Genomic DNA, 72,089 nt, shown 5'->3' on the forward strand with positions numbered 1-72,089 from the left:
TTTCCCAGGCATCAGCACACATACAGGCAGGGACACACCCAGTTGCAGTACATACAGAGCTGTGATCAGCTCTGCATGGGGTAGGCTACAGCTAAGGAACTGCCCAGCTACTCAAATGCACACACTCCTCTGGAGTGCAAACCCAAAATTATACTGTCTTGCACTGCACAGTGATCTGTACAGCATAAGATCATGACATTCCCCCCATCCCTCAATGTGGAGAAGACTATGCAACAGCTTTCTGCCCCAAGTTATGACTCCCACACACTGATTTTAGACAAAGCAAAAATAAAGTTTATTAAGTACAAAACATAGATTTTAAGTGATTATAAGGGAGAGCAAACAGATCAAATTAGATTACCTAGCAAACAAACAAAACAAGCAAACTAAGTTTAATAGACTAAAGAGATTGTATATGAGTAGCAAATTCTCATCCTAAATGATGATTCAAGCAGGCTGCAGATATTCTTAAGGGGCCAGCTGCACTTGCTGAGAGCTTAAAAACACCAGGTGTTCCTTTCACAGGCTAAAAATCCCTTTAGCCTGGGTCCAGCACTTTCCCCCAGTTCCGTCCTTGTTCCTTAGCTCTTTCCAGGAGTCTCTTTGGGTGGGGAGTCAGTGAAGAACCACAATGATGTCACTCCCCTGCCTTAAATAGCTTTTACATATGGCAGGAACCCTTTGTCTCAAAGCTTGGTTTCCATGCCAGTCAGTGGAAAAACACCAGTATTCCAGGATGGAGTCCAGTGCCAGGTGATCTGGTTACATGCCCCTGTAGTGCCATAGCAGCCATTGCTCGGGGGCTGTTTGTAGTGTCCTCAAGAAGACACCCCACCTGTCCCCGGTTGGGAGATAAATTTCCAATGGGGACCGCGGGAAGCGGCACGGGCGAGGGATGTGCTGGCCGCGGCTTTCCGCCACCCCCATTGGCCTGGGACGGCAGGTAAATAAACTGGCCCGGCTCGCCAGGGTGCTTATCCTGGCGAGCCACGTGCCAAATGTTGCCGACCCCTGACATAACTTGTTGAAGTCCAAAATGTGATCTGTCTTAGAACTGTTATAATCTGGTGAACATGACACAATCTTGAATGTCATAGTAACACAGCAATAACTGCAGTCTTCTGGATTCTAAAAAGCAATAGGCCAAATTCTGTTTAGATTATTCCTGCATAGACAACTCAAAACTTTTTGAGTCTTAGCTTGTGTAATATCTTTTATCATTCTGTTGGGGGATGAGGTGATGGGTTTGTTCCTCTTTAGAACAACCAATGATTGCCTCTAAACCTGTGGCTCTCCCAAATCAGTGTGGATCTTGAGAAATCTCTGAAGACCAGTGCCATGCACAGAGGCTTGGCCCTCCTGCGCTGGTGCCAATGGCAGCGCAACTCTGCAGTTTCATTTCTAAAATGAAAGGGAGCTTTTGGCCCTAGGTTCAGGGGTGAAAGTAATATTTAATTCTTACTGGTACGGGGGCCAGCTCCAGCCCTCGGAAGGGGCGGGGCCTTGGGTGGAAGGGGCGGGGCTGGGAGGGGTCAGCCTTCCCCAGTCAGCCTATCTGTGCTGCCTGGCCCCCACCGTCCAGGGCTCCGGTGGTGATTTAAAAAGGGCCCAGGAGAGTAGGCTGGGGGGGTGGGGGCAAAAGGAGCAATGACATGATTAACATGGGCAGCGTACGGACTGGTATCAGCTTCTTACCAGTGCGTCGTACCAGCCTGTACCGGTCCACTTTCACCTCTGCCTATGTTTAACATGTAATTCTGGCAACAGATTATTGAACAGTCATGTTCTATATGTTTAGTTCTTTGTTGCTCCAGGGCCAGCTCCAGGGTGGTTGAATGTTCAAAGCTCTCAATTTCCAAGAGGGTACTAACAGAGACCCTTAGCTGCAGTCTTTTCCAGTGCAAAACTCCTCAGCAGGAGTGACAGGGCCTGACGATTGCAATCAAATAACTTGATCATCTGTGAAAAGTAATATTTGTGTGCTTTATTGCAAATCTTTAAAAATATTTAGCATCTAATCCTTTCCTTTTCAGACAGTTTAGCTGGCTCCAGAAGGACCGTCAGGCTTATGGGAATCCTCAGGTGGGGTAGATGCCCTGAACTGTCATCTCTCCACCTGGCAAAGATGGTGCAGTTGGTGCAATTGCAGTTGCTGGTGCAATGATCCATGGCTTCTGGAATGGTCTCTAGGGGTCATTGGCAGCTGGGATAGTGCTGCCAGTAGGAGCCAGCTGAGGTCACTCAATCAGGGTGAACTGGAAACAAAACGGGGCAGACAAATCCCAAATGTTGGTGGATATTCCAATACTTAGATTTACCAAGCCAACACAAAACAGCTTCTATAGTACCTCACTGGTTACTTAGAAGTCCAAACCACGCAGTTCCCTTAAAGTGCCCAGCCTCAGGCCTCCGTCCAGACACACCTGTCAAACATATGATGATGATTACTGAAAATCTTATCTCATCATATAAAAGAAAAGGTTCTTCCAATCCCAAAGGATCAGCCACATACCCAGGTTTAATTACAACTTAGATCTTACCCAAAATACATGCTTATAGCCAATTCTTATTAACTAAGCTAAAATTTATTAAAAAGGAAAAGAGAGAGAGTGTTGGTTAAAAGATCCATATACATACAGACTTGAATTCAATTCTTGAGGTTCAGATACATAGCAGAGGTGAGCTTGTAGATGCCAAAAGTCCTTTTAGATATAGTCCACAGGTTATAGTCCAATGTCCATATTCAGGGTGGCTCCAGTCAATGACTGGGGATCTCAATCTTTGTGGCTTAAGGTTTCCCCTTCTTGAAACCCAAAGCAGATCTGAGATGAAGAAGGATTATGTCCCATTGGTTCTTATACATTTCCAGCAGCCTTTCGGCCTGAGAAAACAATAGGCTTAATTCTCCTTCCAAACATCCTGGCAATTAGCACAGGGTAATTTATCCATTAAACAGTTCAGATACAGGTTACCACAATCTTCAAAGAGACATATAGCCAATAATACTATTTCACTCAAGTATCATCATGAATGTTAATATTCCTTTTTTGATCTTTGAATTTAAAACTATAGCAATAGACAAGACTTATTTGCTTACATCACAAGCCCGGAGCAAACATCTACCCTTTTACCTCTAACAATGCAGACTTGCATTTCAAAGCTCTATTCATTTACATATCTTCCTAACCAGTTTCTACAGTTCACCCATGGGTCAGGTCAGTCTGAGTTAATTAACTCTTTCTGGCCCTGTCACCTTTCAGTGAAATATTATTTTACACTCATAACGTCACAGCAGCTAGTGCAATTACACCAGGAGACTGGCTCAGTGCTGAGCAGTCTCAAGAGCTGGGAATTCAAAGATGGCTCAAAGCCACTTTTCCACAAACACTCTTTCCTGAATTGCACTGAGTACTCCTCTGCCGGAGCCCATTATTAGAGCTTCAGTGCCTTTGACAGACAGGAAGTGCACTGCGGTTCAGAATTTGCTAATATGACAGTCCATTAGGGAAGATTAGTTTAGCATGAGAATGACTCCATTACTGTGTGTCCATGCACATCTTATTTTTCTCACTGGCCACAGACAGTCAAGTGGCCCCGTCTGGCTGGTTAATTTAGGATTGGGCCTCTCCAATTTTTGATTAGTCTGGAGTTGTGTGTGATGGATAGGCAGGGGAGGGGCCCCAGTCTGGAAATGCATGTAATGGGGGACGGGGAGGGGAGGGCCTTAGTCTGGAGATGCAATTGATGGGCGTGCAGGCTGTGTATGTGACGGGTGGGTGGGGGGCCCTAGTCTGGAGATGCATGTGATGGGGGGCAGGAGATATATGTGATGGGCAGATGAGGGGGTCCCTACCCTGGAGTTGTGTGACAGGCAGACGAGAGGGGTCCCTAGCCTGGAGCTGTGTGTGACGGGTGGACGAAGGGGGCCCTACCCTGGACTTGTGTGTGACGGGCAGGGCGGACGGGGGGTGCTAGCCTGGAGCTGTGTGGGACGGGCGGACGGGGGAGGTGTGGTGCTAGCCTGGAGCTGTGTGTGACGGGCGGACGAGAGGGGGGGCTTTACCCTGGAGTTGTGTGTGACGGGCAGACGGGGGGGGTGTTACCCTGGAGCTGTGTGTGACGGGCCCTGCTCCCGGCGGGTGACGGGGACTCGGGGAGGACGAAGCCGAGCTCTGCCGGGGCGCTCGGGACCAGGCTCCGCGCGGCCAAGGCGCTGCTCTCCCGGTCCCCAGCAGCATCCAGGCCGGGCCGGGCCGAGTGGCTCCCCCCATGGCAGCGGGCTCCGCCCCTGAGTGCCGGGCGCGGGAAGGGAGCCGCGCTGCGGAAGCGGCGGGCGGCTACAGGTTGCCAAGGAAGCGGCTGCGGCTCCTTCTTCCCGCGGGGAGAAGGAGCGGGACGGCCCTGCGGGGAGGCTGGTAACGTCTCCGGGGAATCCGGCGGGGCAGGGCCGCGGCGCTGCTTGGCGGCTCAGGGTCGTGACCGGTAGCGGCGGGGCAGCGCTGGGGGAAGGTGCCTGGGCACTGCCCGGGGCAAGGGGAGCTGCTTGGGGGTGACCTGTAGCGCCGGTGTAGTGCCTGCCCCTTTCCCGTCCCCTCCCACTCAGCGTGGGGGATCTCGCAGCCAGGCTTTGCCCTGGCGGGCCTCCCTCCCTACCCTTTATGTCAGTTACAGTCAGTAGCCCTCCCTTTTGGGGGGTTATTTAACTTTTGTGCAATGAATGTGTGAGTAGTCGGGGCCAAGTAAACAATAAGTGCTAAATAAATATCCTTGCATCCCATGTTTACTAAGTATTGACTCTGGCCAGTAATTTCACTCAGGGTCATTTGGAAACCTCATTCTTGTTGTGGGTCTAGGTTGTGTTCATCCTGCTTTTTGTTGCATTTTATATTTGACTGCACTGAGGTACCAGTGATCCTTTAACTAATGTGCCTTCCTTTATCAGCTTGCTTTTCTATTATTTTTGGTACAGTGATGGCAATGTAGATAGATGTTTTTATCTCAACTTTTAATCTTTTTGCAGAATTAAGACAGAATGTTGTCATCTGTGCACAGACAGGATAACGATATTCCATCAGAGCTGCATGTTCAACAAAAGTTGTCTTCTCCTGATGTTGCTGAGGTAAGTCAATTCATACTAATTTTCAGGGCCATCACTAGGGGGCTGCGGGGCCTGGGCGGAAGTGACCAATTCATCTCTTCCGGGACCGACCGCACGGATCAATCACAGCAGCCCGTGGGCCCCCCCAAAACGCAGGGCCCGGAGCAGTCGCCCCGATTCGCCCTACCCAAGGAACGGCTCTGCTAATGTGTTACTGATGTATGAGCATTTCCTGCAAAGAAGAGTAATCTATGCACTTTGTTACTGATTAGACCAGGGGTAGGCAAACTTTTTGGCCCAATGGCAACATCAGCGTTGCGAAACTGTATGGAGGGCCGAGTAGGGAAGCCTGTGCCTCCCCAAACAGCCTGGCCCCTGCCCCCTATCCGCCCCCTCCCACTTCCCGCCCCCTGAGGACCCCCAACCCATCCAGCCCCCCCTGCTCCTTGTCCCCTAACCGCCCCCTCCTGGGACCCCCACCCCAACCACCCCCAGGACCCCAGCCCCTATTCAACCCCCCCTGCTCCCTGTCCCCTGACTCCCCCCACAACCTCCGCCCCATCCAATCGCCCCCTGCTCCCTGTCCCCTGACTGCCCCTGGGGACCCCCTGCCCCTAACCAGTCCCCTGCCCCCTTACCATGCTGCTCAGAGCAGCAGAAGCTCGCAGCCAGCCACACCGCCCGCGCTGCCCAGCAGGAGCGGCGGGTCAGAGCACGCGGCAAGGTGAGGCTGCGGGGGGAGGGGCCGGGGACTAGTTTCCCTGGCTGGGAGCTCAGGGGCCGGGCAGGACAGTCCTGCGGGCTGTAGTTTGCCCACCTCTGGACTAGTTCCTGGCTTCAAATCAAACTTTAAATTTTGCTTCGTATCTGTAGACAGTAGAAAGAAGGGATGCATTTGGGGTTTGAGGGAGTTTTGTGCCCAATTCCCCTTGAAAATCAATGGGAGCCATGTATCTAATCCCCTAGGCACTTTTGAAGAGTCTACTCTTGCTGTTTAGGAATGAGTGCAATGCTAATAAAGGACATAGGTAGGATAATTCATTAAGTGAGTTAGGGCAAGTCTACATTACAGCACTACATCGGCGCAGCTGCACCGCTGTAGCACACCTAGTGAAGAGACACTATGCTGGCGGGAGTGAGCTCTCCCGTTGGCATAATTACTCCACCACCGCAAGAAGCGGAAGCTATGTTGGTGGGAAAGTGTCTCCCACCGACATAGCGCCAGTGTGAACAGCACAAAACTTGTGTCACTCAGAGGCTGCTTTTTCATATTCCTGAGCGACGTATCTTAGATCGACTCAAGTGGTAGTGTAGACCTGCCCTTAGACAAGTGTTTGTTGGAAGCTGCTTGGTCACATCTCAAGCCACTGGGAAATAAATTCAGAGGGGAAAAAGAGAAAAATGGGGTTAGAATAGAGGATATTATGTGGAAGACTTCTGCGTTTGTTTATGAGAGTGTATGAATATGCTACACGTTTACTAAGAGAAGCTAAGTTCTTAAAAGAAGATTTATGCAAGTTTGACACAAGGTAGGAGGGATCCTATATCCTAATTAAAGGCTACCTCTAAAAATTACATACTGAAAAAATGGATAAATTCTAGTTTGTGCTTCTCTGGCTCTGGATGAATTAGGATAAATTAAATGTTATGCTCACCCTCCCAAGGTGCTGTGTAGAAGGAATTTGACTAATCTCAGTCTTAGATTTTGGTGCTTAGTTGTGCAATGTGTAAAAATAGCAAAAATATTTTCATAGCAATATTAACTTGAACATATGAAAATTATTTGCATTCAACACACATGGAATGTAATGTATTAAGCCTCGGTATCAATATATTTTATAGAACTTACTTAAGTTTACATCAAATTAAATTCTTGCAAATTTACTTGTTAGAACCAATGGAGACTTAATTCACTCTTACGACTGGAATTGGGGCACTTAAATTAGTATTTGGTTAGATGGTTTCATTAAATGCTTATGAATTTTAATTTTGTTACTGTTTTCCTGTACATATTTATATCACTCTAGGAAAAAAAAAATATCTATTCCTCCTGCAACTAAGCACCCTTTATAACTTGCATCATCAGTCAAAGAAGCAATCAGTTTACAATTATTATTAATTAAAACTTCAGACTGGAACTGTTATAAATTCATTGAGTATAAGATCTTTTAGAAAAACATCCTATCCGGATTAAAATAGTAACAGTGATGGAGAATTTGCCACAGCCTTTGATGTGTTGTTCCAATGGTTAATTACCCTCACTGATAATAATTTGCACCTTATTTCTAGTCTAAATTTGTCTAGTTTCAACTTCCAACCATTGGATTTTGTTATACTTTCATCTGATAGATTGGGAAGCCTTCTAATATTAAATTTCTGTTCCCCATGTAGGTACTTAACAGACCTATTAAGTCTCTTCTTAATCTTCTCTTTGATAAGCTAAATAGCTCCTTATGTCTTTCACTAAAAGGCACATTTTCCAGCCCTTTAATCATTCTTGTGGTTCTTCTCTGAATCATCTCCATTTTACCAACCTCCTTCTTGAATTGTGGACACCAGAACTGGACTCAATATTTCAGTAGCGGTCAGTCGTATCAGTGCCAAATACAGAGGTAAAATAACCTCTCTGTTCTCCTACTTGATATTCCGGTTTTTACATCCAGAGTTCTCATTATCCTTTTGGGGTACACTGCCACACTGGGAGACCCCCAAGAGTCTCCCATCCTTTAAGTATACCCTGCATTCTTTGTTCCTAGATGTATGACTTTACATTTGGCTGCATTGAAATGTACATTGTTTCCCAGTTTATCAAGTAATCCAGATCGCTCTGTATCAATGACGTGAACTCTTCATTTTTTTAACACTCCCCAAATCTTTATGTCATCTGCAAACTTTAGCAGTAATGTCTTTAAGGTGTGTCATTTTCCATTGCCAACGTTATACAAGGGAGTAATGTAGCTAGCATCATGCTCAACTGCCTTTTGTACCATGGCATGCACTCACCGCCACAGCGCCTCCTGCTGGTCAGTCCGGGAATTAACTCATCCAGCCTTGGAGCACCTCCTGCTGGCCGGTGTCTCTTCTGCTGTCGCTACTTGTCTTTTTATTCTCAGTCTCCACCACTATACTTCAGGCCCCACGTCCCTCCCGGCCTGCGGTGCCCCTTTTCCTGGGTACTGTCCCACAGCAGTGGCCCCCACACTCTGGGTCCTCCCCTCCCCAGGGAACCCCAATCCCCTAAGCCCACTTCGTCTCAGTGACCCACTGCCAGTCTTCGTCTAGCCCCTTTCCTCAGGGGCAAACTGCAGTCTGAAGTGGCCACTCATCATCGGCAAGGGGGTTGGACCTGTTGCTTCTTCCTTCTTTGGCTGCTCCCCACAGCCCCAGTACTTTCTCAGGCCTTGGAAGTAAAGCCTAAGTCTGGGTGTTTGCCAGGCTGGAGCTCCTCAGCTCCTGCTCTTCCCAGCACTGCTCTGTCCAGGTCCCCTTTTCTGCTTGCAGGCAGCCAGTCTTTGCCTCTTCAAGGCTGGAGAGAGACTGACAGCCTTCTGGCCCTGCAGCCCTTTTATAGGGTACAGCCTGGCCCTGATTGGCTGCCTCCCAGTCTTCTCTGATTGGCTCTCAGCCCCAGCTCTCCCCCAACGTCTGTCTTTTAACCACTTCTGAGCCAGAGCGGGTTGACTGCCCCGCTACACCTTTGACTTCTCTACCCTATGGAGGTGAACTGGAGACAGCCTTTCAGTGTAAGATCAATCAAGACTCTAACCCACAACCGCCGGGATTGTTGTCAAGTGCATTAACCACTTAGCCACTGCACCTCATTTTTTATATAAATACATTATGTATATCACCTCCCCTCTAAACCAGGTTGTTTTTTAAGCAGTATAGCCTTCTCATTTGTGGGGTTGTACCTTTTTTTGGCATCTAGTAAAATGTTTTTAAACAACTACCAATTATCCTTCATATTTTCCTGTGTAAATTCCTTCTCTCAACTGATTTGGCTCATAATTGTTTTCAGCTTTGTATAATTGGCCCTTTTAAATCCTTAAGACTGGCTTGGACTTCATTGTCTTTGTATGCAACAAATGTAATCAAGTCACAATCACTTGCATCTATGGAAATGCTAATTTTTAGTTCTGCAATCAATTCCTCCTGTCAAGATGAGGTCTTTTATAGAATTCCCCTGTGTTGGGTGTAACACTTTTGGAATTAAAAAATTGTCCTCTATAACTTCTAGAAATTCAGAGAACGTTTTCGTTCTAGCAGCATAAGACTTCCAGCATATGTCATTCAGATTGAAGTCCCCTTTGAAATGTAAACCTATGGAAAAACAAAGAAATGAAAATGGGAAAAATAGAAGTTAGATGTAAAATTTCACATTATGACGAGATGTAAATAAGTGTGATGTTATTGTCTAGTTATTAAGAGTCTGATGCTAAATTCTCAGTTTTCTCAATTCTCACCTCCTATTACGTCACAGGGTAGGGCCTTTAGTAATGATGGAAATAACAGATGAAAATGATAATTTAGTTCATCCTGAAAATTATTCTGGAGTATTTCTACTTAATAAAGAACATAAGTTGTTTTATCTTGAGATGTTTCTTAGGCTCAGGTGGCAGGTAAGGATAGCAAGCCTAGCAATGAGTAGTACCAATTGTTACATAATTTTCAATATTGTTGTTGTAGGGAACAAGACATGCACTACCTATTACACCTGGAGAAGCAGCAAAACTCTGTTCATTGATTCAGTCCTGTGAAGATTTTTTTAGAATCAGAAAAGTCAACCAACATGGAAAATATTTTACAGGTCTAAGTGAAGAAGCAGACCAAGTAGGGAATTGTGGAAGACCTAAAAATAGTATCAGTATGAGGCTGACATTCTTAAGCCTTTCTTGCATTTCTGTTGGCATTAGAGATATTTGCACATTTGTTCTTAACTCCCTTGAATTAAATAATTTCCTGCTAAGGAATTCATAGAATGATGTATGCGAAAGCATAAAGAAAATTCTACTTAATTCCTGACTAGCTGCAAATTCCTGGAGGGTGGGACTTTCAAAGGATCATCAGGGAGTTAAGCACACTATTCGCTTTCGAAATGAAATAGGATTTGGTCGCCTAACTTTCTTTGGCTCCTTTAGAAATCCCAGCTGGATTGTTTTCTATACATTTTTAAGAAGTTAATAATTAAACTATGTGGCCTTAATGCTAAATTTGTTGCTATGATAACTATCATCAGAAACACCCTTCTTTCTGCCCATTTGTACAAGTAAATAATCTGGATTCTGGACTTCCATTTTTCTCACTGTGATGGTAATATGCTTGATCTTCAGATATAACATCCACTATTAGCTGTTTTACAGCATTGTACAAGACTTCTTACATAAAGACTAAAGAAAGTAGGAGAAAAGTATGTAGAGAAATAGGTTATTGGGGAGAAAATTGGTACCATCTTTTAATTCCATTCTATTTCCCATAATAAAAGGGATGATGGACATTTGAAATAACCTTCTAAAATAATTCGGGCCCCATATTCTGGTTTGTTATCTGGTGATAGATAATCTTTTGATTAAGCTTTGATTGTTATAGGTAGAAAATATGTCTTGAAATAGTTGGGGAGAAGATAAAGACTGAAATAAAATAAAATGTTTGTAAGTTTTCAGCATGCATGGAGGAGGGACCCTTGAAGCAGAATTGGAGTTCATTTACCAAAGTTATGGATAAACATCAGACCAAGCTGAAAGAACTGTCACCACAGCTCAAAAGCAGATCACAGGAAAACTTCCTAGAACAAAACCTGAGTGAAAGTGAAATGAGATGGTATGCTTCAGACTGGGAAAAATACAGTTATGAAATTTCATGAGACCAACAGTCTTTCATCTGTTCCTACAGCATTTATTTGTGCTTCTTTAGCTGCTCAAATCCACACAATATGTTCAAAACATAAATATTTATCTTCTGTGGGTGCAATTCATGCCTGGGCAGAGGATTCATTTAAGGCTTTGTGTTTTGACAACATAGGGGCTTATGTAGGTCCTCTGAACAGAGATTAATTTCACCCTATAATAGGGAACTTTTTGAAAATCCCACCCTGCCTGTGTTTGCAACCCAAACACTGCTGCATATTGTATTAGTTCATGAGACCCTGCAAGTGAGATTGTTTAGTCTTATTTTCACTCCCCTGGCTGAGTGAAATACAAAAAGCAAACAGCTTAATTAGTGAAAAGTACATTTGATTTTTAGAAGTTCATGATACAGTCATCTAAGGAGTTATTGGTAAAACTTAAAATAAACTTTGCTTTAAACCTTTTTTTTTAATAGGGTAAATCCCAAAGTTCCTACTTCTGCTGGCTTTAGAGGACATACAATGCAGCAGCAAGAAAGTGTTCCCATAAGTGTTCAGTGTAAATAATTTATCATATGGAAAGGAAAGGAGTTGTAGCCTGCATATTAAGGGAACACTGTAGGCCAAATTCTGAGGTTCTTACTCAGAGAAAACTTGAGAAAATTCTGCCTTTGGTTAATAAATATTTGTGAAATGGAAAAGTTTATTTATATTCATATATATTAAACATGTATAGTTAGTGCAATTTGATTTTTATTAAGTTCTTCTTGTGAATAGGTTGAAAGAAGATGAAATTGCCACATTACAGGAAAAGATTCTTGAAGCAGAGATGGCAATCAGTTCAACAGAAATGTTTTTGCCTTCATTTAAAGTCACTATTGCTGGAATGACAAATGTAAGTTTCTGTATTTTGCTGTATTTTAATACTATACAAAAATTTGTGTACATATTTACTCTCAGAACTCTAACTGGGTTAGTGTTCTGGGATATGCTGTACAGTCTTTTTTTTTTTTTTTGCTCCACTCATTTTTGCAGAATTAAACATTTATTGTAAAAAACCTTAAATGTCTAACTCATATGGTTGATTAGAAAAGCACTCTAAATGTTGACTGATGTGATATCTGAGTGCAGACATACATCTTTAAATAAGAGCTTTGAGGGGTCCAAATGTTTGTTTTCATCTCACATGAATGTTAATTCTGAACCCTAATGTTGTCAGTTTAAAAGTCAACATTCTGTGCTATTTCACTGCTGATCATTTGAGCAGAAACATATAGCTACTTGTGTATTCTGGGTTTGTGAGCAGAACTTGAGTACATTTGCATCTTCTTGCCCAATTGTAACCCTGTTTATACACAATATTGTACAGTAGATATATTTTTACTATGATTTTAAAAAAATCTTCAAATGAAGTTTTTGATGTCTGTAACCTGTTGAGTACAAATACATTATTACTATTTAAGTTTATAAAACAAAACAAATATTATTCTAAGAGTCAAGATATCTTGATTTTTTGCATTCCCTCATGGTTAATCTGTTTAAAAATTGCCATTGGGAATTCACACTTTTCTGTACAACAGAGTTAACATTTCCAATAGTACTTCAATTTCTCTCCAGCTACAGATAGAAGTATCATGAATACATATGTGCAAATCAGGATGAAATAACTTCTATGATAGTACTTACTAAAAGGTCTGCTACCTGATTGTCCTTTGTTATTTTTGGAGCAGCAAAATTAGTTTGATTTAAATGGATTTTCCCTTGAGAGAGGAAAATTGGGCCTTTTATCAGCAAAAAAGTTAAAATAGAAAGAGCATATGCCTGATCTCTCTGTTACAAACTTTGAAGAGTGAATATTGAATTGTGTAGTATTTCATACCAAAATGTTTAAATCCTAATCTAAACAGTATTTTGCATATTCATTATCATATTTTGCAGTGTACTTAGAAAAATAGTTTTATGGTTTCAATGTGTTAAAGCTAAATTTTAATAATGGTAATCATGCTGTTTTGGGAAAATATTGTAGTACACTTACAGTATATTTGTTTGTGGCTTAATATTTTATCAGGCGTGTAACCTTTCTACATCAGATATGATTAAGATTTCTAAACAAGAAGATTTACTGATAAAGGAACTAGAGACTCTCAAACACGTAAAAGGATTATTACTACACCTACTTAGAACAACAGAGCATAAAGAAGTAAGATGACCCAAAGCAATCTTGGGGTGGCTTAACAGTGAGCACGAACACATTTTTTTTTCCTGATCTTTTTCAGTAGTGTTTTCAAAGAAAGGAAGCAATAGCCAGTCACAGAAAATGCAAAATTATAGTATTTCAAATATTCTTTATTGTCCAAATCAACCCCAGGTTGTGTGGAAGTTTAACCTATTTTGAGAAATCTATGTTATGCTATGCTTGTATAGTATTGTAAATATCACAGATACTTTCCTTTCATGTATATGTTAGTCTTTAAGCATAATCATATTTGCTGAATAAGACAGAATAGGAATTGCTTGACTTCAAACAGATATATTAAATTTTTAATAAAAAGCAGATGAGAGAAGACGTGTTTCTTCTTTATTCTGGAGCCTGTATATATAGAATAATCAGGAGAGAGAGGAAGTTTTAAAAAGGAAAAGATAAACAAATAGAGAATGGCAATTGATAAATAATAGGAAGGCAGAGAAAGAAGAAAAGTGAAGAAATATAGAGAGCATTATATTACAATAGTGGTGTGATTATCTCTTTGTGTTTGAATACCTGCAATTCACAGGTGTTTGTATTCAAACAAAACCAAACATACATAAGCAGTGAATTCCTAAAGCGGACATTGTACATGTGTGCTCTGGCTCTGTTCAGAATGATCTGTAAGGCTTCCCTCTCACTGATGAGCCAGAGTACATCATGCTTCTAAAATCCAGCAGAGTGCACTCTGCAAATACCAGTGCAGAGAATGCAGCTCTCATTTGCTTTTCCCCTTGCTACTTTTCCCTGCTTTCCGATCCATCTGTAGTTTGACACCCAACTTGCTGGCTATCTCCTTCCTATAATTCAGTATTCATATTGGGCCTGGTCCTATAACATGCTGAGTTATCTAAACTTCCTTGGAAGTCAGTGAGCCCATTCTCTGAAGTTAAAAAGTCTGGGATTTACTTAACTGGAAGTTCCATCAATTAGGGTAAAAAGACTAATTGATAAAATAAGGACAACTTTGACTGCCAAATTATGTAATTGATGATTGTGTGATAGTTATGGCTATATAAATGGTTTTGCCATTCCAAGTTTATTTATATTTGTGATAGAAGTTAATATTGTGGGATATTAGATTTTGGGGTCTGGAGATAATCTTAGCTGCCATCAAACAATATTTTCAGAAACACTTAAGGAAATGCTTCACTTTGTCTTTAAAATAGATGAATGGAATACACACTTGACCTTTAGGCTACTATTTGAACAAGGAAAATTAAATAAGCATGGCATGTAAGTGCTTCCATTTAAAAAATAATCAGTGTTACATATAGAATTAATCTTGGTTTATTTTCCCCTATTCATAAGCTCCGCACATAGAATGAATAGAATCTCTTAAGATATTTCCCACCAATTGTATATAATCATGCATGTCAAAGTAAATATCTCCTTGCTGTTGGTATTTCATATGTATCAGTCTCCATTCTGAGTACACTGAATCCTCAAGTTCCATATACTGTAAAATAATTAATTTTAAAATATTGGTTGTTTTTTCTATTTTGAACATGCAGATAAGCAGTAAACAAATTGACATTTTGATGCAGAAGTTAACTGAAAGTGAAACTGAAAATGATGTAAGTAAATTACACTTTCTGGCTCCTTACTCTATCAAGGCATGCCAAAACAGTGAAATCCCAGTCTCATACAATTCCACTAGGCAACTGCAAGACCTAGGATCAGGAAGACTGCTTGGTCTTTCTGTCTTGCACTCACATGTATGTGTATATTGATATACTTGCCTGGCTTCCACCCAATTTCCATCATTTTGTTTCTTCATTACCCATTTGACTAGTGATATTTTTCAGGAGTATGGTGTCACGCTTATTACACAGCGTTTAATGTGCTGTATATTACCCTATATTCAGCATGGGCCAGTTTCTGATGTTGTTCACCAGTGTAATTCCAGAGTAACTTTAATGGAAATGCTACTTATTTATACTGGTGTAACTGAGAAGAATGTCTAGCTTTGTTTCTCTAAGACCAGATGTTACTTTTGCTTCGATGTTATGGTTATTCAAGAGCATTGCCTTTTTATTCAGACATAAATCGATAGGCAGTGTAAGGGAGGGAAAAGCTGTGAATTCGTTGTCTCCCAAAATTACCATTTTTGTTATAGTTTATGTAATGTTTCCATTCCATCATGAGGTCGCATTCCTGCCCAGATGGTAGCTATCGTAATCAGGCTACACAGTTTTGAGAAAACAGATGGAACTAAACGTTTGTAAACCCTCCAAATCATTCCCCCAAATATGCCATTTGCCACAAATGAGAAAATAAAGGGCAATATGGTATCCAAGTACCTAAATCTTCAAAAAGGTGAATCCAGACAGTTAACTCCTTGAAAGCAATGATAAGAGAAGTTTTAACTATTTTGGTGCAACTTCAGTATTACAAAGAAATGTAAAATTCCACCAGTATCTTTTTTTTTAAATAATTTTAAAACAAAGTAATTGGAAGTTGAAGTTCAATTTACCCCAGTACTGAGAAGGAATAACAAGATGCTTAGCTGAAAAGCATGATACAGTGTAAATATCTCATGTAGCATGTATTATTATCCTCATTTTATAAATGGGGTAAATTGAGGCCCAAGGTGGTGTTAATGACTTGTCCAAGGCCAAAAAATATAACCCAAATCACTTTATTCCTAATCTGAGCAGAAATTGACTACATTGGAATTGGAATGCTATCAGATTTAAAAGAGCTATTTATTTTTATTTTTTTTCACAACCCAGGAAATCTGATACTCAGTAGTTAAGGCAACCTGAACTATAGGTGTCAGTACAAGGGCTGCTTATGGAACACTACCTGTCTGGGGGAGGGACAGAATATGGCAGTTATGTCTGAAAACCATTCAGCCAACACATTTTCCTTCAACAGAGATTAAATCCTTAAATTTAATTTCTGGTGAAGACCAAATAACCTTTACAATTAGGAGCTCCTCTCTCAGAAGTAACATTACTTTTACTTTGTTCACAAATATTTACTGGCTCTGTGTTTAGATTGGTTTTTGTTTTTTTACTCACCAGAGTAGCACCCCATTCTTGTTTAATTCCTTTTTCTGGCTTTTCCCTTATTGTCTGCTCTGTCTCCTTGCTCACTTGTGACCTCTTCAAACATAATTTTGAAAAAGCAGAATTTTCAAAACAATTTGATAAGTAAATGAAGTGTATGTGTATCCTTCAGTAATTTGATTTGCAGGAAATTGACAAAAAGAGTGTCCCAGAACAAATCCCTATAATACAAGCCAACATTGTACATCAGCTAAATTTAGGTACCCAATTATGTTGACTGTGCATCTGTACACTTAAATTAATGTCCCTGCTTTGAGACAGTTTTGTTCTTATATTTAGGTGTACAATTTCTTTGCTTTTAAGCATCACCTTGAAATGTTTGTGCCACTGGAAATGAGAGCTCAGTTACCCTAATAAAGTATCCCTTTTACACAGGACCGGCTCCAGGGTTTTGGCCGCCCCAAGCAGCCACACAAAAAAAAAAAAAAAGAGTGGCGATCGCGATCTGCAGCGGCAATTCGGCGGAAGGTCCTTCGCTCCTAGCGGGAGTGAGGGACCGTCCGCCAAATTGCTGCCAAATAGCTGGACTTGCCGCCCCATCCGGAGTGGCCACCCCAAGCACTAGCTTGCTAAGCTGGTGCCTGGAGCCGGCCCTGCTTTTACATGTGCAATTTGGGTGCACTCAGGGCCGGCTCCAGGGTTTTGGCCGCCCCAAGCAGCCAAAACAAGCAAACAGACAAAAAAGCCGCGATCGCAATCTGCGGCGGCAATTCGGCGGGAGGTCCTTCACTCCCAGGCAGAGTGAGGGACCGTCCGCCGAATTGCCGCCGAATACCTGGACGTGCCGCCCCTCTCCGGAGCGGCCACCCCAAGCACCTGCTTGAGAAGCTGGTGCCTGGAGCCGGCCCTGGGTGCACTGTTATGAAAATGTAGCCCAAAATGTGCATATGGAGACCTTTTCATTTTGTGTTAATTTTCCTTCATGAAGGGTCTCAGAAAAGAAACACTTGAAACAGAGAAGCATATTGTAGAACTTTCTTCTCAGCTTCAACAGGAAAAAGTAAGTCATTTTCCCCCTCAGAATGGATGTTTTATCTCAGTGTGCTAAATTCTTACCTCCAAATCTCCTAATTTTTCAAATTGTGAGAAGGGTAATATTTAATTTCAAACATTATATGAAAAGCTATTCCTGTGGGCCAGTGTTTCTCACAGAAGTGGACACATACCAGGAAGTTTGACTCCAGATGTTCTTTTTTGGATTGTGAACCATCCTCACCCCAGCCCCTCCAATGGTCAGTGTGAGGGATGGCTCCGAAGGGGGAGGTTGGTTTGGACCTGACTGTCATTTCTCATTTAAGATTAGGTTTAGGCTAATGTTGCACAAATGCATAAGGTAGAGAGGTAGGGTTGCCAAGTGTCTGGTTTTTGACCGGAACTCCTGGTCGAAAAGGGACCCTGACAGCTCTGGTCAGCACTGCTGATGGGCCATTAAAAGTCCAGTTGGTGCGGGGCTGGCAGGCTCCCTACCCGACTCCGCACCGCTCCCAGGAAGCAGCAACATGTGCCTCTGGCTTCCAAGCATAGGGGCAGCTACAGGGACTCGGCGTGCTGCCCCCGCCGTGAGCACCAGCTCCATAGTTTCCATTGGCCGGGAATTGCAGCCAATGGGAGCTGTGGGGGTGGTGCCTGCAGGCGGGGGCAGCATGCAGAGCTCCCTGGCCATGCTTCCGCCTAGGAGCCGGAGGGACATGTCACTGCTTCCAGAAGCCGCCTGGGGTAAGCGCCACCGAGAGCCCACACCCCTCACCTTCTCCCGCAGCCCAACCCTGTTCCCCAGCTCTGAGTCCCCTCCCACACCCAAACTCCGTCCCAGAGACTACACCCTGCTTCCCCTCCCGCACCCTACTCTCTTGCCCCAGCCCGGAGCCCCCTCCCACAATCCAAACCCCTCCGCCCTACCCCCCCAAGGCTGGAGCCCCCTCCTGCACCCCAAATCCCTCATCCCCAACCTCCCCCAGAGCCCGCATCCCCAGCTGGAGCCTCCTCCTGCACCCTGAACCCCCCATTTCTGGCCCCACCTCAGAGCCCACACCACCAGCCAGAGCCCTCATCCCAACCCCATGGCCCAGCCCAGTGAAAGTATGCGAGTGAGTGAGGGTGGGGGAGAGTGAGCAACCGATGGACGGGGCGGGGGGGATGGAGTGAGAAGGGGTGGGGCCTCAGGGTAAGGGTGGGGTAGGGAGAGGGATAGCTTAGTGGTTTGAGCATTGGCTTGCTAAACCTAGGGTTGTGAGTTCAATCCTTGAGGGAGCCACTTAGGGATTTGGGGCAAAATCAGTACTTAGTCCTGCTAGTAAAGGCAGGGGGCTGGACTCAATGACCTTTCAGGGTCCCTTCCAGTTCTATGAGATAGGTATATCTCCATATATTATTATATAAGGGTCTTCAGTTTTCTGCTATTAGAAAGTTGGCAATCCTATAGAGAAGAGAGTGCAAAAGCCCCCCTCCATTTTGCCTCTGTACAGGGGCTGTTCACAGTCACTCTGCTTGTGCTCTTTGAGTTCATCACCCTCTGAAGGCTAGTGCTCTAGACAGTGCTAACCTCACCAAAATGTATAGATAAAGGTTCCTTTTACCTTCTGTAGCAGACAAGGGAGGTGGTTCCATGCAAAGTGAGGGTGGGAGGAAAAGCACTGACTATACTCAATAAAGGGGGTAAAACAGCTCTTGACAGTGCTTCGGTTGAGGGCATTATGCTTGAGTCTGGGTTTACAATCTATTTCATAATTACATTGTGTCTGTGCATGACTCACAGAATGTGTATACTACCATATGTTAGAAATCAATTATACCAAAAAAATAGAGAAATCTTCTTATGGCATATCTGTATAAATTAAAAGATTTGTGTTCATATCTTTTGCATAGGCAAATGCACTAAAAGCAGATCACCTATCAAAGTCAGTAGAAGCTGTACAAGCCCACCTGCAATGCCAGATTCAAAAAAAGGAGGCTGAGAATGATCAGTTGAAAGCAAAAATACAGGTTACAAATATTTTTCCTTTGGGTTTACTTTTAGTTCATTGGTAAATTAATAGAAGTATATTGGGGCCAGAGGGCCATTTTTAATTAGAATTTGTTAGTCAAATCTTAAAATGTCACTTGCTATTATTAAATTAAATCCCTGGTATAGACAAATTAGAATAGAAAACCCCAAACCAGTAAAAATAATGGAAATAGATATTTCTTGAGAGCCATTTGGACAATGTTCTTAGTTACAAATGAATTTTACGAATGTTCAGAGCTTACACTATAGACACTCATAGAATGATGTATAAAGTATCCAAAGTAACGCCTTTATCCTGCAAACACTTACACATGTGCATATAAGGAGTCCCACTGAAGAGAATGCAACTATTCACATGTTTAAAGTAAACATGTATGGAAATGTTTGCAGGATCAAGGCCTAATAAAGGGATGCATAATTCAGTGTTAACAAACAGAGAAAGTTGACAGGAGTTGTCAGTGTTGAAAGACTGCAAGGGTGTGATCAGGTGGCTGCAAGGGAGGAGACAGACTAGCCACAGATTCTCTATAAGTATTTGAAATTTGCAAGGAAGGTGAAATTTAAGATTGAGCAGGTGAGTTGTCTTAAAAGTGGACTATCCCTATTACCTTTTATCTTCTTGAATTTACCTGATACCTTACCATCAATCTGTTGGTCAATTGCTTGTTATCTCATACACACAATAAAAAAAAAAATCTTTTATATGAATATAAGCCTCTGTTCACTTTCTCCAGCTTAGAATAATAATAATAAAAAGGCTGTTCACTCTTACTGAACAATATTGTGATAATGGTCTCTGCTGCACACACTTTCAATGGGCCAAACTTCAATCAGGACTGCTACTGCTGAAAATATAACCGCCGAGCTTGTTTTTTTATTTAAACTCATTCTTGCTTGTACACTAAATAATGACAATGACATTCACTAAAACCCTGTGTTAGCCGTACTTTATTCTCCCTTATTAAAGATGAGCTAATTTTGTTTGGCTCTTTTTATGGTCTGTGCTGTCTATAGGCCTGGCTGTCATGCCTGCTGGTTCTTTACCAGTTCAATTCATTCATCTACATACTAGATAACATAACTGAAATTAGCTTCTTTGTCTACTACCTATAGTATTGTTCTCTGCATACAGAATTATGGCTAACGGATCCCAAACAAAGCAGCCGAGTAAATGGGCTTTGTGCAGGGTTCTTTTCCAGGGGAAAGTAGCATGGAATCCTACCCCACTGGCAATGGAGCACCAGTGGAGAGGCCACTTCTACAATTCATGGTCTGTGACAGCTTGCATAGGAGCTCTGTCATCTCACATCATATGCAGAGGGGAAGGTTTGGCCAGTTGATTTGTATAGTTAATTAAAAATTCCTAAAATAGAATTTCTCACTGGAGAAGGATAGAGCAGCATATCATTTTCATTTCATTTTAACTGAATCGCTAAGTAATTATTCGTGGTTGCTCCAAATCAGTTGTAACTAGCCAGATATTCAATCTTTTAAGCACAATTAAAGAAACTAGGGAAATTAATACAAGTTTGCAATATAATTTTAAAGGGGAAGGAGAGATTTTATATAATCTGAGGAAAGCTGAGGTTTGTAGTTAAGCTAAGCATTGTATGTGTATTAGCTGAACAAGTCAGAAAAATCAGTTGAAATCATTTTACATGCGTAATTTGGGTCTTTTGGTCACTCTCAAAGCCCTCGTAGAACAGTAGGAGTTGATAGCCATGATATGTGATATTGCAAAAGTAACTTGCCTAGATTAGTAATAAGGCTTGGATTTGACCTAGGACTCTGATGTTTGGGATATTAATGATCTCCTTATAAATACCATACAGACAAATATGCAGGTTTTTTGTGTTTAGACTTACTAGAATCTTACTCAACTACAAAGATAAACTCAATTGATAAGTTAATTATAGGAATTAATTAATTCTAACAGTGATTATACCTGTTTCTTGGTGGATATGACGTTCTAATAGTGCATATAAACCTTTGTAATGATGTATTTTTACACTTTGGAAAATAGGAATGAAAGTGATTTTAAAACAATATCACCGTGGAGGTTTCAGAGCAATGCCAAATACTAAAATTGTGTGTGTGTGTGTGTGTGTGTGTGTGTGTGTGTGTGTTAGGGCTGTCAATTAATCACAGTTAACTCACAAGATTAACTCAAAAAATTAATCGTGATTAATTGCACTGTTAAACGATAGAATACCAATTGAAATGTATTAAATATTGTTGGATGTTTTTCTACATTTTACAAAATATTGATTTCTGTTACAACACAATGCAAAGTGTACAGTGCTCACTTTATAGTATTTTTTTATTACAAATATTTGCATTGTAAACATGATAAACAAAAGAAATAGTATTTTTCAGTTCACCTCATACAAGTACAGTAATGCAATCTCTTTATCGTGAAAGTGTAACATACAAATGTAGGGTTTTTTGGTTACATAACTGCACTCAAAAACAAAACAATTTAAAACTTTAGAGCCTACAAGTCCACTCAGTCCTACTCCTTGTTCAGCCAATCGCTAAGACAAACAAGCTTGTTCACATTTGCAGGAGATAATGCTGCCTGCTTCTTATTTACAATGTCACCTGAAAGTGAGAACAGGCATTCGCATGGCATTTTTGTAGCTGGTGGTGCAAGGTTTTTATGTGCCAGATATGCTAAACATTTGTATACCGCTTCATGCTTCGGCCACCATTCCAGAGGACATGCATTATCTCCTGGCAGCATTATCTCCTGCAAATTGTAATCTAACTTGTTTGTCTGAGTGATTGGTTGAACTAGAAGTAGGACTGAGTGGACTTGTAGGCTCTAAAGTTTCACATTGCTTTATTTTTGAATGCAGATATTTTTTGTACATAATTCTACATTTGTAACTTTAATGATAAAGAGATTGCATTACAGTATTTGTTAGGTTAATTGAAAAATACTATTTCCTTTGTTTTTTACAGTGCAAGTATTTGTAATCAAAAATAAATATAAAATGAGAAATGTACACTTTGTATTCTGTGTTGTCATTGAAAATGTAGAAAACATCCAAAAATATTTAAATGGTATTTTTTAATCGGGCGATTAATCACGATTAATTTTTTTTAATCGCTTGACAGCCCTAATATATATATGGTATTTGCCATTAAGAAGTCAACATTTGGAAATTAAAAGTAAGGTAGATTTTTTTTTTTTTTCCCAGGTTTGGAAGATTACTTATTTTCTCCTCTAACACTTTTACTCCAGAACATGAAATTAAGTATACACATTTCATGTTTTGTTCTGAAGGATATTGCTTTTTGTACTTCTGCACAGTGTCATTATTAGAATTCTCCTAGCGCATTTTATTAAATGGTATATTTCAAGGAATAAGCTGATCTTTGCATTAAGATTCAGTGAAAGTACACTGAAGGTTTTCAAAAGAGTCTAAGGTAATTAAGTGTCCATATCCCACTGAAGTCAGCTGATACCCTGACAAAGCCTTCAGACAGCTTGAATGTTTTCTGCTCATTATGAAATGAGTTCCAAGTTTAAATTTACCTAAGCCTAAGCCTTTGTAAAGGATGGAGCTGCATGCTACACAGGACTGTCAGTCATAGTGTGATAGTGACATCTTGCGGTGATATAAAAGAATGACAATTGTATTCCCTATGTATTTCTTTAACTGTTAATATAAGCTACAAGGTAGGTGAGGTAATATCTTTTACCAGTGTATAAGCAACAGACTGACAAATAAAAATCTTCTATATTCTCCTAAATTTGCTTCATTCATTGAAGATATTATCTCCCAAGTCAGTTATAAATATCAAAGTCAAATATAAACTGCTTCATTTCACACTTACATCAAGAAGTAGCATTGTTCCTTTTTTCCCCTTTTGACTACCAAGTAAATTTCATGTCATTCTAGCTATGTATGTGTCTGGAACACACCTTAGGAAGGTTCACGGCCCAGACTTGAATGAGAAGGCACTATACCTGTTTTTAATTTATGTTACATTTAGTCATGTCTGCCTTTAAACTATTTTAAGATGACCTGAAAGTATTTTATATAGACTGGTATATGTAGCTGAAATGTTTACTACTTTATTGCACGGTGGAAAAATTGTTGATGATATCAATGTGGATTTAAGACTGTCCATCAAGAAACAGTTGCATGCTGGTAGCTTGTTGATGCCATCGATGACCATCCTAAAGACCCTCTGTGTTTGGGCCCTCTTTAAAGCAGTCTTTAAGGATACATCTGATTGCTTTCTTCACCAAATGTCACTGTACCTCGTTTTAACGTCTTTGATGTGGTTTGCCTTTAGCATCCTTATTTAAATAAAAAATGCTATATAGGGGAACAAACATAAATATCATGATAGTAACACCCATGAAAAATCTAGTTCAAGTAACTTGCCCAGCCTTGCATAGGAACTCTGAAGCCAAGGCAGGAAGAGAATCCAGTTCTCCAGGGCAACATTCATCTGACTCAACGTTGAGACCATCCTTTCTCTTCTTGCAATCTTCTGCCTCATTCACTGTGTACTTCTAACTTCCGCAACAAATGATGCAGGGGTGCCGTAGATACACCTCTACCCCGATATAACGCTGTCCTCAGGAGCCAAAAAATCTTACCGCGTTATAGGTGAAACCGCGTTATATTGAACTTGCTTTGATCCGCCAGAGCGCTCAGCCCCGCCCCCCCGGAGCGCTGCTTTACCACCTTCTATCCGAATTCGTGTTATATCGGGTCACGTTATATCGAGGTAGAGGTGTAATTGTCTTATTCGCTACACAGCCCTGATTCATCCCCAGAGCAGGTGCATCCAGACCACTGAATGCTGAATGAGGCAGGGGTCCTGTGGAAAAAATAGCATGCGATCATATAATTAAAGACTGTACTATAATGCATACACATAAGGCAGTGTTGGCGTTTCCTAACTTTTGAGTGTGTGACTATGCAGCCTTAATGTCCTTTTAATGTGTTTGGTTAAATGTAATTTCCTAATTTTTTCAAAAACAACCTGGAAAAACAGAGTTTCTGTCATGTGGAGTCATATTGATCGCCTGGTTGGGTTATCAGCAGATTTTAGACCCTTACATCCACAGCACATACCGGTACCACTTGAGCTAATGTAGTAACTGATAGCAGTAGTAGGTGGTTATATTCTGTGTGGGCCAGCCACTAGAGGAGGATGGAAAAACACACTTTTTCAGTGGTCTTCAGATCTATTTGCTGACAACAGAAGAATGTAGCGATTTAGGACTCTTGAGTTCTATTCCAGGTTCTGGAGGGGAGTATTTTCTAGTAGTTGTAGACTCTGCTGCCCCTGTGACCCCAGTCTGCCCTTGTCCCCATCTGCTGCTGCCCCCCCACAACCTACTCACTGATTCCTATCCTCTTCCCATTCTGCTGTGCCTCCATCCCCATGGCTTTTCCCCACCATTTGGCTTCTTCCCTACCCTCTGACTTATGCACCCTCCTCGCCATCTATCCCTCCATCCCCATTTCTCACTCCTCAGTGGGTGGAAATACTGGGTGCACAGCTTCTGCTCTCACCCTTGTGCATGTATTTGGGATGCAGGAAGCCTAATGCAGGTCAGGTGGAAGTCTTTCTCCCCTGCATGGTTATGTTACTGTGACTCAAAATCTGCCCCATAATGTTCAGAACATATTCATTTTGCTTAATTATTCTGCAGACTCTGGAAAAGAAAATAACTGAGTGGAAGCTTCAAATTGGAAAACACAAGCACCAAATTTTAGCTGTAAAGGAAACAAATGAGCAAAAGAAGAAAGCTCTGAAAAAAGCAACCAGAGCCCAGAAACAAAGAGCTGAATGTTTTGAAGCATCTGTTGAAAAACTAACTTCCAAAATTAGAAAGAGGGTAAGTGGTTGTGTTGGTATAATCAAATGTTTTTTAAAATAATCAAGTATTGTTTAAAATAATAAGTGCAATCAAACATTAAGATTGCCTCATCGTTGGAGAACAGTAATGACCAACTGAGCATACTGTACTCTGGATTGGTACATTTTAATTTGTTCCACTTTAGAGAAGGGTAATTTAAAATCAGTGATCCAAAAGCAATTGCTAGATAAGATGCATGAACTTTAAGATCAGAAGGGACCATCATGATCATCTAGTCTTTATTTTGTTTACAAGATTAAAAAGTCAGTTTAGTGAATGACTGGACCATGTGGTTGTACACTTTGTAATTTTGCTCTAGGGGGTCTGGTCTCCTTTCAGTATGGTATATGCCAGTTAATGCTACTAGGAGTCATGCACATTAATCCCTAAATATCATTGAGAAGCTTGTTCCCTTACATTCATAGGTGGGCTCCGATCCTGCAGTTTGAGCTGTGTGGATAGACATTGAAGTTAATGGGCACAAGTATCCACTCACACAGATCAGATTGCAGGATGGGGATCTTGATGTCTTAGTACTCAGCCATTGTCTTTTTTTAAAATGGATCTAGCAGGCAGCATGTCTTGTAGATGCTCAAATTTCTCTTTGTAAGCTGTATGCTCTGAATTTTATAGAGCTTTGAAAATGAAGTTAGAACCCTCTCATTCAGCTGTCGCTCAGACCTTGTTGAGGGCCTCTTGCTGCCTCAACATTTTTTTTCACCAATGTTAAGAAATTTCAGAAGGCTAGGAGAATCAGAACTTTTTTGAGTGATCTTTCTGGAGTTGGTGGCTTACAATTCTGAATGGAATCAGTTGGCCCATTAGAGTACATTTAAAACTTGGTCTCCTTTCATTGCACTTCCCAACAGGTGAGAATATACTTTCATCATAACATTTCATAGCATGTTATACCATTGTAGACATAGAACGACTACGCAAATGTATTGTATCAGGATCTAATTAAATTTGCTTTGTTTCTTCTTTGTGGGCTTAATTTACCTTCAGACCATACGATGCAACTTTGTTTTCTCATGATGACAATCAGTTGTACTGGACATTTTAATTAATTAATTAAATTAATTTAATTTAATTGCCATTTGTCTAACTTCAGTTTCAGTTTTTTTGTGTTGTCATAGTGCTTTCTCTTTATTTTCCTATTGTGAGGTTTAAGGTGAAGGTTTTCAAAGCAGTTAATTTTAATGAAACGTGTGGCTAACTCTTCATCGCTTTGAAAAGCTCAACTTAACTGCCATTAAATAAACCACAAAATCCAATCTTTCTTCTTTTGTGTTTGAAACTCTCTTAGTTAGCTATTGTTTCTTTTTCACAACATTTTGCTATTATGTCTCAATTTTATTCTGGCATTTATTTTGATCTCTTTTTTTAAAATGTCATTCTTATGTCTCAGATTAGTACAGTTGAATATATTTATTTTAAGAAATCATTTTACCTCAAATTTTGAAGTCTTGCTGTAGTCTGCAGCTTGAAAACACATGAATGCTTAATTGTGATTCAGTTCTAGGGACTCATAATTCTGTAGTTCAAGCTTATTTAATATATTTAAATTATTTTAATTTCTCTCCTTGAGATTGCAAGCTTAAGTTTACGTTATTTTATACTACTGAGGTGTGATTTAAGGCTGTTTAAGTTAAAATATCTTTTGTGTTTAAGAACTGTGCAAAATTAAAAAGCAGTTCTTATGTTACATGATCTGTATTTTGTATATTCTCCAGGAAGTCAAATTGTCTGAAGTACTTTCAGCTTCCAGTGTCTGGAAAAATCATCATGAGAAGGCTGTAGAAGAAAAGACTCGGTTAGAGGTTCAATTTGAAACTCTGAAGAAGTAAGTTAAACTGTTGAAGCTTTTTGCAAATCAATAAGAAATAATATTAATTTCATGTACATGTGTTTACTATTTAAAATTCCAGGTAGAATTTAGAACTTGGAAAATGGTGCTCAGAATTAGATGTTTCAACTATGGAACATATTTTAGCATTATCGCCTTCTCTCCACTGGATCACACAACATCCATTATAACTAAAGAGTAACTCCTACATCATTCCTGACTACAGGGGCTTACTGTGCTTGACACAGGGAATCCTCTCACCTGCCAGCAGTGGCTGAAATTACAGGCTATGAGCTGCTGTAACCTGTACTTGGGTTACACCCCATAGGGGGAAAATAGCTGAAGGATCTCAGTAGTAACTGATACAACAAGGATTCTCCTCTCCAGCCCCACTGTCAAACCTGGCCTCCACAGCAGCACAGAAGAACCTCCCTGCATAGACTCCTGGCTTTCTATTCACAATTTTGCTGCAGTGAATTGGACCAGTTAGTTCCACTACAGAATGGGCCTTCCATACATGGAGATGGGGGATAGGATTTGTAATCACAGACAAAACAGAACTCCCTAAAATCTTAAAATATATAATAGAAAAAGGTTGAATAACTAAAAATGCCTTTTTCCTTGGCTTATGGTAAGAAGTATCCTTACACATTTTTATGGTTTGAACTACAGTTCGTATTTCCAATAGGTTTGTCATAAATACATAAAATAAGACTAATGGCTGCTGCCTATACTTTTTTGATGGGTTTCATGCAGAATGTTTGTTTTGTCAAATAGCTGTTTAAAGAAGAATGTTCACATGTTTATAAGGGCAAAATTAAGTTTACGGGTTTTGGTTTTTTGAGTTTCAGAAAACCAAATTTTCATGGAAAGCGTTCTTATTTTTTTTTAATTTCAAAGAGAAAGTTTCTTTACTTAGAATTAAACATTGCAGCAAAAACTATGGCACTATGCCAGTGAATGAGCACCAGAAAGCTAAACTGTCTGTGAACAGAAGTGAATCTGATTAGACAATTTTCATTATCTAATTTGACTGTAGTACAAAAAGTAAATTGGTATAAATGGTGAAAAGTAAAGTAGAATTGGTTTACTTTTAATAGTTGAAGGTGGTATTCCTAACCTACGTAAGAAAATGTTTTAAGATAGCTTTTTATTTGGCAGTCCCTTTTTAAATTCTGCATCATAATGTCTAAGACTGTAAATATATATAATCTGATATTTGCGTTGGAAGAGTGCCTGTGCATTCCATCTAATCAGCTTATTTACAATTGTTCTAACCCCATTTCACATCCTTTAATCTTATTACATCATTTATTGGAAAAGCTGAAGAACTTCCAACTTCTCCAGTTGTTGCTCATTTGGAGTGTGTAAATATATGGAGTTACTTTAATAAAAACAAAAAAACCCCACAAACTTTTCAATAGCTGCTAGAGGAACATAATATGCAAATTAAATTTTAAAAAGTACAACATGCTAGTTGCTGCAAAAGTTCTTGATTTATTTAATAAAGACAGATCACAAACCTTTTGGAGGACATGAAAAAAATACAAGATCGTGGAAGAAATTCAAATGAAGAAATCCATGGAAAGCTTAATTCTATCAATTCAGAAAGTGCAAATATTCGTCTTGAAAATGCAAAATTAAAGGTAGATTGTTATATCATTTCATTGTTCAGTATGAGAATAACCATGGTTACCTGATGTATTTTAAAATAAAGAGTACCTAGATTTAATTCAAATTTTGTTATTACTATACATTTTTAATCTCTCGAGGCCTCCTTTAATAAACTCTGCACTTATACAGCACCTTCCATCCAAGGACCCCAAAGAGCTTTATAGGTATTAATGAACTAAACATCACAAGACCCCTGTGAAGTAGGTATTATCATCCCCATTTTGAAGTTGGTGAAAATGAGACATTGATAGGTTAACACAGGAAATCTGTGGCAGAGCTAGGAATAGGTCTTTGATCTCCCAGTCCTATACCTTAACCACACTACCTTCTGTCCTTTTCATTATCATTATCTATATGATTACTTAACTAACAGTTACCCTTTTAACTTGAAACAAAATTTTACTAATGTTCCAAACATGGGAACTGAATTCACTTTTAATAGCTAGTTTCGAATTAAGTTAGGGAGGTTTCAAACTTGCTTGGCACAATTGGATAAAGTCTCTAGGACTTCCCTTTGCTGGTTTTGCTCCTACCTATCCTACTACTCTTTTTCTGTGGTTCATATTCTTGATCCTGGATATCTCCATTGTGGCCTTCTCCTGCAAACCAAAGCTTTACACACTGAAAAACCAATCACTGGGGCTTGTGGGTGGCCACCTTTCATCCCACTCCTCCAAAGATTATAGTCACAATTATTATTTAATTGTTAATTACATCAAAAGATGCCTAGTTCATATGTCATCTGATCTACAAATACTGCAAATAATACAGTTTGTAATAAGAAAGCTTCTTTACCATTCAAGTAATTTTATTGCTGCAAACATAGTTCAAATGGCATCTGACTTTCTGTGTGAAATTCCCAAACAGTAAATCTTGAGAGATCCAATTAAAAACAAGATTTATTAAGAGTGGAGAGAGGTCAGCTCCGAATAAAATAAATAGTATACATAATATCTGGTCTACGTTTAGTTATAATAAAAGTTTAAAAAAACCTAAACATGTCTAGAAAGTACTTTTTCCTTTTGTCCTTCTAGCCTTTCACAGTATGCCTACACTTGGAATTGCAGCTTGGGTGTGTAATTCCCAGCTCAAGAAGAAATACTCATGCAAGTTCTGATCAAGCGACCATGATAAAACTAGAGTGTAGCAATGAGCAGCGGAGGGCCTAGCTGCCACAAGTACGTTCCCATCCAAGACCCCAGGCATATATTCAGGGCTGCTAGCCCGTCCCACTGTTTGTGCTGCCACAGCTACATTCTGTTTTTAACATGGTAGCTTGATCAGAACTAGTGCGAGTATTTCTCCTCAAGTTGGGAATTACATTCCTAGCTTGAAGTTCAGACATATACTGAGAATCACATTCTCTGGTTTCAAGTACCTCACTGCTATCCTTTCAGATCCCTGTACTTTAATGTTGAAAGTGGTCACAGACTATAAAGATGTTCCAGAATTCATCATCATATCAGACATGCCAGTCAAGGTTACATAGGCAATTCAACAATATATTGTTTGATCAATATATTCCACTATCTGGGGAAAGTGTAATAGTCTCTGTTCTCTGTATAGTGACTATTATCCCCTATAGTCTTTAACATCCAACAGCCCTTCCAACTTGGAAAATAATTCCAAAATTTTCTTTTTTAAAACCAAAACTGTCAAATGCCTCTTTTATTTTGCCTGCATCTTAGCCAGCCAGAGAATCAAGCTGATTGAATCTTGGTTTGCCCTAGAGTTAGATTATCTCACACTCAGTCTGTCTTTAAAATGACAGGATTTACATCTTTTGTATAGTATTTCTACTCTGGATCAAATATGAATGGAAGTTGACAGATTTAAATTAGTTTGTCACAGTTACTTACCATGCAAAATAATAAAATGTAATCCTGTACAGTTAAATGCCAGTAGTTTAATTGCTAGTCATATAATAGTGCTGATGGTGCTTTGATTTCTTAATTCTCCACTATCAGAAAAAAAGTGTATTGCCTATAACAAGAATAAAATATTTATTTTCTGTGTATTTTAATCTAGGCTTTACTTGCTGCTTTGGAAGACAACACTGTTTCGGCTGAAGCTGAACTTTTAAACCTGCAAGAAAAAGTAAAGCAGCAGGAAAACCTTGCTGAACAGTATAAAACTCAGGTGACTAATGGACCTGGAAGGCTTAAGTATCAGTTTTATGTCTATATGCAGTTTTGAGATAATGATGAAGCTCTTATTTGAGAGACAAGGCGGATGAGGTAATATCTTCGGTTGGTGAAAGAGACAAGTTTTTGAGCTACATAGAGGTCTTCCTCAGGTCTGGGAAAGGTATTGAGGGCTTGGCTACACTTGCGAGTTACAGCGCAATAAAGGAGCACCGGGTGCCAGTGTGGATGAGGTGTTGCATTACTGCGCTCTGATCACCCTCCAGAAACATCCCATAATCCCCTTAAGTCAAGTGGCCACTCTTGTCATTGTTTTGAACTCACCGTAGGAATGCGTATATGCTGTTTGAAAGCTCCGTTTCTGACAGACTTCTGCTTATCTGCTCTGAGACAGATTAGTGTGGAATGCTGTGCGTGAGGGGGGGGAGTCTGCTGCTGTCTGAACTTCCAAGACAGCCTGCTAACATGCTCTTAGCCCCCCAAAAACCCACACTCTCTCTCCCCCCACATACATACAACACACTCCCTGTCACGCACCACACCATCTCCCCTCACCCCCCCCCCCCATTTGAAAAGCACGTTGCAGTCACTTGCATACCAGGATAGCTGTCCATAATGCACCGCTCCCAATGCCGCTGCAAGTGCCGCAAATGAGGCCACGCCAGTGCGCAAGCAGTTGTCAGTGTGGACAGACTGCAGCGCTTTCCCTACTGCGCTCTCCGAAGGCAGGTTTAACTCACAGTGCTCTACATCTGCAAGTGTAGCCATGCCCTCAGAGTGTCACAGCTAAATATGAGGTTGAACAGTTTAGCATAAGTAGTTAGCACATATTCTAAGGGACCATTGAAGGTGAAGTGCCTTATTAGCATCCCTGTAGTCATAGTACAAAAAGTGGGGGGGGGTTAGTGGGTTACAGATTGTTGTCTTTAGTAAGATCATGATTCTTAGGCCTTGTCTACACTACAAAGTTTTGTCAGCAAAAGTTATAAAATAATAATAAAAAAAATGGAGATATACCTATCTCAGAACTGGAAGGGACCCTGAAAAGTCATTGAGTCCAGCCCACTGCCTTCACTAGCAGGACCAAGTACTGATTTTGCCCCAGATCCCTAAGTGGCTCCCTCAAGGATTGAACTCATAGCCCTGGGTTTAGCAGGCTAATGCTCAAGCACTGAGCTATCCCTCCCCCCTGAGATAAGCTGCTTTAATTAAAACCACTGTTGCATGTCCACACTATGCTCCTTGTGTTGACAGAGTGCATCCACACTAGCAGTAGTTGCATCGATACAGAGAGGAGGCCACTGTGGTAGCTATCCCAATGTGCAACTGGCCGCAGGATGCTTTTGAAAGGGTTTGCAATGCCTCATGGGGCAGGTACAGTGTCTCATGATGCAGGTTTCTCAATCCCATCTTTCCATGGGCATCCTAGCAGATTATCAGATGCTTTTCAACTGAAGTGGTGGGGGGAGAGACAGGAGAGTGGTGTGTCCAGGGCAGAGGAGACAGCAGGCCAACCGACCTATCCTGCGGCAGCGGAGGGGGACATGCTCCTCCATGTCTGCCCCTGGCCCTGCTCGGCACAGCAGTCTCTCCAAAAGCAGCCCGCTCTGCCTGCCTGCCTGCCTATGGTTCTGTGATTCCCTCCAAGTTCTCCCACAGCCTCCTCAGCTGCCGGGGGTGGCATCCTGAGCGGCTCTGAGCTCTCCATGTTAAGGAATGTCAAAGCAGCACAGCAGTCCCCACCCACCCACCACTCCATTCCCTGCAGCAGCAGTCTGCGTGCTGCTGCATTTCTAGTGCAGGACAGAACAGGAGCATTCCAAGTTAATGATTTGCTCTTTGTTCCCAGAGCAGAGCAGAGCAGCATGTTCAGCTGTCCTGGAGCTTTGAAAGGGGCAGGAGAGATCAAAACAGTGAGCAGAGTGGTCACTGCACGCATTGTAGGATACTGGTGGAAGCCAGCTATGTTGACAAAACAGTCAGCTTACACTGACCTGACGCTTTGTCGCTTTAACTTTGCCGCAAAAAGCTTTATGCCTCTCGTCGAGGTGGTTTTATTTTGTTGGCAAAACAGCAGTGTTTTGCTGCCAAAAGTAGCTCTATAGTGTGTACACCTCCCCTGTTTTGTCGGCAAAATGCAGCTTTTGCTGACAAAACGCAGCTTTTGCCGACAAAACTTTGTAGTGAAGACAAGGCTATAGTGTCTAGCAAAGTTATGAATTTAAGTTCCTAGGCTCTCCTTTTGAAAGTGGTGTTGTGCAGGTTTCCTTTGAGGATGAGGACTGATAGGTCAGATATTGTGTTCACTCACAGGTGATATGATGTTTTTGTCTTTTATCATTTTCCTGTGTGAGTTCATTTGAGATTGTAGTGATCGTCTGGTTTCACCCACACAATTGTTACTGGGGCATTTAGTGTACTGGAAGAGGTACACCACATGTTGTGATAAGCAAATCTGTTTTAAGTTCCTTAGCAATTCCTTTGTAGTATGTGCCTTTGTTTACAGAGAGGAAATTTTAGCATGATGAATCAGATGTTGTATAGAATTCAGTGATAGTGTAAGGACACACTTGATTGACATCCCTGACTCATCGTATTTTGAAATTACTGACCAGGCAACAGTTTTATTACAAACTCTAAATCCTGCCAATGGGCCTAGCCTATGGAGCAAAGAGCTACAATAAAACTTTTAGCCTGCTGTAAGAGACAAGAGGTAGTTCCTCACATCCAGCCTTAAGTAGTTATTAGGGTCCAAACTAATGGCTAGGCTACCTTCAGAAATAGGCTGCCATTAGCTGACACCCACTGTTTTGAGAGGGAGGGGATTGGACAATCAACTGCACCCACACAACAGCTGCAGCTCGTTCTCCATGGTGGATAATGAGCCATTATATTACCAGTTAATTTGGCGTTTTATATTCAGAGTTGTCCTTTCAAAATATTTGCTGTGAAGCGGGGTCTGTCACACTGCAGCAAATTTGAAAAAAGAAAACAATACAAATATCATTTCCTGATGCCAGGAACTTAGTTTCCTCACTGCGTCTCTTGATTACGTTTGTTTCAAAAAAAGAACTTTCTCCCTCTCAGCCCAGCTTCTCCACTTACTTGCTGTTGCAGTGAAGCCATAATTTTGCTCTTTATCATAGGAATTTGTTACAGTGGAAATGATTGATGTAATTTCGATTTCACTACAAAGATGAGATAGAGGAGAGATTGGAATACAAAGGGGGAAATTCCTTGTTAAAGCACATATATTTTTGATAAGTAACAGAAGTTGGAGGCATGGAAAACCTGTGAAACACATGTAAGAAGAATGGGTTTACCTTTAAGTATTCTGCAGTGTAAAAGCTCTTTTCAACTGAAGTAGTATTTCTCTCTGTTAAATCAATTACACATTTTAAACAGTACAGCACTTTTTTCACAGACAGAATTTTCCAGTCTGCAATAAGATCTCATCGCACCAAATCTAAATTATGGTAAATAAATGTTGAATATTTTTATCCCCATGAGAAATAAAAATTCAGTTACTGCTATCTAACAAAAAGGGGGTACAATTTGGTCGTTTTAAAGGTGGTGGTCCATTGACTTCAGCAGGAGCTTCTGGGTCCTCTTCACCTTAGAAAGCCACACCAGACATTTAGGTGCCAAAAAATGTGTTTAGGAGCCTAAATTTATGCACACAATTTTGAAAATGTTGGCTTTGGCCCTTTAGAATCAGTCCAACTCCCACTGAAGTCAATAGGAGCCTGTCCAGTGACTCCAATGGGAGTTGCATCAGGCCCTTAATAAATAACTGGCAACATTCATTGCACCAAGGATGAATTTGACCCCATGTATCTTAAAGTGATGAGAATTTTTGAAATTTGGAGACATGGAAGTATGATCTCTTGAAATGGCTAGATATATTCATATTTATGTCTTTATAACTTTTTGCATATGGCCTTTGGCTGTAACAAAGCCTTTGAAATGGAAGATATAGGTGCTCGCAAATCATATTAATTAACCACTTGTTGCCTTTTATTTACTGTATGAAATAAAGTAACTTTAAAGTGCAGTGAGCCTCAAGTGCCTGTGTAAATTCAAGTGAATTGTTTCCAAGATTGTGGGGATTTTTTCATGATAAGCACAGAGACTTTTGATTAAAGTCTGTGGGTATGTCTACACTACCCACCGGATTGGCGGGTAGTGATCTATCGGGGATCAATTTTATCGCATCTAATGTAGACACGATAAAATTGATCCCCGATCTCTCTGCCATCAACTCCGGAACTCCACTGCAGCGAGAGGTGGAAGCGGAGTCGATGGGGGAGCGGCAGCGGTCGACTCGCCGCCATCCTCACGGCCAGGTAAATCGACCTAACATACGCCGACTTCAGCTACACTATTCACGTAGCTGAAGTTGCGTATCTTAGGTTGATCCTCCCGCCCCCACTGTAGACCTAGCCTAAGTGTCTTAACATGAATATGTTAATGCTATTTGAGCTTTGTTAGATGAGTTTTAATTGCAGGACAGAAAAGTTTGCCTCTGAAAATAACTACAATGCTTGAATTAATACATAGGAACCTCATCTGAAAAGTAATTTGGTCTTGTTTGAGTCTCAGAAGACTACATTTGCTGTTTACACATTTGGCTGACTTCATCAGGTTGACTGGGTGTCGCACGGCAAGGAAGGAAAACTGCAGTTGTTGCAATTGGGGAGTGATGTAAGGGGGTTCGAGTAAATGAGTCAGATAACAGTCAAATAGTGCCAAGTCACAGTTTATGCTGCTGCAAAGATATAAGTATGGGGGCAACAAAGTCAAAATAGGCTTTGTGTATCTGTACGAGTACAATACATGGCTTGGAAGAGGGAGCAGTCTCCAGTTGCTCAGGAGCTTGGGTGGTATTCAATGTTTCTGCAGCCTACTCAGTTGTGAAGGCAATTATGAGGATAGAGAAAATGAATAAGTAAGTATAGGCAATGACAAAGTACCATCTGGGGAAATGAAAGGCTGTTGCTTGACATAAATGCTTCCAGCTTTAAGGAATGATGGAGTAGCATTTGCAAATATATGTAAAATATATTGTATCCTAGGTACAAAAATTACAAACAGAAGCAGAAGAACTGAAAGCCCGATACAAAAAAGTGTTAAATGAAAACAAAATAATAACAGAAGCCAAAGATTTAGAGATAAGTGAGGTAAGTAGTCCACTTTAACAAACAGTATAACATGGTTTCATGGTATTTTGTTGAACAGTGAACCTCAGACTGGCCTGGGAACCACTTGCTGGTGGTTGTAAGGTGGTGGCTTTCTTGTTTTCCAGGTACTAAATTGCATAAAACAATGCCAAAAATACATTAAATACTTCACTAACATTACTTTTCCCTGTAAGCAATTGCTGTAATCACCACAGAGTGAGAATTGCAGAGCAGGAGTGGCAGTCATTCCCAGGAGGTGGTCCATAAGATGCTCTCAATTAAGGTGTGGTTCACACTATACCAATTTATGAACCCACCATAGAATGTTCAGATTGACTGATTTGTTTGTTTGCTTTTTAAATACCAATCAGTGGCCTAGTTTACCCCCACCCTCAAGAAAAGCTGTGGAAGCTGGACAGGGAAGAAGGAAATTACTGTACGGTTTGCTTTGCTAAGCATCCTACAAATTCTTCTTTTTGTGGGGAGCAACATTCCCAACTATGCAAATACTATGGTTGTGCAGGGGACTGGACTAGATGACCTCTCAAGGTCCTTTCCAGTCCTATATTTCTACATAGATCTCTGTTGGTATCTAAACAGAGGCAATGCTTCTTCAATCTGCTTCCTGGCTCCCCGTGACTCTTCCCTGGTTCATTGTTAGCCATGCTTGGTAGAGCATGAAGCATGTGCTTCAGTTTCTGAATTAGTAAAATTGGGATAATCCTTTACCTGATTAACTGTGACTGCATATAACTTAATTGCTATATGTTTGTGGATTTCCCTTATGGTAAATATTGTTGCCTTTTTTTTTTTTTTTAACTGAGACACAGACAGGTGTTGGTTCGCCTATAGGGCACCATGGTTTTAAAGATAAGGCCTGAGCCTCACAGTGAGAAGTCCTAGGTTTTTATTCTGGTTCTGAAACGAACCCACTGTGTGACTTTCAGCAAGTCACATACTGTTCCAACCTTCATCTGTAAAATGGGGATATGGTATTTGCCCATCTCATAACTAAACGAGGTTTGAAAAGTGTCGTATGTAGCTATTGGAGCTGAAGAGGGCACTTGCCACTGCCTTCCAAAATTACACTATAATCCTCATGTTCAGAATGTCTCATCTAAAAAGCTTTTAGAGCTTTCACATGCCTCACTGTGAAAAATATTCTGTTACACAATGTCCCAATAAATCAGCATTTTAGGAGTGCAGTACACATACAATAACTTGTTGAAAATGTTCACATTACTTTTCATAAACATTTCATTACATTTCTAGTTTCACTGAGCCCTAACTAAAATATAGGGCTGGGGGGATGAGTTTGTGCCATAACGTTCATTCTATTTTTCATTATTATTGGAGGAATAACATTATGCAAAAATGTGTGTAGAATTTTAGATGTATTATGTATGTTACCATATGGAAAGCTTTTGAAATTTTTTAACAATTAATTTATGGTTTTGTACCTACCTGTTTTCCCTTAATGCTACCGTGCAGGTGAGGAGCCAGATACAGGCTCAATTGAAGGAGTTAGAACATGTTCGTGACTTACTGAAAGTAGCTGAAGAGAGGCTGCAGGAGTATCAGGAAAATCTGTTGTCCTACAAAAGGAGTTATGCAGACAAATCCAAAACCATTAGGGAGCTACAGGTTCAGGTGCTTAGAGCATAACCATTTAATAGTAAAGTATCTAAACTGTGTGGAAGAAAGTCTTGGGAGTAGTTTTGCAATCTGAGGGAACCCATGTCAGGGTTCTCTCATCCACATACTTGCTTAATAGAACAAAAGTTCCTTCTGCAGCGATTGTGATGCTCTTTGTGATATGTTCTGCCTGCATTTTTTTGTACGTTTAGAGAGATGAAATTGCAGCTTCAGTACCTAACTGAAAATTCTTATTTATTTTTGCGTTTAGATTTTAGAGCTTTCTAATAAGAAAGACCTCTTCCCTTTTGAATAATTAGATATGTTAAATGTGAATCCCCAGCTGAATCCCAGAAAGTTTTCCTTGTTAATGTACTATACAGTTCTAAAGGACACAGTTATATCTAATAGAGTAATTTCAATCTCTGGATTTTTTTCATGTAATGGAAATATTGCATTTTTTTTAAAAAATGATATTGTAATGCCTAATTTATAAGCTGGGCAATACTTGTTCAGGGAAATGGCTACCAATCAGAAACTTCAAAGCAGTAAATTATATCCTTTCTATTTTACAAGTTACATTGTATTTTACATATAAATATACTAAAAAGGACACTTCAGACTTCTAAAAAAGATGATTTCAAGTAATTTTTAGAGTTTTTTAATCACTGTTTGGAGTACCTCTTAAGGGCCTGAATGTGTTTTTCCTCCTGTTTTTATATACATTTCATTTTTCAAAGATTTTGATTCTGAACACTGAGAGAAAAACAACTTACAGTTTTTTATTTTAAACTTAAGTTTATGTGACAGATCATATATCTTTTTTGTGGACTAGAATAATCTGTGACAGCAGAGCTCTGGGAAGTGTTTGAATTAATGGGGAAAACCAGAAAGAGTCTTCTAAAACTTATTGACGGGTAGTCAGTGGCAAAACTTCCAGTGACGTCACTAGAAACAGAAAGAGGTCCCATGTGCTATTTTTATGATCCGTATAAAAATACAAGCTCTGGATTTTATGTTAAATTTCTTGGAAAGGTCATCTTTATAGCTATAGGACCAGATTCTGCTCTCACTTAAACCTGTCCAAGGCCTCAATTCAGGAAAGCACTTAATCACGTGTTTAATTTTAAGTAAGTTCCATTAATTTCATTGAGAATAAGTATATACTTAAAGTTAATCTAATGCTTGCGTGCTTTCTTGAAGAGGAAGACTGTCCTGAATTGATGCCTAAATACAGAGGAACTCTAATGTCAGTGATGTTTCTCAAGGTTTTCACTGTGTACCTGAGATCAGAATCTGATCACTAATTTGTCGACAAGACATTTAAATTCAAATAATCGGTATTTTTCTTCTATTATATCTAGCTATAATCTAATATATATAGTTAAAGCCTAGTATATATGTTTGCAAAGTTTATTGCTCTTTTCAAAATAAATGCTTTGGTGCTTTATTGAAATCCATCAGACAGCACTCCTAAGCTGCTCTTGCATAACTACAATTGTACATGTAGGAAAATGGTAAGGAAACAAATATCATTATCAAGCTTCCAAGCACTTTTTATATACTGCGAGGACAAAATAATTTTAAAATGGAGGGAAAAAAAGCTTTATGAGCCAGATTTTGCACAAATTTAAACCTGTCCAACTAAATGCATTAGGTTGCAGGGGTAAGCCAGCCCTAAGTTCATGCCTTAACAAGTCTTTAGCTTACAATATAGTCTGCTACTATAGTTGTATTTTATTTGCTTCAAATATAGGCCAAATACTGCTTGCCATGGTGATGAAGTAGGCGCACTGATTTTAATAGGATAGCTTGAATAAGGCAAGCTTGATTTGGCTTATAATGTCCTGTGCAAATCTACATTAAGTAGACTGGAAACATCATTTTCACAGATGGATGACAACAACAGGTTCTTGAGAAACCATTCTTTGGAAGAGGAAAACTGTAACATTCAGAAGAAATATGAATATCTTAAAAGGTAAATGTGATATCTGACTAGTACTCACTTTTACATTTTTCTCCTCATAATCAAATTTCATGTGTGTATCTGTTTTGCATAAAGACAGTTAGAAAAGATGGAAGTACAAAATGAAGAACTTGCACATCAGCTGGCAAACCAAGAGGAGAGTCTTCAGCACAGTGAATTGCAGCTTAAAGAGAAATTAGCAGAATATGATGCTTTAGCCAGACAGTTGGAGGCTGCTTTGGAAGAAGGCAGAAAAAAGGTATATTGGTGTAATATGTTTCTGAATTTGATTGCAGTTTTTCCCATTTTCAAATAAAGAAAACTCTGGAAAAGAACAAAGGGCTTGAGGAGGTGTGATAGCCAGACAAATCAAGAAAGGTAGATCATTCCATAGGAGGGGGCAATGTGGAAAAATAGGTCAATGGGAGTTTTGCCTGAATAAATACAAAGAACTTTGGATTTCCTAGCCTTATTGAAGCTGATGGCAAAACTCCCATTGACTTCAATGGGGCCGGGATTTTGTCCTTCATCTTTATACAAAGGAATTCTTTCCTTCAAACAACATGAAGAGCATCAACCACCCAATATTTAAATGTGCAGAAGTGACAGAGTTTCTGATCAAAAGCTTCAGCTTTTTTCATTTCCCTTTTGAATGGGCAGCCCACTAGGACTTTGCTATTGAGCCTTTCTAATGTCAGAAGAGGGCTTTCCACACTCAAAATGTACAAGGTTTTGTGTGGTCATGAACAGAAAAGATTTCAAGCAATAAAACAAATAGGCGAAGAATTGTAGGAATTTACATCACAACTATGGCAGTACAATCAGAAAAATATATATCTGAAGTGATAATGTTCCCATTAAATTAACTGTAAGTGAAGTAGCACGTACAATTGTAGGATTGTTCTCATATTCTAGTAATACTGACGGATTCTGAATAAGTCTCAGTTCAGGACAGATTCACAGATGAGTCAGACTTTTTCCCCCCCATTAATCATTCTTACAGTGTTTTCCTATGAGGCAGCTTATTTCATTTTAAATAAGAATGTATTCCATGTGTGCTCAAGATAATTGGTGGGGAATAGAGGGAGGATTATAATCAGCAAATATGGAAGAGACGATCAACTGTAGCATAAAATAGTTTAAAATAATTATTTGTTGTTTTGGGTTTCAAATGCAGGTCTGTATGTAATTAAATAGCTTTTTATTCTTTCATTACCATCACAGGAGTCTGAAGAGGTGGAAAAAATGTCATCCAAGGAGAGAGCTCTTCAGACAAAAATATTGACTCTGGAAACTGAATTGAGAGAGAGACGAGAGGAGCAAAAGCGACTTGTCTGCAAATTAAACAATGTGAGAATCTATCACTTTACTGACACTGATCATAAACTGCTTAGTTAATTTAATCACTACATACACTAATGTGTTTTAAAAGATGAATATATTTCTAAATGAATTTGTACATAATTTGGGGCACAAGGTCAGTTCACATAATTCAGTTAAGCATAAAACTATCAGAAAAACTGCATATTTTGTGCACAGTGTTATAGATGATAGGTTAGGAAAAGATCTCCAGGATAGCTAATCCATCTTCCTACATTAGTGCAGGATTGTCTACTCTGCTAAGACCCTTTACTAACCTCCCTTGGGGCTGCTCCTTATTCTAAAGGCTCACCCAGACACAAATTGTTAGCAGGTCCAGACCTACTTAGTGAAGTGGATAAATGTATTTCTGAGCTGTTAAAAGGATCTGATCTTACCAGGAATCTATGCGAATATTTTCAAACATGAGTGCTTAAAGTTAGGCACCCATAGCCTTATACAGGAATCTAAATAAGTGCCCTGATTTTCAAAGGTTTCAAGAACTTGCAGATCCTAGGTGTGGCACATTGGTACTTACCCTATCAGCAGGGCCCCATTTCAAGAAGATATTGTGGACTTGGCACCTTTTGAAAATCAGGCTAGCTACCTAAGTGCCAAAGTATGAATTTAGGTGGAGATTTTCAAAGCAATCTTGGGGATTTCAACACATTTTCCATTATTGTTAATGGAAGGCATGTCTAAATCCTCTACTCTTCGAAAATTGCATCCCGGGTGCTTAACTTTAGGTATCCAAATAGAAAATGTTGGCCCTTGATTTCATGGCATCAGGCTAGAGACAACAGTACTCAAAGAGATACATAAGGTTTCAGAGACCGGGGGCCTGATTCTGGCCCTGCAATGCTGTAAAACAGTATTTTCAGCCAACAGCCACATAAACACCACAAAGGTAACAAACATTTCCCCCCTTAATGTAAAAATCACTGACAAAGATAAGCAATATTGCAGGGAGAATTTAGTTTCTTCTTCTACTTTGGATATTTCTGTGAAATCTGTTAGAGTTTTCCAAGTTTGAGACAGAGAATGAAGTTGGCTTTTTTGGCTGCTCCCGGTTCAACCTTGTGTAGTCAGTTGATTTTATTATTGATTTTTTTTTAATATTTTTGATACATCTTTCCAATTTGTCATTTTTCTCTGGGCAACTATTATAAAGAAGTCTAGCAGTGTGTGACTGTACCAACAGTTAAAACGGCCAACTTGGGGGGGAGTCTATATGGTTTTTAAATGAGTAAGATAACTTACCTGTGGGGTTGTCAATAACAAGTGTCCCTCCACATCAGCCTAACGTGCAATATGTACCACTATATTTTAACAGTTTTCATGGGCGTCATGTTGTTTCATGCACAACAGTTTTTACTGTTACTCCAAAGTAGAAATTCCTGAGTTCTGATTCCAATTTTATGTTGTAATTCTGAAAAACCTGCATATTTTATTTTTCAATAAATAAATGTGAAGGCTCCAGCATGGCAGGGGAAGACACAGGCCACTGGCTGCATGGAGGTGGGAGATCACCCTGCAGCTTCCCCGCCACCCAGGACACAGACTCAGCAGTGAGGCTGCACCTGATCCTGACACAGTGCAAGGGCCTGCCCTGCCCTGCCCCAGAAACACCCCAGGGCCCTGCCTCTCCACACCATGCACACCAAGATAGCAAGAGAAAGGGACAGAGTCTCGCATGCACGCTCAGCCCTGGCTCCCAATCCAGGTGTGAGGCCAGCAGGCTCAGCCTGGCAGCATCCACGTTTGGAGGGGGTTTAGTGTGTGGGGGGGATCCAGATGTGGGGTCAGAGGGTTAGATGTGGGGTAATCTGGGTGTGGCAGCTTGGTGAGGGGCTGAGCAGAGGGATCCAGGTTTTGGGGGGTGGGGCCCATCAAGGTGGGGTTCAAGGGCGGGGGTCTCAGCGGGGGGCGGATCTGGGTGCAGAGGTGGGAGTCCAGAGGCAGGAAAGAGGGGCTCGGCACGTGAGCCAGGTAGAGAAGGGGTGGGGCTTGGCAGGGGAATCTGCGTATGGGAGGGTCTGGATGCATGGGGGTTGGGTGGATGGGGGAGCAGTTCCCCGTATGATCACCTCTCCCCCCACAGCTGAGGAGTGATGGGGGCAGGAAGCCAGAGGGTGAAGCTTCCTGTAGCTGGGGGAGGTTCCTAGTCTGAGCTAGACATGGCTGCTCCTTGGAGGGAAGAGTAAGTCCCATCCTCTCCCAGCCCAGCCCAGCCAGGGCTAGCAGCTGAGCCCAGCTCCAGTAGGAGCTAATGGCAAGTAGATCCCCAAATGCCCCCTCCCAGCAGCAATTTACCTCTCCGCCAGCTGCTCCAGGTACCCAAAACGACACACCCGGGCTGCTGGGGAGGAGTGCATGACTTCTCATGGGGAAGCCACCAGAACAGTCATTTTTCTGCGCGGAAGCAAAGAAATCTGTTGGGTACGTGAATTCTGTGCACGCACAGTGGCGCAAAATTCCCCCCAGGAGTAATGTTGACTCTTCACTGGCTTATGATCACTTTTTGAGGTGCTGGATTCTTGAGAGTTTAAGATTTTTCTATGGAAGCTGCTAATCCTGTCATGGCTACAGGGCAAGCTGCGCCTTGGACTTCTTTTAGTTCTTTTAGTTCCTCTCAAATACACCCTTTAGCTGACAGGTCTGTCTTTCTGCGCCTCGCTTCAGTAGAAGCACTCGGTTCAACAACTCCTAAACTGGATCTCTGGGCTGCAGTCCCTTTTTACCAAGCATAGTAATGACACAGGCCCAACTTGCTTTTGGTACCTATAAGAGGTTTCCTTCAGGGGTTTGTAGCAATGCAAGTTTGCAGTGACACAGAAAGTGTCTTCCAAATGAAGCATTATTTGTTTGTTCCTCAAAAGTACAAAGCACTTTAGAATACAGGGTAGAAACAATAAAAGACCTGCACGCATTAATCTTACTTACAAAGGCTACCAAGGAAAGTTTAAGGTATAACTACTCATCAGCCCAGCTAACTCCATCTCTGGCAGGGAGGGGCAGCCTACCCTACACAACATCTCTGTCTCTTGGCATCCATCTTGGTGTCAGCCTCAGTCTGCTGACACCCTTTTCTACCTGTGGTAGGGTGCTGCTACAGAAGCCCTTAATCAGTTCCTGCCACTCCAGCCCCAATCAGAGAGAATGTATTGGGGCTGGGTCAGGGTGAACCGCCCTATGTTTGCCTGATAACTGACCACACCTGCCAGCCTCATTAGCAGGAGCTATGAGGCTGGAAGGAAGTGGGAGAAGGGGTGTGGGGCTGGAGACTAAGGCTACATCTACACTACAGGGGGGAGTCGATTTAAGATACACAAATTCAGCTACGTGAATAGCGTAGCTGAATTCGACGTATCGCAGCCGACTTACCCCGCTGTGAGGACTGCGGCAAAATCGACCTATGCGGCTTCCCGTCGACGGCGCTTACTCCCACCTCCGCTGGTGGAGTAAGAGCGTCGATTCGGGGATCGATTGTCGCGTCCCATCGGGTAGTATAGACCCAGCCTAAGAGTGGGAGGTCAGGCTCAGAGGGAGTAGAAGCCTCCTAGTCTATTGCTGGCAAGGCCTGTGGTAGGCCAAGCAGCTGTAAAACCTGTATATAGCTGGAAACTGGTGGTGGGAAACTGGTCATGAATAAAGAACATGGCTGTTGCACCAGACAGAAGTGTCCCTGATTCACGGAGGTGAGGGCCAAGAGGCTGAATCTGGAGGGGTGCAGTGTGAACCCCATTACACTACTCCTCCCTTTTTGTAGGCTAGCATCTGTGAGAGTTTAGTACAGGAACTCCTCACCTAATGTCATCCTGGTTAAGGTTGTTTCAATGTTAAGTTGCTGATCAATTAGGGAACATGCTCGTTTAAAGTTGTGAAATTCTCCCTTCTAATGTCATTTGGCAGCCGCCTGTTTTGTCCGCTGTTTGCAGGAAGAGCAGCCCGTTGTAGCTAGCTGGTGGGTGGTTGGAACCAGGGTGGACCAGCAGCCCCACTATCAGCTCCCCACTCCCCTAAATTCCCTGTGCAGCAGCTGTCTCTTCCCCCACTGCCATGTGCTGCTCCCGTCCTCTGCCTTGGAGCTGCTCCCAGAGACTCCTGCTTGCTGTATGGGGGGAGGTACGGTGACCAGATGAGAGGAAGAAAATATCGGGACACATGGGGGCGGGAGGGGGAAGGGTTCCGCCAGCGCAGGGGGGAAAAAAAAAAGCCGAGTGCTGCCGGCGGAGCAATAAATAAATAAAAAACCAAGTGCCCGAGTGCTGCCGGCGGAGCGAAATATCGGGACAAATTGCGTCCCGACTGATCTTTGGGACAAACACCTAAATATCGGGACAGTCCTGATTTTATTGGGATGTCTGGTCACGCTAGGGGAAGGAGGGGAAGAAGGGAGCTAATGTCAGGGTGTCTCCGCCTCCCCCCTGCTCCTGCACCCCGCTTACCCTATCTTCCATAGAGCGGGGGGGGACACGACGGAGGGAGGGAGCTTCTAGGCAGTAGCTGTCATCTCAGGTCTCAGCAAGCTGATTTAATTAGCAAGGCAGTGTACTTAAGCCTGGGGTCAGCTACTTAAAGGGGAAATGCACATTTTTTCTCTCACACACAGGGTGTGTGTGCCTTCCCTCCTTTCCTGGTGCCTTGTAGATTGTTGTGAGAGTTAACCCTTGAGGACTCAGTCAATTGCTAGTTCATTTAGCGGTAAGGCATTCCCTGGGAAATATCCCACCCTCTGACTCCTCCACCTCAACCAGGCTTCACAATCATCATCACTGTGAACCAGTATTAAATTGTTTGTTTAAAACTTACACTGCGCGTGTGTGTGTATGTGTGTGTGTATATATATATATGTGTGTGTGTGTGTATATATATATATAATAATATAACATATATATGTCTTTTGTCTGGTGAAAAAAATTTCACTGGAACCTAACCCCTCATTTAGATTAATTCATATGGGGAAATTGGATTCACTTAACATCGTTTTGCTTAAAGTCGCATTTTTCAGGAACATAACTACAAAGTTAAGTGAGGAGTTCCTGTATACTCTGTGGTCTCTCCCTTAGTCTTGGCAAAACAGCTTTGTCACAAGGGTTGGGGACAAGGAGTCATCTATTCACAGATGATGTTGTTGGAGTGTTTGGGATGCTACTTTATCTAGATCATTGTTTTTACTTTTCATGCTTTGTTTCTTTAATAAACCCATGTCTCCATAACAAGAATCTATCATAAGGCTGCATGTCTGTCACGGAGGTCGCAGAAGTCACAGATTCTGTGACTTTCCACGACCTCCCTAACTTCTGCAGCAGCCAGTGTGGCTGACCCCAGGGCCACCCAAGCACCCTGGGGCCAGCTGTTCAGGCAACACCAGAACAGCCACACCGGCCACTGCTGGAGCGTCCCTGCAGCCTGCCGCTCAGGCAGTCCCGCAGTCAGCCACACCGGCTGCTGCTTGGCAATCCAGGAGCCAGCCGCACCAGCTGCTGCTCGGCGTCCCACGGCTGCTGGCACTGAGGACTGCCCAAGCAGTAGCTGGTGCCACTAGCCCCACGGACGGCCTGAGCAGCGGTTAATGGGGCTGGCTCCAGGGGCCCCCCAGAGCAGTGATGCCCCAGGGACCCCCTAGAGCAGCAGCTCCCTGGGGGCACCCCAAAGCAGCGGCACCCTGGGGCCCCCCAGCTAGGATTTAGTCAAGGGTATTTATAGCAAAGGCCTTGGATAGGTCACAGGCTGTGAATTTTTGTTTAGGGCCCATGACCTGTCCATTACTTTTACTAAAAATATCCATGACTAAATCGTAGCCTTAATCATAAGCAACTTATAGAGGCATGTATGTTGTTCATACAAAACAATACAGTAGACCCCCATTTATCCACGTCTCCATTATCTGGCTCTCCATATTAACTGAACAGGGCAGCGGGGCTCGGGTTGTCAGTCCTGCCGCTTCTGGGGCTGACAGCTGGAGCCTCGCCCATTCTCCCGATTATCCAAATTTTTGATTATGCGTTCTGGCCTTGATCCCAATTAATCAGGATTCCACTGTATAGCTATTTCCCATATTAAACTCTTAGAATACTGGCTTTATTCAAGACTGTGTTGTCTCTGTGGTACTTTTGTTATTTCTTTGTAAGTAAAATCGGTTTATTATGCCGGGACAGGGAATCATCTGTCCCTTGTTCTTTTAGCAATACGTTTTAATGCTTATGATTTTTATTCCTCTAGAACAGTGTTTCCCAAACTTGGGATGCCGCTTGTGTAGGGAAAGCCCCTGGCGGGCCGGGCCGGTTTGTTTACCTGCCGCGTCCGTAGATCCGACTGATCGCAGCTCCCACTGGCCGCGGTTTGCTGCTCCAGGCCAATGGGATCTGCTGGAAGCAGCGCGGGCCGAGGGACATACTGGCCGCCACTTCCAGCAGCTCCCATTGGCCTGGAGCAGCGAACCGTGGCCAGTGGGAGCCGCAATCAGCCGGACCTTATGCCTGAGGGGAGTGTTATTCTGAACAAACACAAAACATATTCACCTTCTTCAGTTACATATCCATAAAATTGGGAATACATTATGGAAAGGAAAAACAAAAATCATATTGTTTTAGCCCTGTTAGCATGATGCTGGAAACAGGGCAGGGCTCAAGAAGGTAATTTTTTCTTTAGTTCACTTTAACCTGATTATTTTATATAATGTTAGAATTAAATCTAAATGTTATAAATGACTAATAAATTTAAGAAAAAATTTGTTTATTTTAAGTAACTCACATCTGAAATCGTGTTATGATAGGCATAAAAGAAAATCCAAAAAATTACTATTGTTTATGTAACAAATTACCATATATGGATCTAATAAACAAGTAAACAGTGTTATCATTCACCCTTTATTTTAAAGGGTAACATAGGCAACAAAAATCAGGCTGCATTAAAGATCAGTAACAGATGTTCTCATTAAAAAAATAAGCATGAGAGTTTTGAGTTTGTATTGGAATTAAGGTGCCACAAATCTTTAATGATGGAAATGCGAAATGTTCGACAGTTGCTGTAAAGGATATCCCAGGACTCATGTCCTTTTTTAAGAGTATAAAGTTACTCAAACAGATCAATTTGTGCTCGGGAGACATAATGTATAGGTTCAAGATTTTGGGGTCATTTTGAAGGTTTTGTGTTTGTGTGGAGTTGACTAAAATTTTAGGGAATGACAGACAGGGTTATAAACTTGAAGTACTAGTCTTACCGTATTTTTATTTTGTATTTTATTTCTAACTTGCATCCCCCTTCCCTCTTTTTCTTTAGAGAGAGAAACATCAGGAAGTATGTTTGAAAGAATTAGAGCACAATCTACAAAAATCAGAAAACCAGAACCACAGCATCCACAATTATGTACAGTTCTTGAAAAACTCATATGTAACAATGTTTGGCTGAATTCTTTAATTTAGAATATTTTAAATAATAAGGGCAGAATCTTGGAAGGCGCTGAGTGTCCTTAACTCTCAGTGAAGTCAGTGGAAGCTGAGGACACTTTGGATTGAACCCTGTATCATTAGGGCTTCATAGCGAAACTCTCGCTCCAAGTTTTGCAGAATTGAGCCTACCCTGATGTATATACACTGGTTGATCATGTTCTGAATGTTTACATGGCATTACTAATCTAAAAATGGCATTACTAATCTTCATTTCTTGAACAATAGTGAAGGAAAAACTGCGCAATCTCCATGAAAGATATGTGTTCCTGTTATTCAATGTACTTCCATTGCTGTAGAAATCTCACTGGATTCAATTTGCATTCCAGCTACCATGATAGTAATAGAAATACTATTCTTAATATTTTGTAAATGTAATATATAATTGAAAGAAAATCCATTCAAATTATTATATGGCGGCACTAAATGTGGTGACAATCCTCCTGATAATGGCCCCAATTCAACAAGGTATTTAAGAATATCCCTAATTTTAAGCACATTAGTAATTCATTTGAAGTAAATGGGATTACTCATGTGCCTAAAATAAACCACATGCCTAAGTACCTAGCTGAACTGGGGCCAGTATGAAGGAAAATCCTGATTATGTAAGTTGGTTTTCTATAGCAATAGTATAAAATATTCTTACAGAATTGTGATATAGTTTTTAAAGGATAACAGATTCAGATAACATTGAAACATCTCAATATATACATTTTAAGTGTATATTAAATATCCTATAAATGTCTTTTATATATAAATATATATATAAAAATATAACTGATGTTACTTATTTTGTTTTACATGCACGTGTTTTAACTATCATCTTTTCTCAACATATAACAAACTACTAGCAATGAAATATTTATTGGTGCATCAGTGTTTTCTCTTTTACTTTGCAATTAGGTATCCATATCAACAAGCTAATAGTATATGAAGTATTATTCTGTTGGTTTACACTCTACACTTTTTTTTTTTTTTTTTAAGAAAACTATTATTTAAGTATATTTGATTATTGTGACACTAGCACATTACTTTCTGTTACAATTTTTTGGTTCCCTGCCTTAAAAAAAAACAACACTAAATTTTCTTTTGATTAGGTTTAACTTCTTCCTCCACCACTTCAGAATTTACCTGTTTAGTGATACTGAATGATCATAACCTTTTTAAAAAATCATGAATGAAGAAACATCAAGATATGCAGAAGTAAAACCTTGAATCCAGTACCAGGTTTACTTTTAAAAGCCTAGCACAGTCCAATTAAACCACATGAAGGTCACTGTAGTAAGTGTAGGCTTCTTATTTGATAAATGGTTTAAGAATTTCCAATAAATTGCTTTTAACCTATCCTCTGCTATCCAGGAAATTAGAAAAACCTGAACCTTTTGTCTTTACTTTAATGCAATAATTAGAGCCCTGCAAATATGCGGCTATCTGCTTCATATCCACGGACCATTTTTGCGGATAGTGGAGCGGATCCAGATACAACCTCACAGGGCTCTATGGATCTGGAGTGGAGACAGAGACGCGTTCACACAGGGCCGAGCCAAGCTGAGCTGCACCCGGCCAAGTCCCAAACTGTTTTGGAGACACTTTGCCTCTTCCCAGCGCCTGGTGGGCGGCTTATAAAGTGCAGCCCAGTCCCGAGCCCCCTTCGTGGCAGTGGCGGCAAACACTCCTTCCTCCCCCTCCCCCTCCGCCCCGCTGGGGCCATGAAGCCAAGAAATATGTCCAGGAAAAGGTAATCTGATTTCCGACAGAACCCGGAGCACTTTAAATAGAGATAAAAAGTATGCTGCCTGGGCTGGGAGTGATGAGAAGGGAGAGTGAGGGAAAGGGAGAGAGTCAGTGCCTGGCAGGGGATGGAGGGACCATGAAGGAGAGACCAAGGAGCTGGGCTGCCTGGCTGACGGCTCAGGGAGTGGAGGGATGAAAGTCCATGAGCCAGGGGATAAGCAGGAGCAGGTAAGAAGACTTGGGAGCCCATTCCCATCCTCTCAGGCAGGCCCACTCATGCGGGGGGTGGGGAATCTGAGCCGGGCCCTGGGGCCTCCTGGGCCCTGTCCTGCCCTCCTGTCCCCCGATGCGGCAGGCCCCGTATCTGGCAAGTACATGTTGAGCAGCAGCAGCTGGACTCTGGCGCCATGTCTCATGGCAGCACCTAGTGCCATCATGGTGACCAGCTAGCAAGTATGAAAAATTGGGACAGAGTGTGGGGTAACAGGTGTCTATATTAGAAAAAGCCCCGAATATCAGGACTGTACCTATAAAATTGGGACATCTGCTCACCCTAGCGGCACCTGTCCTGTAGCATCCGGCTCGGGCAACCCGGGGGGGGGGGGCGGGGTGCAATGCGCTCTGGGCTGGCAGCCAGCAACCAGTGGCTGGGACTGGGGCTGGGCGGCAGATTGGAATCGGGGCTGTCCAGCACCTGCTCGCCATCCAGCAGCTTAGCTCGCCCCTCCTCATGGTTCCTTCTACTCGAGACCCTGGCCCTTACCCCCAGTCCCTGCCCTCTTCCCTGCAACACGCCCCTCCCGCTCGCTTATCTCCACCCCCCACCCCCTCTTGAGACAGCTTGCAGATGCGAATAGAGGTAAAAGTTGGGTAGCAGATTGTGGGTCGGATCACGGGTTGATCCTGGCAGATGCAGATCCACATTTTTGTATCCGCACAGAGCTCTATCCATACCTATACCTTACCTACCATAGCTGGCTACATGGATTAGTGCAATTGGTGACAGTTTCGGAGGCAGAATCTTTACCTCAATGTAGGACACAAGTTTGTATGCTTCAAGTATCACATGAGTATAATACACCTCAGTTAGGTCAGGCTGACTGATAGTGATGCCCTGCTCAGAAAACACTAAGCCACTGAGATATCAGGTTGAGGTTGCTGGGCTGGCAGTTAGAAAAATACATTTTTTTTTACTTGTGAACTGAGAAAAGAAATTATGGGATCACTTATGCCCTTATCTTGCAAATTCGTATGCATGCACTTAACTTTATGCCTGTTGAAGCCAGTGGAATTACTTATATGCGTCAAGTTAAGCTTGTGCAAGGTAGAGTCTGTGGGACCATGTGTTTTTGTATAAAGTTGCTTATGTGTAAGTACTTACAGGATTGAAGCTTAAGAGACAGTAGCTATGCAGCCCTTTCACCCACATACTTTGATGCTCCTACTATAGGTAGCTGCGACTAGAAAGCACTGAGAGTTTGGCTGAGGCTACTAAATGACCTGTTGATACTCTGACTGTGCTTAAGTATTATTTACCTGAGACCAGGATGTGTTAATGCTAAGCAAAAAGAATAACAGGGAACCATAAGGGAACACTTGGAAAATCTGAACATATAAAAGTCAGCTGGCATGTATGTAAGTCATGCCTTGTAGGTCAGAGGTTCTTAAATTGTGTTCTGTGGAGCACTTTATGTGGTCTGCAGAGAGCTGGTTGATCACATGGTGCTAGATCCTTCCCCCTTATTTCCAACTGCTAAATGGTATTAAAAGACAGACAGACATATATGTAGTTGCCTCAGAGATATTATAGGATTGTGAATTGGAGGGCTGCAGACAATCTGTATATTTACCACACAGAAGAACAAAGTATATTTGCCTATCTTAATGTTGATAACTTGCCTGTCAAAAAATTACTAACCCCGGGCAAGTGAGTAACTTTTTGCATGGTTGAACTAATACATCTGGATAAGCAGATATTCAGTAGGAGAAATTTATTGGTGATAGTGACAGCAAGTTGGACATAGTTTGTAATGTCAAATGAGAGCAACAAAGGCCAATGCAGTTTTAGGCTGCATACATAAAGGAATAACAGCCCAGGAAATGAAAGGTCCGTATGACTCCAGTGTAGAGCTCCCAGAATATAATGTTCAATTCTGAGCATTTTATTTACAGGAAAATATGGACAAATGGAGAGTGTTCAGAGAAGATGTTAGGATGCATATGGTACATTGCCAGCCATCAGAATGTTCCCAAAATCTGCCCTTTTTTGAAAATAAGACAGCACAGTTCCCGATGGTGCTCTTTTATTGCCTCCAAATGGTTTAAACAATTGCTAGATCCAACTGGATAATATTGCTAAGTCACATATGTCATATGTCTGCTCAGTAGTAAGTGCATGTTGCCTCCACACTGAAAGGGAACATCCTGAGCTCCAGAGAGATGACAACCCAAAAAGGATTTTATTTCTTTATGAAGCATTAGCTATGTGTTACCATTAACGTTTCTACATCTTGTATTTTAGAAGGTACCTTTATGGCTTTGTGTCTCCCTGTTTTTCAGCATACACAGCAGCCTGTGATCTTTATTTTCACATTACAGAATTCAAATGTCTTTATCTGTAGTTCTCTTATTATGAGACATGTTCATTGGCTTTTTTCTCATACTGCCAGTGGCAAAGTTGACATTCATGTGATTTAGTCATATCACTAAAATGATGTCATTGTAATGCTTGTACTCAACCTCATGATATGCAGCCACGACCAATGCACTGTGGAAGAAAACTTAATTTTATAAGCCGCTTTTAAGGACACTCTTGACCATATCACAAATCTAATCATATGAACACTGTGTTTATTACCTGAGTTCCAACCCATCAACAGTGCTGCTGGTTCTTTCTTAAGCAGGAAGAAACCTTCAGCATTCAAGATGACTTATCACTGGTTCTACAAATATGCAGCATAGTGTCATGAGACATAACCTTCCCATTTGCATCCCAGTGAGCTGAATCCCATCTGTACTCAGGCAAAATTCCCTTAATTTATAGTGCTTAACTTGAGGAGTTCAGTATAACTGCCTAGATGGGTTACTGTAGATAGAAGAAATTTAGGACTTGGCTCAGTAAATTTGATCTAACTCAGTTTATGAAATGAAAGCTGTATGTTTTTAAAATTCACTTTATAATCTTTGCAATTCCAGAGTCTTCCAACAGGACCTTTTAGGAGTCTGAAGTCCCTCTTACAATGACAACTGTGTTTTCCTGATCATGGTGACATTTTGTGGCTGCTCAGGATGGTTGGAGTTTTTTCCCCACATCGTTGAAATAAGGTGGCCAGCCCCAAGCATAATTTGTTTTCTATCTCAACTGGGCTTATTCTTTTTATGAAGAAAGAGACTGATTTCTTTTATTTTCTAACTGGTTAAGTATTTAAAATTCTCACCAGATTACTGCAGATATTTTTAGCAACATTGTTAATACTGCCAATTTAATTCTATGTGTTTATTTTACTGTATAGAATGCAGATTTCCTTAGCAGAGCTATGTTGAACTGATGGAGTTTGGGATCTCTTATCCTTTAAATTATTTTATTTGTCCCTCCCACACACACACACATGAAAATGATGACAGAGCCTACACCATTCTTTAGAGAGAACCCGTTTTTCATTTCCTATATGTATATCTTAAATCTCTATCAAATAGGGCTTCTGGAATGTTGCTATATGTACCTTTTACGGTCATTTTCATCTTTAGAGGCACTTCAGGACAAAGCTACTAACATAAGTGCCCACATAGTTTTCAAATAAGCTTTTGATTTTTTTCCCCAAAAATATCTTTAGATATTCCAACTGCAGCTGTATCACTTCAAAAGAGAGAAAGCTGGTTGCATCGAACTTCTTTCTGGTTGTTGTTACAAAAGGTTACAGAAGAATTGTCAAGCAGCAATATGAGCTCATCAGTACTGTACTTGCTTTCATGGTCATGAATATCTTGACCTTGGTCTTTTATAATATTCTTTTGTAGGAGCTTTAACAAGTGGGAACCTTCCCTTTCTGCTGCTCTGAGCTCACATAGAGTAGCAAAAAATGATCAGACATTCTTCATGTCAGTTTGAACATCCTTTTCAAAGATGAGTTCATCCAGCAGAAGGTGATCAAGAGATTTAAGCTATGTAAGAACACAAACAGTTTGTGTTGTTATAACGATGAGGAGGAAAAAAAGGCTGTAATATTGGTCAGCTCAACACTATTCCGTTTTAAGAAGCTTCTCTAGTAAAAATATATTTCACTATAGCTTTTTAATTTTTAATACAAAGCCATTCATTCTGCATACTATAGGGTTTTACATTCTAGATGAGACATCTGACTTATAAACAGTTTGTGCCAATACAACCTAAAGGCTGATTCAGCATTGTACTTAATCTGTACATAACTTTGAGCATGTGAGTAGTCCTGCTGTCCCATCAATGTCATTGGGACTGTTGTCTCATGCTTAAGTTCCTCACTAAATCAAGGTCAAGGACACTAACACTGTTACATTATGCCCTTGATAGTACTGAAGCATCCATGTTTTTTAATCACTGTATTTGTACTAGTAACTCCACATGATGAATGGGATTTTTTTTCTTAAATTACGTTTTACTGTAACTTCCATCCAAGGATTGTTAATATGTGATCCATGGACCCAGGTCTCTTTAATCAACCTGACAGATTGGTTTGAGTGTTTGGGGCTGGGAGGAGAAGCAGCCCGTTAAAGGGACAGTGTCATTCAGAAGAGTTGTCTTTCCTCCGTTCTCTGTACCTTTCTGGGTACTGTATATTTGTTAACACAATAAAATTTAAACTGTTTTGTTTAGAATTATCTAGAACAATCTAGACACAGTAAAGTTGGGAGATGAGTTGCATTTTGTCCATTCTATCCAGAAAATTCCATATCCATGCACAGTGTCCCTTAATTAAGGTTCTGAAATTCTAACCAGGTGGAGTTTTGAGTCTGCTAGTCCAAAAGAAGCCAATAAGCACTCAGTCACCAGTCTTGCAATTATTGATCTCTGATAAAAGGGAAAGTAATGCACCAGTGCCCCATTTTTCACTGTATTTGGGAAAGTCAGGATTTGAAGTAGAAGATGCTCATAATATCATATGCTTTAGATTTGTTAATGTCTGGAAAAACAGAATTTAAAGCAGAAGCATAAATTTTAAGGCTACTTGGGGCCCTACCCTCTTTAATCCTGTCTGCCAAATAGGCTATTACTAGTAGTTTAGGGTTGATAGAAGATCTTTTATCTCTGTTTCCTATCCATGGCATAAAGCTGCTATAAATTCTGTTGTAAGATATATTCATGGAGACTTTCCAGAGAGATAATAGAAAACTTAATAGCTTCCCTCTGTAAACCTGCCTCCTCAAGGAATTTCTTGATAGAAGACATATGAGATATGATCTCCACTGAGTTCCTTACAGCTGAGTCATCAGCCTGATGTGATATGTTACTAGCTCTCATGCCTTCCCAATTCTCTTGCATAGTCCATTAGTATTCTTATTAGTGCCTGGAACCAAGATCTGGATCTCCAGATAAATTTAAAAAGGGACTACTAATATCCAACTCACCATAACTTCCACTAAAATCTCCACTACTGCATTTGGCAGCAGAGGGAATAAAGGAAAGAAATTAGTCCCCATATATGCACGTTTTTTTGCAAAGGCACCTATCACTGAGTCTTCCCTACAAGGAAACTTGCAGATAAATGTCTCCAATCTCCTGTTTTCTGATTGTTCTGGAAGTCCCCCAAAGAGTTATATATCTATGGAAAATTCTCTTCCTCCTGAAGACTTTCCTTTTCAAAGGGGCATTCCTCATCATCTTTCTTTTGCTTGGAATGTAAAGAGTTGCAAGAGAAGCTGCTAGAATCTAGCATAATTTCAGAATTATTGGTAGAGGCATCTGTCTAATTTTGCCCTCTGCAATCTCTTCCCCGGCTAAGATACCACCCATTTGTTGCCTTAGAACTTGTGCATGTTCTCTTGTGGGACATCTAGAAGAAGGAGAACATTTCTAGATGTTCTAGATTTCAAATGTTCTGGATTAATCTGTTGATTTTTTAGAAGATTCTCTCAATTCCCTTTCCATGTTTGATTGGATGGGCAGCCCACTTTCCTTTGGAAGCCTTTTGCTCCATAATCATAGGAGGTACAATAGAAAGGAGAGAATGCTTGGACAGATACCAGGCACAGATTCAACAGCTCTGTCACATCCATTAATTTCTCAGTTGCTCAGGGAATAACAAATTATTTTGTTGTACTTAATACTTAGTTCCTAACTTTAAAGTGGGTGAGGAAGAGGATAAGAAGCAGCAAGGGCAGTTAGAAGCCAAGAAAGAATGGGGTCAAGGGGCAAGTTGATAAGTTAAAGTTGCCAGTAAAAGAAAAACTTAATTGTCAGGGACTGAGCTGAAATAGTCTTGGTCAGGTTGAGCAGGGGAGTGATGGTGCATGAGTGAAGGTGAGCATGACTACATGGGGGAGGAAACAGCTCCTGCTTTCTCCATGAAATAACTGGTGAGAGATGGGCAGAGTGGGAGGAAGGGCTTGGAAGAAACAGTGAGCCTGACTTACTCCACTAGCAGAATCTAGTCTGCAGCGTAACACTAGAAAGTCAGCTATATCCCTTCCCGTGGTGGGAGAGCTAGAGCCAGTCAGTTCAACCAACAATAGAAGCAGAACTACCCAGGAAGGGGGTTGGGCTTCAGCACCAAGTAGATGCAGTGATTTAGCCCAAATTTCAGGCTGCTTTTGTTGGTGAGGCTCCTGTGGAGCTCCAGTCGGAAGAAGAATGATTCTGCTGATGGAGCTTCCCCCACAGGTACAGGGAATTTGCACACTCCCTGAGCCCATACGGGTAAATAAACATCATTGATGGCATTCTTTGGCGAGGAATTCTTGCAGTCAGAGGGCACGTTTATTGTAAACCCCCTACCTATCCCGATTTGGATTAGAATATTTACTCTTTTGTTCATGGTTGATCCCAAAGCTCATAACTTCATGATCACTGAGTGATGACGCTTCGGAGTATCCATCAGTGGTGCAATGATTACATCATCACTAAAATGAATTCACAACTTGCAGCCCAGAATCTTAACATAACATGGCTGGTTTGAGACCCATTGCAAAGGTTCTTGGGGCTTATAAGTAGCCCAAAAGAAAATCACCCTATTAAGTGATGAGTAAATTATTCCTGCCCAGAGAAATCTGATACCTTTTGACATTCTGATTGCATAAAAGGCATTTCTCCCCCACCCCAGGAAATCTCAGACCTCTGAGGTTGACCTTCTACATATTTTATTATTTTCAAAGGTTAAACTGTACCAAATACTTGATACAAAGCAATTAATACAAAGCAATTAATCTCTGATCTGGTTCATTTGAAAAGTGATAGAAAAAAATATGCCTCTAAGTGTGTACACCTTCCCACAATCTCACCACATCTTCTCACAACACGTTATCTTTTTCTTCTGTAAAATTGTGCCTTCTGAGTTACTGTTAGCATAAATACTTCAAATGCCCATTTCTTTCATTGGCTCTACTAAAAATAGAAACTATGGCCTATCAGTTATACTTTGTATCTTTTTCATCTTAATGTAACCCTTTTAAAGTAATCTGTGCCATGTAATTTTTAGTGTAGTTTTTATGCACCCAGCAACCACCTCCATAACTTTAATCATTCCCCACCAAAGCTTCTTTCAGGCCAAGCCCTTTTTAATTATCACTGTGACCACATCTATTCTTAGTAAAGATCCTTGCAGAGATGCAGTTTATGCCGTTGTGGCAGCAATCCACTTGCCAATTTACAGCTCCACCCACTAAAGTGCCCCTTTGAATTATAAACTACTAAAGTAAACATATATTTTTAACAGCCTCATGTATTTTTAACAGTCGTGCCTGGTTATCAAAACTGAAAACATTTTGAAGTACGAAAATGCTAGGTTGGCGTTTCAGATTATTCTCAGCATACAGGGTGTTCTTCCAGGTTAGGTCTTTTTCCTCTAAGAAAATCAGTATACAGTATATTATAAAATATGAGCTGTACATTACTTACATTTAATTATTTTCTGTAGGTTACAGCCCAATTTTCAATAATCTTAAAAGAAATCCCAAACTTTTCTACCTTTTTCATAATGGTCCTAATGCATGAATATATTTTGTTTTTTTGGGGGGTTGTTTTTTTTAATTTATAATGTGATGTACTGCACTGTACTTTTTATGACTAGTATAAGACACAACAGAACCCAGAGCAGTTGAAATGCTTTCACTGGGCTTCTTCCCCTTTCTTCCTCTCTTTCTTTCTCTTTTTATGAAGTTAACTCTTATGTACTGGAAGAGGCCACATTTAACTCAAGCCCAATTTGGTTGTAGCAAATTTGGGCCTCAAACTTGTAGTCACATATATAGGTGCTTAACTTTAAGCACACAGGTTGTTCCATTGACAAATCCAGGGCAAATACTGTATATTTTCTTACAGATTCATTCACACAGATTATTTTTCAGATAAATTACTATCTGAATATGATCATTATATTTGAAGGAAAATACCTACAAGATCTGTACTATTCCATTAAAGTGATCGGAGTCACTGTAAATAGCTTTTATATTTTTCTTTGTTTTTAGTTATGGGGCTCTGCAATTGTTTCAAAATCAAATATCAAAAATATGTCATAATTACTTAAATAAAATATCAGATTATTTTATCTCTTTTGTGTTAACCATAATCCTAGTGTGTGGAGTACTGCCAAGCAGTACCGGTAACAATATTGACATTTATGTTGACATGATTAGATTTCAGAGTTGACTGTTGTGTGACAGAGGTCTGAAGCTCTGTCTATAATTCATAGGTTATGGGGGGAAATTAAATAAAATTGCTTGGAAGGTTTGTCATGGGACTTGACCAAAAATGCCTATCGCCAGTGAAAGTAAAATCTGAGCTAGGTTGTAAACCTTTGAAAGGCAGCCATTAATCATAATTAAGGATTTTCTTTTCCTCAATGAGCAACAGAGGGTCCTGTGGCACCTTTGAGACTAACAGAAGTATTGGGAGCATAAGCTTTCGTGGGTAAGAACCTCACTTCTTCAGATGCAAGTAATGGAAATCTCCAGAGGCAGGTATAAATCAGTATGGAGATAACGAGGTTAGTTCAATCAGGGAGGGTGAGGTGCTCTGCTAGCAGTTGAGGTGTGAACACCAAGGGAGGAGAAACTGCTTCTGTAGTTGGATAGCCATTCACAGTCTTTGTTTAAGGTGAAGAATGAAGCTGTTTTACCAGACGTTATGGTGTGCAGAGGTAACCAGAGAAAACTGGTTAGGAAAGAGGAGTAGCAGCCCTGGATCAGGTTGGGCTTCATTAGGAAGTCTTGAGGATAGCAGACAAAAGCGTTTCTGTAGACAGCAGTGCGATGCCAACAGATGGGCAAAAGAGTTCAGAAGGAGGATACTGCTTTCAAAGGATATAAGGCAATCACTTTTCTCTGTGAGTGAGTTGAAAATACCTCATCTAGTTTAGTTCCCTTTTCTATTTTTACTAAATCTTCTTTTTATTTAGATTACTGTTGTAAGGGAAATTTCACAGAGCTGCCCAAAGAGAAAAGAACTCCACAACTTCTAAGTGCAAGTGCTGAAGGATAAAGAGTCCCTGAAATTCCCAACTCAAGCTTGTTCAAGGAGTATGGACAGAAGAGTCTGCTCCCAGTGAGTTGTGTTATCATCAGGCTTTAGAGGAGAATGCAAGGAGAATGAAAGGCCAGTGTGGAGATGAGAGCTGGCCATTATGTTGGTCACACAATTGGTTCAGGATGTCTGCATACTCAAGTGGACTACACTGCATTGGTTATTCAATTTATGTTTTGAGGGCTGTCTTTGCAACAATAAGGGCTAAAAGGATTGTTGTTGTTTTTTAATGTAAATTTAGATTCTGGAGTATAAGATGGCAAGCATGAAAATGTACTGGCTCACCAAGCTTCTGTGAGCTGGCAGAATGCAATCCGCAAGCCAGAAAGGCCAAAAGACATAACTATGATTCTCAGTCTCGCTATCCAAATCTGGTTAAAGAAAAGCCCTTTGCAAGCAAATATTTTAGACGTATGTAGCTCGGCCATGATTATCCAGACTTCAGCTATTTGAAACTCCCTGTTATCAAAACAAGGTACTACCTATCAATGTTTATTAATTACTGTAAATCTCCTGATTATCAGAATTTTTCCCAAGTCCTCAACAACAACTATGTAAGTCTGGAAATTTATTACTATAAAAATCATTCTCTTTGGAAAACATCAGTAAACATACCTGGCATAACACACTTGTTAAATTACATTGAAAAGTGCCATTAAAGTTAATGTAGGAGGGTCTCTGTCATTTAGCCTTTATCCATTTAGTCATGTCCAAATTATTGACATAATTTTGGTACAGTTAGAATGTAATGGAGCTTATATCTATCTGCCTGGGATGCATGGATAGGAGATAGAAATATAAAGCTTTCTGTACCTGGGCCACAACCCCTTTCTGTATGCTTTTATTTAAAGGGAATTTCCCCCTAGAAGGAAGCATTCAGAGGTGGTGTTCATGTTTATTTCTCTTTCAGTCTGCATATGTAGTAATGGGGAGGAAATTTGGTTGTCCTATAATGACATGATCTTGTCAGGCAACCATCATCCAAGGTCTTAAACAAAACAAACTCCCCAGAACAAACTAAATCTCCACAACAAATACAAACCTCCTCATCACTCTTTTCTGGGAGAGACATTGTCTAAATCCTACCAGGGCTTATTTTCTGTTATCACTTCTGTAGTAGTTTCTCTGCAGAGTTCCACAAACCTACACGAACAGTTCTTACCCACAGCAGCACACGGGGCTTATCTGGGTCTATGAAACAAGCTTCTGTTCCCACTTTTATAAAATACCACTTGCTAGGACTCAGTTCTCTTCTTTTGGCTTCAATTACCAAACTAACATCTGGAAACAAGAGTACTTTATGATTTTTGTACAATGTCTTGTTTCTTTTTAGCAGCCTAATCATTTAGTCTCTGTTCTTGGCATCTGATCAGGCCTTGAACAGTAAATTGTTAACACGAAGAATTCCCTTTCCCTTCTGTCTTCTCACCATATTGATTAAACTAATAACTTTATGTTAATAGTAGGCACTATTTTCCATCCAGTTCCACATCAGTTCGAGCCTCGCATCCAATAATTGAAAAATAATATCCCTTCTTGCCATGGTCTAGTCCCACACTTAGCTTTTTCACCAAGATTTGGAACACTTTATCTGAATGTTCCTATACAGTATCCAAAACCAAATGGTAGGCATCCAGTTTTTCACAAGCCCTATTATTGGTATCCGTTCTTTCTGAGCCTTTTGACAAACCACATTTGCCCTAAGATCTCTACAGTTTTTCTAAATGGTATTAAGTGCCTGGTTTTCCTTTCATAGAACAGCATTTAAACTGTTGGAGTTAGCAACTTTCTTCAAACCTGCTTTCAGACGTGAACAAATTGATGTCTTTTACATTTCCAAAGTCTCTGATCCAGCTTCCAGAATAGTTACAATAGAAATGAGTTTGCCTGATTTCCTGCATCACTGGAGCTGCACAGAAATAACCGAGGGCAGAATTAGCCCTAAGATTTGCTACTGTTTGCATTTTGTCTTACTTTACATGGCATTGTTTGTTTCTATTCATAGATTTTAAGGGATCATTACAATCAGAGCCGTCCCTAAGGGGCTGCGGAGCCTGGGACATTAGAAACTCAGTGTCTATCTGCCAGGGGGTGCTCTGCCCAGGCCTCGCCCCCACTCCATCCCTTCCCCCAAGGCCCCAGCCCGCCTGTTCTGCCCCCTTCCCTGAGCGGGCTGTGCCCTCGTGCCTTCCCCAGTGCCTCCTGACATCGCAAAACATCTGATCCGTGGCAGGTGGTAGGCGCTGGGAGGGAGAGGGAGGTGCTGATTGGCGGGGCCTGCTGGCAGGCAGGAGACACTGGGTGGGAGTGTGGAGGTTCTGGTAAGGGGGCTCCTCCTTGCCCCCCCACCCATCTGCCCACCGGCTGCTCGCCTCCCCATTCGCCTCCTCACCCTGCTCACCCGCCCGCCTCACCTCCCCACCCAGGGGGACCCTCAAAGCACGGGTTCCGGGGCAGTCACCCCAATTCACCGTACCCAAGGGACAGCTCTGATTACAATCATCTAGTCCAGTGTTTCCCAAACTTGGGGACGCTGCTTGTGTAGGAAAAGCCCCTGGCGGGCCGGGCCGGTTTGTTTACCTGCCCCGTCCGCAGGTTCGGCCGATCGCGGCTCCCACCACCACCCCCAAATCTTTTTTCAGACTCACTGCCTCCCAGGATAGAGTCCTCCACTCTGTAAGTATGGCCTACTTTCTTTGTTCCTAGATCTATACATTTAGTCATATTAAAACGCATATTGTTTCCTTGCACCCACTTTACCAAGCGAATCCAGATCGCTCTGAATCAGTGTACTCTTCAATATTTACCACTCCCAATTTTTGTTTCATCTTCATCTCCAAGCCTGATCAGTGATAATTTTATATTTTCTTCTAGATCACTGATAAAAATGTTAACTAGTATAGGACCAAAAACCAGTCCCTGCGGGACCCCAGTGGAAACAGACCCCTCAATCACTATTTCCTGTTAACAGTTACATTTTGAAACCTATCAGTTAGCCAGTTTTTAATCCATTTAATGTGTGCCATGTTAATTTTATATTGTTCTAATTTTTTAATCAAAATATCGTCCAGTACTAAGTCAAATGCCTTACATTAGCCATAGAAAGTTCAGGAATTCAAGACAGCATCATTCCCTGGGATCAAGCAACTGTACAATGAAGACTAAATCACTGAGTAGCCATTTCATTCTCTCTCTCATGGGCATTTTCCAGTGGCAGCTGTAGTTTGGCCAATTAAATACTGGAAACAAGAAAATCAAGCCAAAAAGACCTCAAAGTGGACTCAATAACTTCTCTCTGGGGTTGTGTTCATCCTTAGTTTGCCTTCAGTACAGTTAAAGCAAAGCTTTTGATATGAATATTTTAAAGAAGACTTATTATAGCTATTGTCCTCCCCGCATTCCAGTATATTCCTTTACCAATCTCTTGGCCTTACTGTAGTCACTATTACAAGGTTAGGATTTGTCATTGCTAACACATAGTTTCCAAAATGCATAGAAATTTGGCTTCCCAAAGTATTCTCAAACAAGTCCCATTAATTTTGACACTTTGACACTTATTCAATGTTATTTGACTATCCTAAGCAAACAAATAGCAGTCTATGGAATAGTCATAAAAAATCAGGACAGATTGATTTAAATAGAAATGTTTTACATCACAGATTTAAATAATTATTTAAATTAAATGAAACCTTGATTCAAATAATTTATTTTAATATTTGTGTTTGTACTTTCATTTTCCTAAAGAAAGATTGATTCTCGTTACTTGGTAACCATTAAAGCATGTTGATTTGTAATGAAATACAGCATTTACATTAAATGTGGTACTTCTTTTTGCTAACCAAGAGAATACACCGTATTTATATATGTTTGTAAAAGCAAAGCAAGGCCTAACAGGGATTTGAAAAAAATTTCAAATCCAAATAGTCTTTGTTAGCAAAAGTCAGGCTAACTGTAACCCTAATAACGCAAAACTTGTAAAAGCAAAAATTGTGTAAGGCAAGTAAAAAAAAACTGTGTAAAAAGTTGTTGCGACCTTGTGTAAATAATATAAAATGTAAACTAAAGTCTAAATAAGTAAAAAAAATAAAATATCAAAATAACCTATGTATAAACAAAATGCAGCTGTTTTGTATATAACAAAAGGTATAAATGCGTGCTGTAATTGTTTACCTATAAAAAAACCTATTCAGCTCTCTCCCTCCACGCAATTGCTAAAAATAATAAAATATCTAATTTGCTGCACCCAACCAAAAAAGTAAAAACTCTGTTTTTCTCCAACGTGTTTATTTAAGCAGTTATGTTGCCTACGTACATTTATTCAGATTCTTAATTTTTACTTTTTTGTTAGAAAATAGTGAATGATGCATTTCTTATTAACAAGATAATGATTATTTTTATTTATGTATGATTTGTGTCAATCTGCATTTGAATGGAAATTTAATTCAATTAAAAATACACAACTAGAAAAACTAAAATGGTTTTAAATTAGTTAAATAAAACTACCTTAGATGTGTTGACTACATAAGGGGGAAAAAGGTAAGTTTATCAAAACATGTTTTGCATTTAAAACTAATTGATTTATTAAATAAAGAATGTGTTGTTTGTAGTTCGTGCATAGAACTGATTGGTTTTGATCACTATGACCGTCTAGATTTTAGAACTACTAGATCTCCTTCTTTCTCACCTCATTTTTGTTCATAGATTGGAAGAGGAAAACAAGTGGAAACTCCCAATTGGTTTCTCAACTTTGAATGAACTAATCATTGAAATGAACTACTTGAATAAACTGAAACAAAGAAAACATTCTCTGTGTACCTGCAGGAGAAGTTACTGCTAGCTAAAACTGGTTTACCACTTCAATGAGCTCTGGTTCCAGGTGCGTAGTCAGTGACTTCCACCAGTTTAGTTGCCTGATTTTCTTTAAAATTCAACAGTAAACATGTAATGCTTGAATATTTTTTATAATTTAAATTAAATGATTTTAAGAGATTATAGAATGTCATAATTTTAAATAGGTTTACTTTGAAAAAGAAGAGTGAATGTAAATAAAATTTTGGGTTTTTTTCAATTGAGTTTTATCCACCCTGCAAAAAATCCATTGTTGATATTTGAGTTTCAGAATTGGTGACCAAGAGTTCTAGTGGGCAGAAATCACATACTGTGCTCAGTGCAAAACCAAAGAGGTTGGCCAAAAATGGTTTAAAGTTACTTTTACTTTTAAGAACATAAGAAAGGCCATACTGAGTCAGACCAAATGTTCATCTAGCTCAGTATCCTGTCTTCCGACAGTAGCCAATGCCAGGTGCTTCAGAGAGAATGAACAGAACAGGCAATCAAGTGATCCATCCCTTGTTGCCCATTTTCAGCTTCTGGCAAACAGAGACTAGGGACACCATCTCTGCCCATCCTGGCTAATATCCATAGATGGACCTATCCTCCATGAATCTATCTAGTTCTTTTTTTGAATCCTGTTATAGAGATGGCCTTCACAACATCCTCTGGCAAAGAGTTCTGCAGGTTGACTGTGCATTGTGTGAAGAAATACTTCCTTTTGTTTGTTTTAAACCTGCTGTCTATTAATTTCATAGGGTGACTCCTGGTTTGTGCATCATGAGAAGGAGTAAATAATGCTTCGTTATTTACTTTCTCCACACCCAGCATGATTTTTATAGACCTCAATCATATCCCCATTTAGTCGTCTCTTTTTCAAGCTGAAAAGTCCTAGTCTTATTAATCTCTCCTCATATGGAAGCTGTTCCATACCCCTAAGAATTTTTGTTGCCCTCTTCTATACCTTTTCCAATTCCAATATATCTTTTTTGAGATGGGGCAACGACATCTGCATGCAGTATTCAAGATGTAGGCATACCATGGATTTATATAGAGGCAATATGATATTTTCTGTCTTATTATCTATCCCTTTCCTAATGATTCCCAACATTCTGTTCGATTTTTTGACTGCTGCTGCACATTGAGGGGATATTTTCAGAGAAGTATCCACAATGACTCCAAGATCTCTCTCTTGAATGGTAACAGCTAATTTAGACCCCATCATTTTATATGTATAGTTTCTGTTTTCCAATATGCATTACATTTACCAACATTGAATTTCATCTGCCATTTTGTTCCTCAGTCCCCCAGTGTAGTGAGATCCCTCTGTGACTCTTCGCAGTCTGCTTTGGACTTAACTATCTTGAATAGTTTTGTATCATTTTGCCCTCTCAGTACTTTCCTTGATTCTATTGGTGCTCTCATTGATGCCCAGCCCAGATGGTCCCAAACAGGGCCGGCTCTGGCTTTTTTGTCGCCCGAAGCAAAAAACGCCTGGCCGGCCGGAGCAGCAAAGTGGGGGGGGGGGGGGGGGGAAAAAAAAAAACCTGCCCCCCGCCGGGGCGGCAAGGGGGGGGAACAAACTGGCCGGCTGGAGTGGCAAAGGGGTGGGGGGGAAACAAACCTGCCCCCAGCCGGCCGGAGCGGCGGGGGGAGAGAACAAACCTGCCTTCCAGAGCGGCGAAGGGGGGGACAAACCAGCCAGCCAGAGCAGCAAATGGGTGTGGGGGGGAAACAAACCTGCCCCCGTTCGGCTGGAGCGGCGGGGTAGGGGGGAACAAACTGGCCGGCCGGCCGGAGCGGCAAAGGAAAGAAAAAACAAAAACAAAAAAAAATACCTGGGGGGTGGCGGGAGCGTGGGTGCAGGGGGACTCCTGGCCCTGCAGACCCTGGGCAGTGGAGTGCGCACCCCGGCTAGCGGAGGGGGAGAGAGAGAGAAGGGGGGCAGCCAGGGCTTCCTTAAGAGGGGTGCTTGCCATGCGGACCCTCCCACTGCGCTGCCTGCCGGAAGGGCTCCGCACCGCTCCAGTCGGCAGGCAGGGAAGGACGCGGGCTGCCCTGCCGAGCTTGCTGCAGGGCAGTCCCCTCCTCCGCTCCCTACAGGGTGGCGGGAGCAGCAAACCAAAAAGAAAAAACCTGCAGGGGCGGCCAAAGTGGTGAAGCGCAAAACAAAAAAAAACAAACAAAAAAAGGATTAGATGGAATGCCGCCCCTTGGAATCTGCCAGCCCAAGCACGAGCTTGCTCGGCTGGTGCCTGGAGCCGGCCCTGGTCCCAAAGTGCTCTTCCAACAACACAGGATCCCTGTAGGCACACCATCTTTCTCTCCAATCCTGTCCCCTGTCCGAAAGGCTGGGTTGGAGGGTAGTGGAGGAGATTCTGCACTGGCTCTCGATCAACCTAGAGTTTCTCTCTGTGAGAAAGTAACCCCATTCAGGGCTTGTCAACAGGGCGGTTATGTGCCCTACAGGGGTGTGATTTCTAAAGCATACTAATGCATGGAGCGTTAGTTGGTCCATGTAGACCCTGCTGATATGCACTAACTGTTTTTAGTGTGCTTTAACATAGCGCACTTTAGAGAACATTTAGTGCACACCTGCAGCATCTACACAGACCAATTAATATGCAACACATAATGCACTTTAGAAATCACACCCTGTCATAACTATAAAGGGAAGGGTAACAGCTCTCCTGTGTACAGTACTATAAAATCCCTCCTGGACAGAGAGGGACCAGACATCAATCCAGGTTCTCCAAATCTTTCTGAACAAGTCTCATATTTCAGACTTGTAAGTAAACAGCCAGGCAAGGCGTGTTAGTTTATCTTTGTTTTCTCAACTTGTAAATGTACCTTTTGCTAGAGTGTTTATCTCTGTTTGCTGTACTTTGAACCTAAGGCTAGAGGGGGGTCCTCTGGGCTCTTTAAGTTTTGATTACCCTGTAAAGTTATTTTTCCATCCTGATTTTACAGAGAGGATTTTTACCTTTTTCTTTAATTAAAAGCCTTCTTTTTAAGAACCTGATTGATTTTTCCTTGTTTTTAGATCCAAGGGGGTTGGATCTTGATCCACCAGGCGTTGGTGGGAGAAAGGAGGGCGATGGTTAATTTCTCCTTGTTTTAAGATCCAAGGGGTTTGGATCTGTATTCACCAGGGAATTGGTGGAGAGTCTCTCAAGGCTACCAGGGAAGTTTTGGGAGTGGTGGCAGCGGACCAGATCTAAGCTGGTAGCTAAGCTTAGAAGTTTTCATGCAGGCCCCCACATGTGTACCCTAAAGTTCAAAGTGGGGAAGCAGCCTTGACACACCCATTTAATGTGCATTGCCCTACTGTGTAGACAAGCCCTTAGAGAGCTTGGGTGAAATCTGGCTCCATTGAAGTCAATGGGAATTTTGTCATTGACTGCAATGGAGCCAAGATTTCACCCTACATCTCACTGTGCAGGTGTACTTAGATAAAATTTATAGCTATGATCTGAGCTTGGATTTTTTTAAGCCAGCAATCTTCAGTGACTGGTTTCGTTATTTTCTTGGCAGCTTTACCATGCTGCAGTAGCACAAGCCAGCTAGAACAGGGCTAAGGATCTAAGGTGAAATTCTGACCTTATTGGAGTTGATGCAAGTTCCACTATTGACTTCAATGTGGCCAGGAATTTACCTATGGTTTCTAAAGTATACAAACCCTATGACTCCTAGACTTCACTACAAAGTCTAAAACAACACTCTGTAGAGCTAACAGGAGTTAGCTCTCTGCAGAGAAGCCCAGGGAAATGGCAGCAAGGGTTGAAATGGTGTAGACATTGGCTACTGATTGTGGGGTCCCTGGGATGGACCCTAAATTAGCAGGTGTGCCTGGGTTCCCCAATTAGCCACTGGGAAAGTGGCACAAAATTGATTAGGAAGGCTGCCTGGAATGGCACCCAGATAACAGTGAGACTTGGTTACCCTGGAAGGGGAGAACTGTATAGTGAGCCGGCTGGAGGGCCAAGCCACAAAGAGGAAGCAGTAAAACTCCTAGAGAGCAAGAGGGGCCACAGCGTCAGCAAGAGAAGAAAGGAGGCATCAGATCCAGCAAAGCTAATCCCCAGCCTCAGCCATGGGGAGGTACCCCAGCTGTGAGTAAAACCCCAGGATCGAGACAACCAGACAGCTGGAAAGATACATGTCTTCTAAGAGAAAATGGCACCTACCAATGGAACCATGGCCATAGAATCCCTTGAAAATACATGTTCAGATGCTGCGTGCCAAACTACAAAGGAATACATCTAATAGCAGTGCATATTAATAAACCATTTAAAATCCTGTCCAATATTTCCATAATTGATTCTGAATTTTAGTAATTTAACATCTATTTTGGGCCGTGATGATGAAGATGGAGTACTTCCACTAAGAGCTCATAATGGGAACTCTTGTGTCCTTTATAAAGGTATATGAGAGAGTATATGGATTACAAGTATCAGGGGGTAGCCGTGTTAGTCTGTATCTACAAAAACAACAAGGAGTCTGGTGGCACCTTAAAGACTAACAGATTTATTTGGGCATAAGCTTTCGTGGGTAAAAACCTCACTTCTTCAGATGCAACAGAACAAGAAGTGAGGTTTTTACCCAGGAAAGCTTATGCCCAAATAAATGTTAGTCTTTAAGGTGCCACCAGACTCCTTGTTGTTTTTATATGGATTACAGAGATTCTTTCAAGGTAGCTAGCAGGCAGTATTTTTTGGTTCAATGGGTAGAGTTTTTGAGGTGCAATATCCAACAATGCAGCCAAGTGGCTCTCACAATGAAATTATTCTTGTGACAGATGAGGCTGGCCTGTGATGTCTCATTGTGGCAAATGAGACCTGTGATATGCGACTAAACTTCCTGTATGTATGTATTTGATTACCCATCCAGAAGCTTAAGGTCTTGAATCTAGGATCCAGAATTGATCATCCTTGTTTAATTTTATCACACTGGAGCTGATTAAACATTCTTTGAGCTAGATTGTTTACCTATCAATATGTTACTTATGATAAATGTACACTTAGCGGATCAGTATGATTTGATAAAATCCAAGTGGTGCTTATAGAAGCATGGAAGTTATGTGTGCGCTACTGGGTGAAGCTCTACGGTTGATGTCTTGCAGGGGGTGGAGTACATAATCATAAGTCACTTGTGGCCTTAAAATCCATGAATCTAGTAAAACAACAAATGTGAGGTATTGCCTTGCAATACAAACATGATAGGGCTGATCTTATTTAGTAGTAATTACCCACATTTCCCTGCAAATTGTCATGACCTGGTGCTGGAAGTATTTGAGCCTTGCTAACAGCAGTGCAGTTCCTCTGGTGTTAGAAAACGGGTGTTAAGTTTTCTGGTGTAGCTACTGCCCACTGACTTCAGAGAGTGTTGCAAGACCTCTGCATTGCTCAGTATCTGACTTTTAGGGCGGTGATGGGCCTCTCACAAGTGTTAGGCCACATTCATCTCTCAGATGGGAGAAATTCATTTGCTCAAGCTAATGACAATTTTTCTAATTGTCAGTCTCTAGTAACAAATTGCACCCTCAATCATATTTTTAATTCTGGCCCTAATGATTACAATTCATGGCATAGAGCACATGGTAGACATCTGAAAGTGTATGTGTGAGACTTGCATTTTAGAGCTCTTGTGGTTCCACAATGTAAAACAATGTGCATATGTGCTGGTAAATATAAAATTATATTTGAACTACACTGCACACCTTTCCTTGGATGAGTACAAACTATGACCACATTCTTGAAACTAGGAACAACGGACTTACAGTGTACACATGAATCCCTTCCGGAAAAACATATTGCTGACAGCTGCATTATTATGAATACAATAAAAGCAGTTATATTTAGATTCCTTTAAATGAATGAGAAGAGGTTTTTATAGGTCCTAACATAACTTTAACCTGTATGAAACAAATTGCTAGATGGGCTTTGAATCTCTTGAACATGTGTTCAAGAGACAATGTTGAAAAGTCTGACTTCAGTCTTGTTAGACTTGCTGCCTGGCAAGTCTTGTCCTGCATTCATTAGTTGAAACTTTTCCTCTTTATCAACGTTTTGACTTTATAAAACAGAGGGTATTGCAATCCAAATAGGTGAAATTAAAGGAGATTTCTATTTACACATTAAAGAGCAAAGTCGTTCAGCACCTAGAAAATACTAGTTTCACTGCCAACAAACTCTTATAGAAATTACTTGTACATAATTTTTTCTGACTAGTCCAGTAAATTGTTGTGCATCAGGTTTTGATTGCTTGCCTCTTTTCACTTTAAAAGATCCAGGTTAAACACACAAAAGTAGCAATAATAAAACTTTGAGTCTGCAAGACAAAGGGCTTTAACCTCAGCAAAATTACAGAAGTTAAGGTTTCTTTCAATGATGTTAACTCACCCAGGTTGCATATCCTATGTATTTTCTGGTATATGATTATAGCAAACAATATTTGAAAGCTTACATCGAACAAGGAAAAGAGAAACAGAAAATCCTGAATACATTCTGCTTGGCTGCTCATGAAGCTGTTGTTCAGGTGAGACCCACCTGTAGCGTCCACTGTGGACATGTCAGATCCTTTAACCTGAGCTTCAAAAGTAGCATCAGTTCCACGAATAATTAATGCAAATTCCTTTCACAGCTATTTGGTTTTCTGCAGCTAATGCCCCTTTTCCCAGCAGAGATTATCAGCAGAGCTACTGAAAGGACAAAGGCAATGTAAAGCTCTTTAGTCTGGAGATAAGCAGTTTCCTGTACTTACAAGCTCCACTGTCCCTTGCACCAAACTTGTTAATCCTCTCAAATGTACAGTTTCCTTCCTCCTTGTCACAACTGCACTTGTAAATTCCTGTAGCCAAAGAACTCGGCTGTTAACTATCTGCTTGTATAGGGACAACGCATCCATCCTTACACGCACAGCTAACAATGTAACAATTTTCATAGGTGCGGGGAAATGTATTTTAATTTTGTCATTAGTAATATTATTATTTATATTGTAGTAGTGCCTGCGGGCCCCAGTTAGGAATCAGGGTCCTTTTGTTCCAGCACTATAAAAACACATAAGATGGTCCCTGGACTGGAGAGCTTACAAACGAAGTATAAAATGAGAGATTACAGGTGGATACTACAAACAGATGAGGGGCAATATGAAGTTTATGAAAGTTGTCAATGAAAATAACTAATTTAGCTATAGGCCTCTAAATTCTGGTGTCTTCCAAGCTACCTGAACCTCTCCAAATTACAGAGGTTCTTCCTTAATAAATGTAAGATGTTGTTAGTATCTAGCATTCTTTGCTTTCCACTGATCTAGTGTATATTCAGTTCCCTTTGATATCTCTATATAATTGCACAAAGGTCTAATCTCTGAGCATGCATTTGAATTTTTATCTTACTGAGTCAATGTATTG

General features: G+C 40.9%; 1 protein-coding gene across 7 annotated transcripts; it reads left to right on the plus strand.

The window, feature by feature from the left end:
- Window positions 1-4,129: 4,129 nt before the first annotated feature.
- On the plus strand, window positions 4,130-49,786 carry ODF2L (outer dense fiber of sperm tails 2 like). 7 transcript variants are annotated; one of them, XM_034779785.1, is made up of 19 exons: window positions 4,130-4,415; window positions 5,021-5,119; window positions 9,785-9,928; window positions 10,752-10,915; window positions 11,718-11,835; window positions 13,009-13,140; window positions 14,700-14,762; window positions 17,188-17,259; window positions 19,125-19,241; window positions 24,947-25,132; window positions 26,887-26,996; window positions 28,510-28,645; window positions 30,702-30,812; window positions 35,893-35,997; window positions 37,489-37,647; window positions 39,525-39,610; window positions 39,695-39,857; window positions 40,823-40,948; window positions 48,242-49,786. In XM_034779785.1, exons 2-19 carry the CDS (start codon window positions 5,033-5,035, stop codon window positions 48,368-48,370), a joined length of 2,208 nt encoding a protein of 735 aa, XP_034635676.1. In that variant the 5' UTR covers window positions 4,130-4,415; window positions 5,021-5,032; the 3' UTR covers window positions 48,371-49,786. The 7 variants fall into 7 exon arrangements, with proteins under 7 accessions (XP_034635676.1, XP_034635682.1, XP_034635677.1 ...); XM_034779786.1 differs by lacking the exon at window positions 4,130-4,415 and adding an exon at window positions 4,464-4,902; XM_034779784.1 differs by lacking the exon at window positions 4,130-4,415 and having other exon boundaries at window positions 4,464-5,119.
- Window positions 49,787-72,089: the final 22,303 nt, after the last annotated feature.

The sequence above is a fragment of the Trachemys scripta genome, chromosome 8 (assembly GCF_013100865.1).
Source record: "Trachemys scripta elegans isolate TJP31775 chromosome 8, CAS_Tse_1.0, whole genome shotgun sequence".
In the NCBI taxonomy this organism is placed as follows: Eukaryota; Metazoa; Chordata; order Testudines; family Emydidae; genus Trachemys; species Trachemys scripta.

Bases quoted from the DNA above. Each gene is read 5' to 3' on its own strand.
- ODF2L (XM_034779785.1), top strand. From the start codon at position 5,033: ATGTTGTCATCTGTGCACAGACAGGATAACGATATTCCATCAGAGCTG. The intron at 5,120-9,784 runs GTAAGTCAATTC...TTGTTGTTGTAG, and splicing joins CTTCTCCTGATGTTGCTGAG to GGAACAAGACATGCACTACC. The intron at 35,998-37,488 runs GTAAGTAGTCCA...GCTACCGTGCAG, and splicing joins AAGATTTAGAGATAAGTGAG to GTGAGGAGCCAGATACAGGC.